This window comes from Nicotiana sylvestris, chromosome 1 (assembly GCF_000393655.2).
Source record: "Nicotiana sylvestris chromosome 1, ASM39365v2, whole genome shotgun sequence".
Classification (NCBI taxonomy): domain Eukaryota; kingdom Viridiplantae; phylum Streptophyta; class Magnoliopsida; order Solanales; family Solanaceae; genus Nicotiana; species Nicotiana sylvestris.
The window spans coordinates 117,159,525-117,231,613 of NC_091057.1; the positions used below are offsets into that span (position 1 = coordinate 117,159,525).

At 40.0% G+C, this 72,089-nt stretch overlaps 2 protein-coding genes across 2 annotated transcripts; both read right to left on the reverse strand.

The window, feature by feature from the left end:
• Positions 1-5,796: 5,796 nt before the first annotated feature.
• Positions 5,797-33,108, reverse strand: LOC138873753 (uncharacterized). The gene is made up of 4 exons (XM_070152233.1): positions 32,938-33,108; positions 32,304-32,666; positions 31,930-32,189; positions 5,797-5,815 (listed from the first exon to the last, which is right to left on the reverse strand). Exons 1-4 carry the CDS (start codon positions 33,106-33,108, stop codon positions 5,797-5,799), a joined length of 813 nt encoding a protein of 270 aa, XP_070008334.1.
• An 18,923-nt stretch (positions 33,109-52,031) lies between these two features.
• LOC138873761 (uncharacterized) lies at positions 52,032-52,604 on the reverse strand. Its single transcript, XM_070152241.1, has one exon. It carries the CDS (start codon positions 52,602-52,604, stop codon positions 52,032-52,034), a length of 573 nt encoding a protein of 190 aa, XP_070008342.1.
• Between the last annotated feature and the right edge of the window lie 19,485 nt (positions 52,605-72,089).

Here is a 72,089-nt window from a genome sequence, read left to right on the forward strand (position 1 = left end):
ATTTGACTTCGGTCAACCTTTTGGGTAAATGGACCCGGACACGTGATTTGACGGTCTCGGAGGGTCCGTAGGAAAATATGGGACTTGGGAATATGCCCAAAATCGAATTTCGAGGTCCTAAGCTCAAGAAATGAATTTTTATGTGAAATTGTTTTATGAATTGTTTAGGGAAATTCGAAATGAAAACTGATTAGAAGGTGATGGTATCGGGCCCGTATTTTGGTTTCGACACCTGGTACAGGTCTTATATATGATTTGAGTCATTCCTGTGATTCAAAAAAGTTTTTGGGCAGAAACTGTCAATACTGCATGCTGCTGGTGAAGAGGTGCATGATCAGGTCCCTTCTAAACAAAACTCAATATTAACTGCTGAATGGAAGAAAGCCCAAGCTGACTCATCTAAGGACCTTTGGCTACAAATGCTTCGTTCTCAACAATGGGAATGGAGCTCTTGGAAAATTCGATGCCAGAGCTATGAAGGAATATTTCTGGGCTATACATCACAAAACAAAGCCTAAAAGTATACAACAAGAGAACTCAATGCGTTGAGGAAAACGTACATGGCATATTTGATGAATCTAATCACTTATGTGGAAATGAGTCTCATGACAAAAGTGATCAAGCTAGAGAGTAATCAGTTGTCTCTGGTGAAGTTATTGACATGGAAAATGGGAAGGCTGAAATGATGAATCACGTCAAAGAATCAATTGAGAATGGTGCAACCATATCTCCAACTGATGGAGAGGAACCTGGTCCCTCGATCACAACAACTGAAGCTAAAAATATAGTTGTCGATGTTGTTCAAGAGGCACCACATGTTGATATGCGAAGCAATCAAGGTTCACAGTCAAAAATACATGGACCTTCTCACAACGAGGTTCAAGTGTCTAACTGGAAGCACAAAAGTTCACCCCCCTTGATAACAAGGTATGGCACCTTGTTCCTCGACCTTCAGATTGAACAGTTATAGGAACTACGTGGGTATTCAGGTACAAACTTGATGAGTTTGGAAACACACCAAGAAACAAGGCAAGGCTTGTAGTTCAAGGCTACAATCAGGAAGAAGGGATTGACTATGATGAAACTTTTGCTCCAGCCGCTCGAATGGAAGCTATCATAATTCTTATTACCTTTGCATCACATATGGAATTCACATTGTTTCAAATGGATGTCAAAAGTGCATTTCTGAATGGATTTCTAAAAGAATAAGTATTCGTCAAGAAACCTCCTGGATTTGAGAATCATGAGCATCCTGAGCACGTTTTTAAACTCGACAAGGCTTTGTATGGGCTAGAGTAGGCTCCTTGTGCTTAGTATGAAAGGTTGTCAAAATTCTTTCTAGAAAATAGCTTTACAAGAGGGAAAATTGAAAACACTCGTTTTTTGAAGAAACGAGGAAGGAACCTACTCATTGTGCAAGTCTATGTTGATGATATCAGTTTTGGAGAAATAATTGACTCCCTATGTGAAGAATTTGCAAAACTCATGGGAAGTGAGTTTGAAATGAGTATGATAGGAGAAATGAATTTCTTCTTGGGTCTACAAGTGAAGCAATCTCAAAAGGGGACAATGATAAGTCAGTAGAAGTACATCAAAGAGCTTCCGAAGAGATTTGACATAGAAACATAAAAAATCATTGACACTCCTATCGCCACAGCAACTCGTCTAGACATGGATGAACCTGGTTCCTCTGTAAATCAGACCATGTATAGAGGTATCATAGGGTCACTTTTGTACCTCACAGCAAGCAAACCAAATATTGTTTTCAATGTGGGTCCTTGTGATATGTTTCAATCCAATCCAAAGGAATCTCATCTAAAAGTTGCCAAGAGAATATTGGGATATCTCAAAGGAACACAAGACTTGGTTCTCTACTATCCCTCAGGAGAGAATTTTGATCTAGTTAGGTACGCAGATGCTGACTATGCCGGCTATCTTGTGGACAGGAAAAACACATCCGACATGGCACATTTTCTAGGTTCATGTCTGATTTCATGGGGTACGAGAAAACAAAACTCAGTGGCACTCTCTACCGCAGAAGTTGAATATGTTGTTGCAACATGTTGTTATGCATAACTCTTATGGATAACGCAACAACTAGAAGATTTTGGTGTGTTCTCTGAGTGCGTGCCCTTACTATATGACAATACCAATGCACTCAACATGGCAAAAAATCCAGTCCAACATAAGAGAACCAAGCACATTGATGTGCATCACCATTTCCTCACTGACAATGATGAGAAAGGACTCATCTGTATGAAATTTTGCAGCACGGAAGATCAGATCGCAAATATATTCACCAAATTCTTGAGTAGAGAACATTTTGAAAGAAATCGCCTGGCACTGGGGTTGATATAATCCAATTGAGAACATGGTCCCTCAATGATTGGCTATGAAAGAAATGTTCAGGTAAAATTAGCTAAAGAGTGTTTTCTGGTAAAGTCTAACTCATCTCTATACCATTACACATAGACATGCATGATGATTATAGAGCAAATAAGCAGCTAATGCAATACATGTTTGTCAAAAGGGTAAAGCTTATACTTGCAAAATTCGTCAGGGAACATGGTTTTCCTGACACAGGTTGGTAGTTTCTCTATTCTCTAATGTACAATTTTAACAGTTGAAAAAGTGCCACTTCATCATATTGTCATTTTCCTTTCTTTTCGTCCTTTGAACTCAAGAATCTCACCTATTAGAAAGCGACCCGACTCCTAAAACTGCCATCTTTTCTTAATCGGTCCTTTATCTCTCTTAAATACATCCCTTCACCATCACTATCACTACTATTCACATGAAAACTTCAAAATTCCCTTTTTCTCTATTCAAACCACTATTCTCTCCTTCTCCAACTCACCTCTTCCCACCATGTCTGAACAACAGGAAACCCCAAATATTCCAAGTATCACGCCCACTGAGTCTTCACATATCAAAGCACCGATCACAAAATCCCCCCACTCACCACCATAACTAGACCAAACCCTAAGGCAGAGTCATCACCTCGCTCTATTTTCTCTCTTACCCAATCGAGTACTGGTTCTCATCGGAGTTGCAAAACTTCAACCCCTATAATGTTTGTGACTACAAACTCTCCTTCTGCTTCATTGGGAAAAATGGGTGAAAAGGATATAATTGAAGAAAAGGGAAATCAAGAGATATCTAGTTGTCATGTGGAAGAAGTCTCCAATGCAGACCAAGCTGCTGGTCTTGTCAATGCTAACTAAACAATGTTAGTCCCTATTCTTTAGTTGACAGGTAACTCTCCTCCTTCTACTGCGTTTTCCATATGGTTACATAAAAATTCAATAGAAAACATGTTTTCTATAGCTTTTGAAGGGGTTTTTATTGAGGAAAGTGAGAATATGTCTGAGCCTCAAAAGCAAGAAACTAACACCTTGGTGGAAAATAGGGAGTTTGTGCCTGTTGAGCCATCGGCACTGGACAGTGCTACTAGGGAACCTACTAAAGGACCTGATCCCTCATTGGAGGATCCAACTAAGGGGACCTCTCAAGAACCCCAGGCCAGTACTGACCCTACTTTCTCTCCTCATTCTATGTTGAGCCTCTATATGTGGTTGTTCCTGAGATGAGATCTGCATTTGGAGAAGAAAATAGGGACAGTGAAGGGGATTTTGATGATATGATGATTGCTAGCTTGGCTAGGTGTAGACCAGTTGTTACTCAAGAATCAACTCCTAAAAGACCTACTACAAAGTTGTAAAAGAAGGAGGCTCTTGAGTCTGTCCTTAAGAAAAGCCAAGACAATCAAAGAGGAGGAAATTGGTGAAATATGGGAAGTCTATGAATGAGACGGTAGTGCATGTTGTCACTATGGATGATGAAATGGATGGGGAACCTAGTTCCTTGACTCACAAGCACTCACATAATAACACTTTCCCCAAGCCTTAAAAGGGATCTTCTATGAATGCTGAGAGTTTGAACAAGTTTGACGATGTTATCATAGGTGACAAGGTGGTGGAAGAATTAGGTGAAAATTTATTCGAGAAGACAGAGTCTGTGAATTCTGATAAGAAAGGAAAACGTTTTGTCAAATCTGTAAAAAGAAAAGTTTATACTGATGAGGAACCTGGTTCCTCCACGAAGGCAAATTTGGTGATCCCTAGAGTGTTGGGAAAGAGAAATTAAAGAATCAAAAGGTGCTATGGGGCCGCACATTTGGCCCTGACATTTTGGAGGAGGCTGGAATGCGACAATTGGGTGAAATTTGTGAGTTTCAATAGTGGACACACTTGTTCAGAGGAGATGCTCCCAATGTATATGAAGAGGAAGTGTGTAGCTTCTATGCTACTTCTTCAATGTTGAGGATGACCATATCTACATGATGGTTAATGCGGTGGACTTTGTGATGGATTCTACGGTGCTGGGGTCTATTCTGGGTGTACCTACTGAAGGTTTGTCTACTATTCAGGGAACCTGCACTTCGAACTTCAAAAATACTATCCTGAAGGATAAAGCAGTTCAACAAGGGGAATGGGTACAGAAGAAGGCCCTGCTTCCAGTGTACCGATTGTTGTTTGACATGGTGAAAAATGTCTTCCTCCCTCATGCTAAGAGAAGATCCATTACTTCTCGTGTAGACCTGGTCCTCACGGAAGAACTGGATAACTACACAACCATCAACTTGCCTGGCATCATGATAGAGCACATGCAGAAAGTGGCAGAGTTCAAGGATGGTAATCATTTGTAGCCTTACGTGTTCCTTCTTACTAAGGTGTTTGAGTACTTCAAAGTTCCCTTGGTACAAGCAAAAGTGGGCACTTGTAAGCAAACCTTCTCCAAGACCACTCTCAAAGAATGTGAGTGCATTGACAAGGTTGGAGGAGTTGGAAGCACTTACACCATCTCTCAGTTGATCAACGCTCAAAATAGTGCCATTGCTGAGATAAGGCAGTTGAAAGCAAGGAATGCTATTCTTGAGGGTCAGCTAAGTCAGCTTCAAGAGGAACCTTGTTCCAGTAGCTTGCAAAGCACAGAGGTTGCCCATTTGACCAAGGAGAATGCTGAGCTCAAGAAACAAGTTGAGGACCTCAAGGAGAAACTGCTCAATGAGCATATGTCGGTGAATGCTCTAATAGATTTAGTCCTCAAAACCCTTGCCTCTTCCTCTAAGACCTCTCCTTCCAATGCTCCCTGAAAAGTGTCCCCTCCAGTGTAAAGTTTTAAATGTCTGTTTCTTGTGTTAAGTTTTTGATGATGTGTTGGCTGGTACTTGTTTTTTTTTTCTATTTTGAATTGTAGATGGTTGTTGACAACACTGAAACTACTCCTTGTCTTAAAATCCAAATTGTTTATTCAAAGCTTTTCCCCTTCTACTATGCATGCCTTGCTTTTATATTCTGTTTTTATTCATATTGTGTGCACATAAGTGGCATGAGTTAACTTAAGCTAGACTTCTTTTTTGCTTAAGTCCTGCTACTAATCTTTTTATGATGCCAAAAGGGGGAAAATTAATTCATGGGGAACAGGATGAAGAACAGATTCAGGGGGGATATAGGAAATATGAATGTCATTCTGGTTCTTAAGGAGAACTTGAATTATAAGTTTTTCATCATCAAAAAGGGGTAAATTGATAGGTTATATATGCATCCTTGTTATGTTTTGATGATCTAACAAACATACTATCATGAACCAGATAAGGAACCTGTTACACATTCTCAAGATCATAAGATCAACAAGGTTCCAGTTGGGGACATGGTTCAATTTTTCAGAGACAAAGGAACAACGGAGGGAACAGATAGATACTAGTTCCTCTGGTGACTAGACAAGTCAACCGCTCTAGCTGTAAAGTTGCTGCCTGCACATGCAACAGTGCAAAAACATTGCAACAGTCAACTTTATAGGGAATGTCCTTTACCTACCTTGCTTACATTATTCAAGTGATATCACAAATGAATTAATAACATCAAGCAAAGGTAAAACAAAACACTTGCACATTGAAGAATTGGTCAAGCATTCTCTCAAGTCATCTATCAATCATGCAAGTGACTGTCTAGGGCATAAAGAACAAAGAACAACATAGCAACGAACCAGTTCCCTGTATTGAGTTATTATTTATCCTTAGTTGTATTGTACCTTTGTTGAAGTTCTTTACTTGTAGTTCCTATTTAGCTTAGCTAGGAGCCTTGCATAGGAAATCTTTGTAAATCATAAACCCTTTGTGTTTGTGTCTTGGCTAGAGTTAGTCAAGTTGTAAAGTCCTTGTAATAGAGCTTTTACGAAGTGGTTTGCAACAGAGTTGTTACAAGTTAGTGAGGGATTAAGAAGTTAATTCTTAGGTTAAAATAGGTTGTAATCTAAAGTTTTCTTAGTAGTGAAATTGAAATCCTACAAGGGTAGGTCGTGGTTTTTAATCCCGTGAACTGGAAGTTTTTCACATAAAACTTCTTTGTGTTATTTACTTACTACAGTGTGCGTGTGGTCTTTGGGAACTAATAGAGAACCTGGTTCTTAATATAGTTTGGTGGAACCTTAAATTCTATTGTTTACCCCTTTTTAACATTTAAGTAGTACATGTGATCACTGCTTCGGAGGAAATTGCCTTTGGCCTAGAAAGCATAACATAGAATCTAGCCGGAGCGCCACCTGACTGGCCTCCACCTCTAGGGTGACCCATACCCACCTTCCTTCCGCGTATGGCTAGCTGGACCAGAAGTGTGGTAGATGGTGCGACAATCATGGGTCAATGGTCCTACTGCTCAGCCTTGCCCCAAAGTCTGGGACAAAACCTCTTCACGTGGCCAAGATCCCCGCACTCGAAATAACCCCTCGGTGTACTGGGTTGCTTACTTGAAGTCTGATCCTGATGGCCTTAATACCCATTGGAAGAACCTTGAGTAGCTGGAAGACGATAGGTACTTTCTAGAATGGCACTGAAGTAGGGTCGTGCTGGAGCACTTCGAGCAGACGGTGGTTTTGACTACATGGGCCTTATGGGATGCCCCTCATGAACTGAACTCTGCCCCATAGTAAGCCACCATTGAATGCTCTAGCTTGCTAGGGGTGCTTGTCCCTCGCCGCAAGCTCTCCACTACGGCTACGAGTACGTTCGATCCTCCGAGCTATATCCACAACTTGATGAAATGGAGTACGCATATCTACCTCACGGGCCATAGAAACCTGAATCTCAAGGCGGAGACTTGCAATGAACCTCTGTACCCACTCTATATCTGTGGGGAGTATAATAGATGCATGGCGAGACAAGTAAGTGAATCTTATCTCATAGCCGGTCACCGACTTATGACCCTGACAGAGTCACCCAAAATGACCCTGAAGCTCATCTCTCTCCAAAAGTGGTATGTAATTTTCCAAGAGCAGATGTGTAAACTGATCACAAGTCAATGGAGTTGAAACCGTTGGCCTAATAAGAAGGTAAACCTGCCACTATCTGCGGGCCTTGCCCTCAAGTTGAAAGGTGGTGAAGTCCACCCCGTTGGACTCCAATATCCCCATGTTCCGTATCCTATCCTTGTACCGATCAATGAAATCCTGGGGGGTACTCTGACTACTCATCCCAAAAGTTAGGGGCGAAGTCTGGTCCATCTGCCAAGCTAATTTTGCTGACCAACGGTTGCGACTGGTACAGACTCTAGCAAAGCCACTGCAAGTGGCTAGTCCTGGCTAGAAGGTAGTGCACCTGGGTTTAATAAACGGTAGTAGTGTGCCTATATCCTGAACGGTAGGGGAGTGTGACCCCTCTCGCACCTGATATATGGTAGGGTCCACTGGAAATAAACCAGCCTATATCATAGAGTCCATGAACCGTAGCATACGCTCCATGAACTCCTGGAATCCTAGTGCAGTCATGAAATCTACTGGGGATGGCTCAGCTGTAGGCTCCCCAATAATAGGATCCTCCACTAGATCCACTGGTGGTATAATGAGAGAAACTCTAGGACATCCTCATCCTCTAACAGGAGCTGGAGCCCTCCCCGGCCTCTGCCTCGCCCTCTAGCATTAGGGGGAGTAGCTTTTCTACTACCAGGTACATCCACCATGTGCATTCCCACCTTCTGTGAGAGATCAATGGAAAGATACTTAGCACAATATCAATTGCACGATAGGAGATGAAGCAATAGAAGTTTCCTTGTAACGACTCGACCTGTTGTTTTGCTTTCTAGATATCCATTTCCTTAATTAAGACTCATCATATGTAACTTTACTGCATTATGACTTGTCAGGATTGTTAGTTCGGGTTTAGAAGGGTTCGGGTTGAAATCGGAACACTTAGTTCCTTAATAGTGGCTTAATAATGGTTAAGTTCGACTTGAGTCAACATTTTAAGTAAACGACATTGGAACCAGGATTTTACAGTCCTAATAGGTTCGTATGATGATTTTGGACTTGGGCATATGTTCGGATCAGTTTTCGGATGACTTGGGAGCATTTCGACGCTTAATAATGAATGTTGAAGAATTTAAGGTTTTCAAGTTCTTTAAGTTTGTTGGAGCAGGTTTTGGTGTTATCGAGGTTCCTTTGGGACTCCGAGCCTGATAATAGGTCAATATGGTGATTTAAGACTTGCACACAAAATTTGGCGTCTTTCCGAGTAGTCTAAGTATGTTTCGGCAGGTTCGGAGCTAGTTGAGAAATTTGAAGTTCATAACTTAATTCAAATTTTATTATGGGGTGCGATTCTTAGTTTAGATATTTTTTATGTGTTTCAAGAGTTTGAGGGGGTTTGTATTATGGTTATGGACTTTTTGGTGCACTTGAACAGGGCTCCGGGTGGCTCGGGTGAGTTTCAGATCACTCGGAGCTAAGTTCCAAAAATCTGGTGTGCTTGTTCTAGTTTCTTTATTCATGATCGTGAGGGCTGTGTAGTGTTCACGGAGAAGGAAAGGTGAGGGTATGATATTTTCTCAATGCATTCATGTTCCCTTTCTCGCGTTCACCAAGGTCTGGGATTTGTGGCCTCTGCGTTCGCGTGAGGAGGCCCGCGTTAGCATAGAGAGATAGGCCTGGGGGTGTGAGCTTTTCTTCTTCGCGTTTGTGAGTTGGAACTCGCGTTCGTGAAGCTCAAGCTTGTCAGACTTCGCGTTCACATATGGGTCCTCGCGTTCATGATGACTATTTTCCTGGGCAGTGTCTTTTAAAATGTCGGGACTTAGGCTTTTTGGTTTATTTCTTTCACTTGTTGGGATATTTTAGAGCTCTTTCAAGAGGAGTTTTCACCTAGAACTTTGAGGTAAGTAATTTCTAAACAATATGAGTTTAATACATGCATTTTGGGTAAATTCTTAACATAAAAATTGGAGAAATTATGGGTTTAGCCGAAAAACCTAAATTTTGAGAAAAATGGGATTTAACCACGAAAATGATTATGGAATTTGGTAGAAATTATATATATGAGTTCGTAAGGTTATGTGTAACATTTATCTTCGAAAATTTCCGGAATCCGGGCACGTGGGCTTGAGGGTAAATTTTAAGAATTTTTCAATTTGGGTTGGGTAACTACTCTTATAGCTAAATTATGAACTTGTGTGTGTATATTGATTAATTTATATAATATTTGGCTAGTTTCAGATTGTTCGGCACCAAGTTGAGGCCTTAGAGTGAATTTGTGGGCTAGAAAGTGAGCTTTGGGACAAGGTAAGTCTCTTGCCTAACCTTGCAAGAGGGAATTTACCTCATAGGTGTTTTAAATTACAATTTGCTTCTAATTATTGGGTCTTTGTACGCACGAGGTGATGAGAGTCGGTGCATAGCTACAAATCATGCTTAACTCTGGGTAGTTTTTAGGACCAGAAACATGAAATAGTTGTATTGTTTGCACTCTATTTGATAATTTAAGTGCCTAAATTATATTGAAACTTGATAAAGGATTCATAAAGACCGAATTTCACTTACTTTGAGTTTTGGTGGTTACTTGACCGTTAATAGAGATTGTGCCTCTATGTGTATTAGTCTTGTAATAGCTTTTAAATCGAATGTTCATAGAGTATTCTCTCTTCTTGTGGAGCGGGCCGAATGCCTCAGCCGTATAATAGATGCATCTATGGTTCATACCGTGTGACCCTAGGCAATGTACACATTATTCTGGGCCGGGCCTTATGACCTCAACATAAATCGTGCATGAATATGCTTGGAGCCCGATGACACTCGATATTATATTTATTACTTGAGAGGTTATAATTTATTTATTGGCCCAAAATTTTTAGGGTTAGTATATGTTAGTTGGAGATCTTTAAATTGACTATTAGTTAAAGAATCATTTATTCACTACTTGCTATTGTGTTATTATTATTATTATTATTCACATATTCCGTGCCTAATTAAAATTTCTGTGTTTATTTGTTGACCGATAGTAAGTGTTGATGTCGACCCCTCGTCGCTACTTCTTAGAGGCTAGACTAGATACTTACTAGGTACATGTTATTTATGTACTCACGCTACACTTCTGCACTAATCGTGCATAATCTGAGGCAGGTGCATCTGACAGTTATTCAGGCGTGCAGTCACATTACCCCGAGGCATAGTGGTAAGCTGCTTTCTGAGTTTGTTATATAGCACCTGTGGTCTCTCTTTTGTATTTACACTCTATCTATTTTATTTCAGATAGCAGAATAGGTTATTTGTATATTCTACTAGTTGCTCATACACTTATGACATCGGGTTTTGGGAACATGCTAGTAGACACTTTATGGTTTTGGGGATTTATCTCACCATATTTTGCTCTTTCATTAGTTTACGCTTTACTTTACTATAATTTTTCACTTCTCTTTTACTTAATAAATAAAAATCAACTACTTTAAAATTATTAAAAGAATAAATACATGGCTGGTTCACCGTTGCCTTGCCTAGCGACAACGTTGGGCGCCATCATGGCCTATAGGGGAAATTGGGTTGAGACAACATGGTATCAGAGCACTAGGTTCATGTAGGTCTCACAAGTCATGAGCAGTCCTAATAAAGTCTTGTGGATCGGTGCAGAGACGTTCGTACTTATCTTCGAGAGGCTATAGGGTGTTAGGAAACTTCTCCTTTCATCATCTCCTATCATTCAGTTGATGTTATGCTAAGTATCTTTCCTTTATTCTCTCACAGATGGTGAGAACACGTGCGGCAGATGTACCCGACTGTGGAGGAGCTCCTCCTGCTATGGCTAGAGGCCGAGGGAGGGATCTAGCTCGTGGTAAAGGATGAGGGCATCTTAGAGTTTCTCTAGTTGTGGATCCAGTGGAGGATCCTGTTATTAGGGAGTAGTGAAATATGCCTGCAGCGGAGCCAACCTAGTGGAATTCATGTCCGCACCAAGATTCCAGGAGTTCATGTGCCGTATGTTACAGTTCAAGAATTCTATGATGTAGGTTGGTTTATTTGCAGCAGACCCTGCCACATCTCAGGCGGGAGAGGGAGAACAGACCCCTACTGCACAGGCCCCAGGGCATGTAGCTGGCATATGTAAGACCATGAGTACACTACCCGTGGGAGGAGCTTAGCCAGTTGCAGCAGCTATACTTGAGCCCAAACCAGCTGTGGCCAGCGAGCCGCAGAAGTTATTAGATAGATGGACCAGGCTACATCCTTCTGTATTTGCAGGTGAGCGACATGGGGACCTTAGGACTTTATTGATCATTTTAGGGACAAACTACCCAATATGAGGATATTGGAGTCCCACGGGATGGACTTTAGCACCTTTCAATTGGAGGGCACGTTACGTAGATGATGGCAGTCCTATATTCTCTGCAGGCCAATAGGTTCTCCTCCCTTGACATGGGACCAGTTCACATGTGTCTTTCTATTTAGATATATTCCACCCTCTCAAAGAGAAGAGTTGCGATTTCAGTTCTAGCAGCTTCTACAGGATCGACTGTGAGGTGAGATTCTATGAGTTGTCTCACCATGCACTTATGATACTCCCCACCGATGTAGAGAGAGTACGGAGGTTTGTTGTTGTGACGCCCAAACCTGACAAGGCATGGCCGGCACCTGGTGCCATACTTGGCCTGAGCGTACCACTCTGTAACTGTGAACTCTGGAGGGGTAACCCTCAACTTAGGCCGATGAGGCTATATTCTGAATCATCTGAAAATAACATCTACAACAACTAATACCAAACTAAACATCTACATAGGGCTAGTAAAGCCACAATACTGATATAAAAAATGTACAGGACACGTCTACATGCCTCTAGGGATAACTGAACTGTATCATAGTCGGGACAAGGCCTCGACCTACCCATAACCTATATATATAAAATGGAATCCAAGGTATAGACCTAGTAACTCTAAGAAAGTGGAGCTTACCAACCAAGTTGATGTTTGACTTTGTCTGTTGGGAAGGTCTATCAAGCTGTCTATCAAGACCTGAGGCATGAAATACAGCGTGCCCAACAAAAAGGACGTCAGTACGAAATAATGTATCGAATATGTAAGGCAACAAAATAATTGAAAGCTGAAACTGAATTGATAATATAATAATTGAAAGTAACTGGGAGTCAAAGATAATTTGAAGAGATGCTTACCTGCTGATACTGACTCATCTCTCTCTATATAGTAAGTAAAATAGTTGTTCGGCCCTACAAGGCTCTGTGTGTGTAACTTCTCTACCATAGTAGACTCGCTTATAGGCGCTCGACCATACTAGGCTCTGTATCTCGACCATTTTGGCTCGCTCATAGGTGCTCAGCCATAGTAGACTCGGTATATAACTTACCCTCTGATCAGAGGTTACCCGATAGGGGCTTGCCCATCGATTATAGCTCAATGATGGTGAAAATATTGTATCTATATAGACCCTCTGCTCTCTCGACTAGAAGAAGAAAATACTCAATTAAATAAAAAAGTGCCGATAAGGGAGAATACTATAGCTTAGGAGGCTAGGATAATGTACATAAATTTAGGAATAAGAACTTCTCTTATGCCTCATTATCAAACGCATGTAGTTATGGGATTATGCCAAACTGAAGGAAAGGTTTATTCTTAACATACCTTATCACAATCTTTCAAGTCACCAAGTTGAACTCGCCTCTTCGCACTATAATCTACAACAACGATAATAATACTATCATTCGGCTACGAAAGGTACAACTATCGCATAATGAACGACAAGCTTATTTTGTATTAAAACGGACAACATCTCCCTTATAATCCTTACTTTCTCCAAATTCAAGATAACACCAATCAACACAAGAATACAACAATACCAACATATATACATTATTTTCCACCCTTATATACACCATAAAATACTACAAAACAGCCCAATACACCCCAATCTCTTCTTACCCAAAACGTCCACCGTAGTAGTGTCAAATAGACCGAATATGTTACGACGAATGACCAACCCTCCACCCTAAATTTATATGGCGTTCCTCCACACCCTTCTGTCGCGCCCCCTTTTTCCCCTTCCGCGAAAATCGGGTTCATGACATTTTGGTATGGGACAACTCATTCCTTTTGGGAAAGGGGGTTTGCATTTTTCAAGAGTCGGCATCTAATGATTTTAAGGTGCGTTAGGGCACCTATAAGGTTTATCTACAACTACCTTTTGGTAACCAGAGATAGGGTAAGGGCTTGAAATTATCCTAAGGGGAAGGTGTTAGGCACCCCTCAGGATCCACTAGTGTGGTTCCCAGCCAGACAATTTTTGTGAATTTGTGCAATTAGCAAATAAACAAGTATGACTCAAATAGTAGGGGATTTGATTTTAAATACACAAGAGTTTGAAAACAATTACCGAAAGGCAAAATTTTGAAAAGAATTACAATCTAAAACATGCTTATGAATGTAAAGGGGGTGTCCTAGGTTTGTTTGTAATATGGATCACATTAATGCAATACTCGGTATGACACTCGTCAAAGAGGGGCTACACGTGGTATTAGTGTACCGGTCATCATATCCATATCTACCCTTTCCCACCCCTCGAAGGTAATTAAAGCGAAGGTTGGTCTCGACCCTTATTGCATGCTGTTACCCTTCCGTTCCTATCAGTCCCGGAGGAACTTAGGACTCTTATACTAAGGAGGAAGGTTCTAGGCGGACCCTCATGTTTAAAGGTAAAATACTTGGAGACATACAAGAATACAAAGGACTGCATTTAAAAGGGAAAACACAGAAAACAGATAGAAGGCTCAAATATACCTCCACAAGTAATGCACATAGACATCATGACTCATACACAATTAAAGTCTAAATTCAAATCCTATGCATGGTATCTAAGTGATAACAGCAGATACCAGATTTATTATATGACTCAGAAAAGAAGTCCGAATCAGGCTTGCCTATTGATTTTAACAGGTTGACAGTTAAACAAAGGCAATTCGGGTTTTATTTTTAAGAAATTCTCTAAGGCTTGCCTAGGCATAAAACAATATGCAACAATTATTCAGAACTATTAAAAAAATAGTTTGGAGATGGTTTTTACCTAAGAGCATGCTGTTCCACTTGATACGAATGCAGAGATTATTGCCAGTTATTTTAAACCGGATAATCAAGTGTGAAACTATTTTTACCGCTTTTATGATCAGCAGTTTACACTAAGTGTGAATGCAAGTATGAATAAGATCCTAAAACATGGTATCTAAGATGTATGTATAAAACTCATGATGCAGAATTCCTAGAGCAGGATTTCTAAATGCACATGGCAAGATTGTAGAAATTCCTAGAGCAGAATTTATAAATGCACATGACAAGATTGCAGAATTTCATAAGAACAGGATTTCTAAATGCACGTGGTAGCGTAGGACATAATAGTAAAGTGATAATTATTAGTAGATTTTAACACATGATTTTGTGAGGGTGCACATGCTGAAACAATAAACATGAGACCTAAATGCATGATTTCTGATGCATTCATGAGCCCTTAGCAGGGTTTCTATTGTGCAATTTGGAACATAAACCTAATAGCATGTTTTCTACCCTTAACAACTATAGTATACCTATTTACCCATCCATTTTCAGTAGTCAACCCCAATACTTGCTTACAACAAGTTATTATAGACCAACATTGAAATGAATTACATAACGAAAAATAAGAAGTTACACTATAGGAAACCTGATTAGGACTTCCTCTATGAGTTATGTAATCAATCATCTCAAGTCCCCAAGATTGTTCATAGCTTTCCCTCATATCTAGGTGTGTCAGAGTTCCCTAAGGACCTCAAGAGATCCCAAGTAGTGCTCACACCAGATTCCATAGCCAAAACAGAGTAAGTGCAGTGTGGAAATGCCAGCTTTCATGTGTCCAAGTTCAGAGGGAGCTGAAAGGTCCCAATGTCACGACCCTAACCCGGACCCGGTCGTGATGGCACCTCTTGTGAAGACAAGGCCAGTCGATACTTCCCATATCCAATTATTAATAGTTAAACCATAAGAAATAAATCTAAAACATGATAAGATAATCCAAAGTTAATAGGTAATAGCAACATTCGCGGAAAATAACCCAACACAGCCCGATACCGGGGTGTCACTAGTCATGAGCATCTAACAAAACGGAATACTCCAATATATATAACTACAGAGTTTAATACAGAACTAAGAACATAAATAAGTAAGATAGGGAAGAGCTCCGGACTGCGAACGCCAATAGCTACCTAGAGACTCCTCGGATCCGCCTTAGTCGGAATGATTAGCACTCGAGAGCGGGACCAGATACGCCTGAATCTGCACATATGGTGCAGTGAGTAAAGTGACTACTTCAACTCAGTGAGTAATAAGCATAAATAAAGACTGAAAGCAGGAAATCACGTAAGGCACAAAACATGCTATAATGAAGTTGTAAAAACCCTTTTAAAATAGTAAACTAGTGAAAGATTTGTAAAAAATACTTTAACTCAAATTTTACTTCCTGAAAAGCCTTTTTCAACAATTGAGCAGGTAATTGATAGTCAATTATGAAAAATAAACATATAAAGGTTCTCCCCTCGGGTACAGTATCAACAAATTTTCCCCTCGGGCAACATCTCAGAAAAATACCAGCCCCTCAGGCTCAATCTCATATCACAATGGGTATCCGCGCTCACTGGGGTGTACAAACTCCTAGAGGGGCCCCTTACGGCCCAAGCGTAATATCAACCCACCTCGTGGCATCATCACTAGGCCCTCAGCCACATATCAATCAAGCCACCTCGTGGCGTACATATCTCAGGCCCTCGAACTCATAATCATTATCAAATATTTCCTCACAACATAGGCCCTCGGCCTTACTCAGTCAAAAATCCTCACAAGCTCCTCGGGCAATAGTAAAACAGTGTTTCTCAGCCCAAACATCATTTAAAATATCATTTAAGTCTTAAAACTGAGTAAACATGGCTGAGTAAGAAAATAGTGGAAAATAACATTACTGAGTTCAAGTATAAAGTCAAAATAGCGAGGAAATATCAATAAAAAGCCCCGAAAGGTTCTAGGTAGAATTCACATAATAATCGAGTTTTAAGTCCAAAAATCTTAGCTCCAAGTGATTCCCCTTGAATCCCTCTTCAATCTCCTTCAAAAACTCCAAGAACGACCAAATATGGAAGAAAATAACCCCACATTCGCGGACAAGATGACCTTTTAATCCTTCTTCCCAGGCCTATTTTCCTTCATTGCAATTGTGGGAAATCCTTCACGATCGCGAAGCACAAATTCTCAGCTCCAAAAGATTACTCTATGCGAATGCATAAAGCACCCTGCGAACACGATGCCCAGGAAACTAACTCTACGCGATCACGGACCGCCTACCGCGTTCGCAATGAACAAATCCAAGCTAAGACCCCAGGTCCACTTAACTCTATGCGAACACGACCTTTACTACGCGTTCGCGATCAACAACTTCACCACTCTATGCGATCGCAACCCAACCTTCGCGAATGCGAAGAGTAAATGGACTGCCCCGTCAAAAGCTTCTATTCAATTGCAGGAACCCCTACGCGATCGCAGATAAGGAATCTTTGCAACAGCAGAACCTGCAATTCTGCAACTTCTCCAAGGCATGAAATGGTCCGATTGACCATCCAAAACTCACCCGAGGCCACCGGGACCTCAACCAAAGGCACCAACATATCCTAAAACCTCATTCAAACTTGTTCCAACCTTTGGAACACTTAAAAAACATCAAAACACTGAATCACATCGGATTCAGCCTAAGAATTCCAAAATCTTCAAAATTACGTTGTTGATAAAAAACCCAACCAAACCACGTCCGAATGACCTGAAATTTTTCACGCACATCCCAAATAACACGACGAAGCTATTGCAACTTTCGGAATTCCATTTTGACCCCCATATCAAAGTCTCGCCTGCTGACCAGAAATCGCTAAAATATCAACTTTGCCAAGTCAAGCCTAAATCTACTCCGAACCTCCAAAACTCATTTCGATTGTACTCCTAAGTCCCAAATCACCTCCCGAAGATGATCGAACCATCGAAACTCACATCCGATCCCTCTAACACATAAGTCAACATCTAGTTGACTTTTCCAACTTAAACTTCCTTAAAAGAGACTAAGTGTCTCAAACCTTGCCAAAATCATTCCGGATTTGATCCGACCAACCCGATACCACATAACACGGATAAAAAAGCATAAAGAAGCATAAATGGTAAAAACGGGGCGGTTGCTCATGAGACGACTAGCCGGGTCATCACATCCTCCCCAACTTAAACAAACATTCGTCCTCAAATGAGTTAAGAAACATACCTAAAGCCTCAAATGGTGAGGATATCTGCGCCGCATCTCCCGCAGTCTCCCAATTAGCCACCTCCATGGGCCAACCTCTCCACTGCACTTTTACTGAAGCTATATCCTTTGAACTCAACTTTCGAACCTAATGACCCAAAATAGCTACTGGCTCCACATCATAAGTCAAATCATCATCCAACTGAACCGTGCTGAAATCCAAAACATGAGATGGATCCCCAATATACGTTCGGAGCATAGAAACATGAAATACCAGATGCACACTCGACAATCTTGGTGGCAAAGCAAGCTCATAAGCCACCTCCCCAACCCTCCATGCACCTTAAAAGGTCCAATGAACCGCAGACTCAATTTCCCTTTCTTCCCAAATCTCATAACACCCTTCATGGGAGAAACCTTCAACAGAACCTTCTCACCAACCATGTAGGACACATCTCGAACCTTCCTGTCAGCATAACTCTTTTGTCTCGATTGCGCTGTATGGAGTCTCTCCTGAATCACCTTAACCTTCTCCAAAGCATCTTGCAACAAGTCTGTCCCCAATAGCCTAGCCTCACCGGGCTCAAACCAACCAACTGGAGATCTACACCGCCTCCCATACAAAGCCTCATATGGAGCCATCTGAATACTCGACTAGTAGTTGTTGTTATAAGCAAACTCTGCGATTGGTAGAAACTGATCCTATGACCCTCCGAAATCAATGACGCAAGCACGTAACATGTCCTCCAATAGCTGAATAGTGCGCTAGGACTGTCTGTCTATCTGAGGGTGTAAAGCTATGCTCAAGTCAACTTGAGTACCCAACTCTCGCTGCACAAACCTCCAAAACTGCGAAGTAAACCGAGTGCCCCTATTTGAAATGATGGAAACTGGGACACCATGCAAATGAACAATCTCCCAGATATGGATATCTACCAACCACTCTGAAGAATAGGTAGTACACACATGAATGAAGTGCGCAGACTTGGTCAGCTGATCCACAATCACCCAAATAGCATCGAACTTTCTCAAAGTCCGTGGAAGTCCAACAACAAAGTCCATAGTGATCCTCTCCCACTTCCACTCGGGAATATCCATCTGTTGAAGCAAGCAACCCGGTCTTTGATGCTCATATTTCACCTGCTGACAATTAAGACACTAAGCCACAAAACCCACAATATCTTTCTTCATTCTCCACCACCAATAATGCTGCCTCAAATCCTAATACATCTTCACGGCACCCAGATGAATGGAATACCTCGAGCTATGGGCCTCCTCAAGGATCAACTCTCAAAGCCCATCCACATTGGGCACGCAAATCCGACCCTGCATCCTCAACACCCCATCATCACCGATGGTCACATCTCTGGCATCATCATGCTGAACTCTGTCATTAAGGACTAGCAAATGCGGATCATCATACTGGCGCTCTATGATGCAATCATATAAGGAAAACCGAGAAACTACACAAGCCAATACTCGACTAGGCTCCGAAATATGTAATCTTACGAACCGATTGGCCAAAGCCTGGACATCAACTGCAAGAGATCTCTCCCCAACTGGAATATATACCAAACTCCCTATACTCACCGCCTTTCAGCTCAAGGCATCGGCCACCACATTGGCTTTTCCCGTATGGTATAATATAGTAATATCATAATCCTTAAGCAACTCCAACCACCTACGCTACCTCAAATTGAGATCCTTCTATTTGAACAAGTGTTGGAGGCTACGATAATCAGTAAACACCTCACAAGGCACACCATACAAGTAATGCCTCTAAATTTTCAATGCGTGAACTATGGCAGCCAAATCCTAATCATGAACGGGGTAGTTCTTCTCATGGGGCTTCAACTGACAAGAAGCATAAGCAATAACTCTAACCTCATGCATCAATACACAACCAATGCCAACTCTTGAAGCATCACAATACATGATATATGAACCTAAAGCTGGTTGCAAAATTAATACTAGAGCTGTGGTCAAGGCTGTCTTGAGCTTTTGAAAGCTCTCCTCACACTCGTCCGACCATACAAATGAAGCACCCTTCTGAGTCAAATTGATCAAGGCCGATGCGATAGATGAGAATTCTTGAACAAAATGACAATAATAACCCACCAAACCAAGAAAGCTGCGAATCTCTATGGCTGGGAATAGTCTGGGCCAACTCTGAGCTGCCTCTATCTTCTTCGGGTCAACCTAAATACCCTCGCTGGACACCACGTGCCCTAAGAAAGCCACTGAACTGAGCCAAACTCACTCTTGGAGAATTTTGTATAAAACTTCTCCTCTCTCATCTGCAACACATCTCTCAAATGCTCCGCGTGCTCCTCCTGACTACGCGAATATACACGGATGTCATCAATGAAGACTATGACAAACGAGTAAAGATAAGTCCAGAACACGTTGTTCATCAAATACATGAACGCTACTGGGGCACTAGTCAGCCCAAAAGACATTACCAAGAACTCATAAAGACCATATCTGGTCCTGAAAGCCATCTTGAGACATTCGAGTCCCCGATCTTCAACTGGTGATAACCTGAATGGAGATCAATCTTGGAGAATACCCTCGCTCCCTGAAACTGGTCGAATAAATCATCAATGCGAGGAAAAGAATACTTGTTCTTAATTGTTACCTTGTTCAATTGCTTATAATCAATGCACATTCTCATAGTGCCATCCTTCTTCTTCACAAATAGAACCGGTGCACCCCAAGGTAACATACTAGGCCGAATGAACCCTTCATTAAGGAGTTCCTAAAGATGCTCCTTTAATTCATTCAACTCCGCTGGTGCCATACGATACGGCAGAATAGAAATGGGCTGAGTGCCCGACACGAGGTCAATACCAAAATCAATATCCTTGTCCGGTGGTATGCCTGATAGGTCTGTAGGAAACATATCAGGAAAATCTCTCACAACTAGAACATAATCAATATTGGGAGTCTCAGCACCGACATCCCTCACAAAGGCTAGATACGAAAGACAACCCTTCCCAACCATACGCTGGGCTTTCAAGAATGAGATCACTCTACTGGGAACATAATCTGTCACACCTCGCCACTCGATCCGTGGCACACCCGGTATAGCCAACGTGACTTTCCTAGCATGACAGTATAGAATAGCACGACACGAGGATAACCAATCCATGCCCAAAATTACATCGAAATCCACCATACATAGTAATAACATATCCATACTGGTCTCCAAACCCCTAATAGTCACCACACACGACCGGTACACATGGTCTACAACAACTGTATCGCCCACCAGGGTAGATACATGAACAAGTGAAGCAAGAAACTCACGGGGCATACCCAAATAACGAGCAAAGTATGATGACACATAAGAAAAGGTGGAACCAAGATCAAATAATATAGAGGCATCTCTGTGGCAGACAGAAACAATACCTGTAATAACAACATTTGAAGTAATATCATCGGGTCTGCTTGGAAGTGCATAGAAACGGGCCTGACCGCCACCTGATAGACCTCCCCCTCGGGGGTGACCCCTAGATGACTGACCTCCACCCCTAGTTGGTTGGGCAGGTGGTGGTGAAGTAACTGGTATTGAAGATGATGACTGACCCATCTGCTAAGATGAACTCGCAAGATGACGAGGGCATTACATCCACATATGACCCATCTTACCATACTCATAACAACTCCTAGGTGTTACATAAGGAGACTAAAGGGAACCACTTGCACCGGAGTGACTAGCAGATGCACTCGGCATGGAAAAGCCATGGGCTGACGGAGCACAGATCGAACTCTGAGCTGGAAGGGCACTAAGTGACGACTGGCCCTAATGAAAACTGTGATAACCTTGACCCGACGATGCCCCACGATAAACTAGGCGAGCTGGCTGAGCATGCCTGAATGGACGGCCTCTGACGTGCTGAAACTGACCTCTCAAAGGAGTACTATTGTAACTACCAGATCCCCGGGGCCTCTTGGCCTCCCTCTCCTCACGCTCCTAGTGACGAACAAACTCAATCTACCGAGCAATGTCTATAACCTCCTCCAAGGTAGCACCAATCACCCTCTCCCTGGTCATGAGAATACGAAGCTGATAAGTGAGGCCATCAACAAATCTCCTAATCTTCTCTCTATCTGTCGGAACTATCCAAACAACATGACGAGATAACTCGGAGAACCTCATATCGTACTACGTCATAGTCATCTATCTCTGACACAACCACTCAAACTCCCTACACAGCTCCTCTCTACGGGACTGCGACACATACTTCTCTAGAAAGAGAACAGAGAACTGCTGCTAGGTAAGGGGTGCTGCACCAACAAGCCTACGCCTCTCAAAAGCCTCCCACCAAGTAAAGGCAGCTCCAGAAAACTGATAAGTAGTGAAAGCGACTCCGCTGGTGTCCAAAATACCCGCTGTACAAAGCATCCTCTGATACTTATCTAAGAAACCCTGGGCATCCTCGCCCTCTGCACCATTGAAGGTCGGAGGCTGCAGCCTACCAAACCTCTCCAATCTATGCTGCACATCCTCCGGCATAGAGGGAACTACATAGAGCCCGTTTAGATTGGCTTGTTTTAAGTGCTTTTAAGCCAAAATAGCTTTTAAGCCATTTTGTACTATTTGGATAAAGTAAAAAAGTGCTTTTAAGCACTTATTTTTAAGCTAAAATGACAAAAACAAGCCAAAAGCAAAAAGTTAGAATTCCTAACTTATGGCTTAAAAGCTATTTTGGCTTAAAAGTAACTTAAAACAAGCCCATCCAAATGGGCTCATAGTCCTGAACAGCTGCAACCGGTGAGGCTGGATGTGCCCCCGGTGTCTGAAGTCCATGCACGACCTGCTTAGGTGTGCGAGCGGCGAGAGTCTAATTGCCTCCCCTGGCCTGAGAAGTAGTTGCGACTGTAGTGGCTGAAACCGCCTGAGCTAGGCCAGTGCAAACTAATAAGATCTGAGCCAAGGCCTCCTAAAGACCCGAAATCACAACGGGCACAGCTGGTGCCTGAGCTGGTGCTGTAGGAGCATCCATAACTGGGACCTGATCCTGAACTGGGGCAGCTGGTGGATCTGCATGTGCTGCCCTAGCTGCTCTGCCCCTACCACGACCACGGTCACGTCCTCGACCTCTAGTGGCCACAGCCGGTGGTACTGGTGGTCGTCCATCCTGACGGCTAGCGCGTGTCCTCACCATCTGTGAGAGAGTAGAATAACAAAAGTTTAGTACTCGAATCAACAAATTTGCACGACAAGAATTTCAAGAATATGAAGTTTTTCCTAAAGGTTCTGCAGCCTCTTGAGGATAAATACAGACATCTTCGTACCGATCTGCGAGACTCTACTAAACCTGCTCATGACTCGTGTGACCTATGTAACCTAGGCTTTGATACCAACTTATCATGACCCTAACCCGTACCCGGTCATGATGGCGCCTCTCGTGGAGACAAGGCTAGCCGATACTTCCCATATCCAATTATTAACAGTTAAACCATAAGAAATAAATCTAAAGCATGATAAGATAATCCAAAGTTAATAGGTAATAGCATAATTCGCGGAAAATAACCCAACACAGCCCGATATCAGGTGTCACTAGTCATGAGTATCTAACAAAACGGAATACTCCAATATATATATTTACCGAGTTTAATACAAAACTAAGAACATAAATAAGTATGATAGAGAAGAGCTCCGGGCTGCGAACTCCAACAGCTACCTAGAGACTCCTCGGATCTGCCTGAGCCGAAATGATCAGCACTTGGGAGCAGCACCAGATATGCCTAAATCTGCACACATGGTTTAGGGAGTAAAGTGAGTACTCCAACTTAGTGAGTAATAATCATAAATAAAGAGTGAAAGCAGGAAATCACGTAAGGCACAAAACATTCTATAATGAAGCAGTAAAAACCCTTTTAAAACAGTAAACCAATGAAAGATAGGTAAAAACAATCCTTTAACTCAAATTTTACTTCTTGAAAAGCCTTTTTCAACAATTGATCAGGTAATTGACAATCAATTATGAAAAATAAACACATAAAGGTTTGCCCCTCGAGCACAGTATCAATAAATCCGCCCCTCAGGCAACATCTCAGAACAATACTAGCCCCTTGGGCTCAATCTCATATCATAATAGGTACCCGCGCTCACTGAGGGTGTACAGACTCCTGGAGGGGCCCCTTACGGTCCAAGCGTAATATCAAGCCACCTTGTGGCATCATCATTAGGCACTCGGCCTCATATCAATCAAGCCACCTTGTGGCGTACATATCTCAGGCCCTCGGCCTCATAATCAGTATCAAATATTTCCTCACAACATAGGCTCTCGGCCTTACTCAGTCAAAAATCCTCACAAGCCCTTCGGGCAATAGTAAAACAATGTTTCTCATCCCAAACATCATTTAAAATATCATTTAAATCTTAAAACTGAGTAAACATGGCCGAGTATGAAAACATTGGAAAATAACATGACTGAGTTCAAGTATAAAGTCAAAATAGTGAGGAAATATCAATAAAAAGCCCCGAAGGGTTCAAATAATTAGCACTAGGCCCAAATATGGCATTCAACCCAAATAATAATGATAGCAAATAGTTTTCAATCAAATACGCGGTAAATCATCAATCGGGATGAACCAAGTCACGATCCCCAATACTGCACGACCCCACGCTTGTCATCAAACGTGTGCCTCACCTCAATATAGTACTACGATGTGCAATCTGGGGTTTCAAACCCTCAGAACATCATTTACAATCATTACTCACCTCGAACTAGTCAAATCTCTAGCTCGCGACGCCTTTGCCCCTCGAATCAGCCTCCACTCGCATCGAATCTATCTAAAATTAGAATCACGACATCAAAATAAGCTATTGGAACGAAGCCCAAGCAAAAGCAATCAATAAATGGCACAAATCCCGAAATTACCAAAACTCGACCCCCAAGCCCACGTCTCGGAATTCTATAATTTTTGTATCAATAGATTCCTTATCTCCTCACGAGTTTATACATATCAAAAGTTCTCAAATCCGACCCCAAATGGTCCTTCAAATCCTCAATTAAAGGTCTAAATTTCCAAGCCCTAGTTCTTCAGTATTTTGCTTAATTTGCATGATTTCTTTTTTGAATTCACATAATAATCGAGTTTTAAGTCCAAGAATCTTACCTTCAAGTGATTCCCCTTGAATCTCTCTTCAATATCCTTCAAAAAGCTCCAAGAACGACCAACTATGGAAGAAAATAACCCCATATTCGCGGACAAGATGACCTTTTAAACCTTCTGCCCAGGCCTATTTTCCTTCATTGCGATCGTGGGAAATCCTTCGCAATCGCGAAGCACAAATTCTCAGCTCCCAAAAATTACTCTATACGAACGCATAAAGCACCCTGCGAATGTGATTCCCAAGCAACTAACTATACGCGATTGCGGACCGCCTACCGCGTTCGCAATGAACGAATTCAAGCCAAGACCCCAGGTCCACTTAACTCTATGCGAACACGACCTTCACTACGCGTTCACGATCAACAACTTCACCACTCTATATTATCGCAACCCAGCCTTCGCAAACGCGAAGAGTAAATGGACTGCCCCCTCAAAAGCTTCTATGCAATCGTAGGAACCCCTATGTGATCGCAGAGAAGGAATCTCTGCAATAGCTAAACCTGCAATTCTGCAACTTCTCCAAGGCATGAAATGGTCCGATTAGTCATCTGACACTCACTCGAGGCCCGCGAGACCTCAACCAAAGGAACCAACATATCCTATAACCTCATCAAACTTGTTCCAACCTTCAGAATGCTCAAAACAACATCAAAACACCGAATCGCATCGGATTCAAGCCTAAGAATTCCAAAATCTTCAAAATTACGCTTTTGATAAAAAAACATAACCAAACCACTTCCGAATGACCTGAAATTTTGCACGCACATCCTAAATGACACGACGGAGCTATTGCAACTCTCGAATTTCCATTCCAACTCCTATATCAAAATCTCGCTTACCGACCGGAAATCGCCAAAATATCAACTTCGCCAAATCAAGCCTAAATCTACTCTGAACCTCCAAAACTCATTCCAATCGCACTCCTAAGTCCCAATCACCTCTTGAAGCTAACCGAACCATCAGAACTCACATTCGAGCCCTTTAACACATAAGTCAACATCCGATTAACTTTTCCAACTTAAACTTCCTTAAAAGAGAGTAAATGTCTCAAACCTTGCCAAAATTATTCCGGATTCGATCTGACCGACACGATACCACATAACATGGATAACAAAGTATAAAGAAGCAGAAATGGGAAAACGAGGAGGTAACTCATGAGATGACTGACGGGTCGCCACACCCAAGGTAAGGCTCACACAAAAGGGGCAGAACCTAGTATTCTAAGAGTATAGTGAAAGTGTAGAACACATGATTGAGAGGAGTTTGTTTAAAAAACTGGACTGACAAGTCCATTTTAAAAGTAATCAGTAACAGAGATAATTGAAAGCAGTTGTAGTAGTAAATAAAACTCAAACACCTTAAGATGGGATCACACACAGAATCAGTAGTCACAGAGGGGGTCAAGGGATTTGGGGATACACAGACATTTGACTGTAAACACATAACCCTAGCAAGGGTCTTAGGACTAGTCTAGATGTTCTCAGTAATAGTTGATACTGGCATAATCACAAACCAATTATAAAGAACATAAACACATGGTAGGGATAGGGATTTGGGATTCATAAGATGGTAAGTACACAGTAAGTGATTGACAAGGCATGCTTTGAAACACACATAAGGGAATGCATTAATCTACAGGGAAGGGGAGATATAATAGCATGCTAGTAATGTAACTCAATTACAGGTTTCACAATAGAACCACAAGTAGAAGTAGACCAGAAATGAGAGAAACTGAAACAATAAGAGAAGCATGTTGTTGTTGAGGCTTTAAATTGAACTAGCATATACTAGTGGAGATAGTGGTAAACAAATGACAGAACCAAGGCTTGCTGATGATTAGCCTTAGCTTGCAGCCGGCCAATAGTAGTAGAATGGCATAAAGTTTTAAAGTACGAGAGTGGTTTTTGAAAGCCAGGTCTGTGTCTTGTTAATGAAAAACTTATGGTATTTATATCTTTGAAAATAAGTAGAAAATAAGGTAACAAGTAAAGGTTTAGCATATTATGGAAGTGACCACAATTAGAATCCAATTAATACAAGTACTTCCTTTTAATCAAGGAATTACAACTCAAACAGATACTAACAGGGATAATTAAGGAAAGAAAATCAGTTTGAGAAAGATTGATTTTTACCATATAAGGGGTAGTAAAAGTATATAGCATGTGATTGAGTGTAAGTACATAATACACTGATTTGGGAAAAGGATTCAGCAAGAATGAAACATCACAACTAATAAGGGAATGGAGTCAATCAACACGAGTAAAATTTTAGAGGTTTATAAGAAAACCTTGCAATCAAACCGTAACTTAAGGAAATCAGGATCAATAAAGAGAGAGTCATGATTCTGCACTTTGACATATAAATAAAGAAGAATGAACAGGCATATCATACACGCAAGGTCAACCATATTGACAAAAAGAAGCAAACTAGATGAACACAAACATACAAAAGTGACATGAGTAAGCTAAGGACTACTCGAAGCATGGTAATCAACAAAGTCAAGTAGTCATGGATAACACTAGAACTAGAGTGAAAATCCAACCTAACAGGTAAAGAAGATCACGCCAACACATAAAAACAAGTATATATAGTCTTTGAAACTCACAGTAACAAGTGAAGAAATCTTTAAGAAATTAGGGTTTTAACAGAGTTGAGTTAAAAAGTGGTAAGAACTCAGAATCAGTTAAGATAAATAAAGGAATGGATCTAACCATAATGAATTCAATCGACACAAGTATACATACAAATCAAATAAACCAAGACAGTTCCAGAAACCCGGTTAGAACCAAAAAAATAGGATTTTCAATACGATGAATCAGGTGGAAGAAAACATAAATAAACCTTTTAAACATAGTAAAATTATATGATAATACTGAAAATCAGAGGAGAAGTCTTTAAAAGAGGTTAAGAAACCCTAATCTTGAAGACGGAGAGTCACTTTGAAAAAAAATCGAGAAAATCTTTGAGAAAAACACCAAGAGGTTCATAATATATACAGATCTAAGACAGATCTGAAAGAAAATTGGAAAATCTTTAAAGTTAGGGTTTCGGAGAACCTAGAAAATGTGAGAGAACTTTGAAAAGTTACCAGTTTAACCAAAAAAGTCACTGATCTTACTCGAACGGTCATAGATGGCCAAAAAATGGCATGGGAAACCATGGGAGGCGAGTGAACCGCCTCTGGTTCACTTGAAGGCCTCAAAATGATGAACATGCTCAAGAGGGAGCCATAAGGCTAGTAGGTGGTGAGAACACCATGAATTCAGGGAAGGAGATGGCCGGAGAAGGTGGATGAGGTTCATCGAAGAGGAGGGGAGTGGAAAAGGTTCTAGAGAGAACCATAGATAGAGAGAGAGAGAGAGATGAGTGTCGGTTGAGTGAAGAATGAGAGGGTTTGGGGGGAGGGGGTTCGTTTTGGTTTAACTTAGAAAGGGGGGATGGGGACCGCTGATCTGAATGATTTGGGGGGCTTGGGTATGGCTTGGGTTTGGGCTTGGGTCCGGTGGGTTTTTAATTGGTTTGGGGGTCTGTTTGATTTAGGCTAGATTTGAAAGCCAATTTTGGCTATAAGTTAAATAGCCATTTTCCCATTTAATTTATAGAAAATAGTAGATAATTTATAAAAATAATTTAAAAATTCTAAAATAATTTACAATACATAATAAGTAATTTAACAATATAGGATCTGATTTTATGCATATAAAACCTAATTAAACCTTAAAAGGGATAATATTGCAAATATGCGCAATTTAGCTTTAAAAATACTAAATGTAATTATAAAAATATGTAAATTTACCTTAGCCATATTTTGGCATAAATATATAGAAATTCGATAGATGAACTATCAAAACAATAATTTTTGAAAATAATTATTGGGGATTTTATGGATAAAAAGGGAAAAAATAAATCAATTTAAAACCTTTAAAATTATGAAAAAATGATCTAACCCTTGGACATGCTTATATATATGCATATATATGCTATTTTAAAGCTATTTTGCATATTTAAAATATATAGGAAAAAATTGGGTATCAACAATTGGTCCTCTTTACCTGGGAAGGATGAAAGAGTTGTCGGGTAAAGATATGATGGCCAATTTTGACCGAGCGAAACAATTTGGGAGGATTTAGGCCGCACCCTGGTTCTGAGTTGCATACATATCCATGGTTTTACAATAATCAGGCAGTATGTAGTTCAGGATCCATCAGCGGAGTATACCGATGAAGAAATTTGAAGAACTGATGCAATATCTAGGGCCGAGTGAGTGGACGGTTTACGGGAATGATTAGGTTTGATATGACTTGCGGGAACTGGATTAGGATCGCTACTATCGGGATGACCGTTGCTCGCCGTCTTACCTGCAAATAGAAGCAATACAAGCATATATTGTGCATAAATTTAAGCATGATGCAAATTCCCGTTAGACCATGAATGTTGTATTTGGACGGTTTGGAATGGCGTCCTCAAACAATGACATCCTGGGCTGTAAAAAATATGATAAAGGATTTGCAGGCCATGAAATGATGTTTTCGGGCTATGAGGATGGTGCCTCCGAACCATAACACCTTTGAGTAATGATGTTCAAAAGATTGAAAGAGATCCTCGGGCCATGATATGGTGCTCTCGGGCTATGAAGATGGTACCTCCGAACATTGATGCCTTTGAATAAGTTGGCGACATTTCAGCCCATGAAAGATGCAGTAGTATGATGCAGATAAGATAGAGCTTAGTCTTGCGAATTGAAGGGTAGAGCTTAGCCCGTAAGAGAAGCGAAATAAATAATGCTTGGGATAGTGCTGAGTTTCGAAGAAAATGGGAGGCAGAACTTAGCCTCGGAAGCCAGAATGATAGCCTTATGCAAAAAATGCAAATGCAGATGGAGGTAGAACTTAACTTTGGAAGGCAGAATGGTAGCCTTATGCAATGCAGATGCAGATGGAGGTAGAGCTTAACCTCGGAAGGCAGAATGGTAGCCTTATGCAAGTTGGAAGGCAGACTAGTAGCCTTATGCAATGACGAAGTAGATGGAGACATCATTTAGTATCGAAAGGCAGAATGATAGCCTTATGCAAATTGGAAGGCAGAGTGGTAGCCTTATGCAAGTTGGAAGGTAGAATGGTAGCCTTATCCAATGCAGGTGTAGATGGAGACAACATTTAGTCTCAGAAGGCAGAATGGTAGCCTTATGCAATGTAGAATGCAGGTGGAGACAAAGTTTAGTCTCGGAAGGCAGAATGGTAGCCTTATGTAATGTAGAATGTATATGGAGACAACGTTTAGTCTCGAAAGGCAGAATGGTAGCCTTATGCAGATTGGAAGGCAGAATAGTAGCCTTATGCATGAAATAAAATAACAAATGACAGTAGAGTTTTCTTAGCTGGTAGCAGATTATGATGTCATGATTATTGGGAGCATTGTGACATACGGGACATTACTGGTGTGTGCTGATAGCAAATGTTGGCAAGTGCAACGGTTCTGAGAATCTTATTATTGAACAATGTTTGTCCCATGGGCGTACAATATGTTTAACTATTTCGCAAACCTAGTACCTGCATCCAAAGAAAAATTGTGAGTTTTGTAAGGGGGGAGGTTAGTTCGTATCCCCGCTGGCTTTTGCTTGACTTGTTCGGCTTTGATTTGGTGATATCGTTTGTATCATTGGGGTAGCATTGCTAAAAAAAGCAGTTTTAATGATAAACATGCATGATTTTGTAAAATTATAAGTGTATAATTAAAAATAGCTTTCAGATAAACCAACGACTATGACGTAGTTCAAGACACTGCAACCTCTCTAGCTACAGAATTTTGAGGGCCCCCCTCAAAATTCTGCCCCAGTTTGATGGGTTGTGGTTTCTGACTGCTACTCATGCGGCGATCGGCTGATATTACTTCGGAATTTTGAGGGTCCTCCTCAAAATTCTGCCCCAGTTTCAAATTGCAGGGGAATGAAATTTTATTGAATTGTGACCGAATCCATAGGGCTGCCTACGTATACCCTCTTAAACGGGAATCAGGTTAGGCGTAGTTCAATTTGCATCATATAAGGAAAGCATAGAGATTACACATAGTAGTGCTTGACTGCATCTGAATTGATCAGCTTTGGCCAAACTTCTCCGTCCATTTCTGCAAGTATGAGGGCTCCTCCTGTCAAGACCCGATGAACCATGTATGGACCCTGCCAGTTGGGAGAGAAATTCCCTTTGGCTTCATCTTGATGCGGAAAAATTTTCTTTAACACCAGCTGCCCCGGTGTGAACTGTCTTGGCTTGACTCTTTTGTTGAAGGCTATGGACATTCTGTTCTGGTAGAGTTGACCATGGCAGACTTCATTCATTCTCTTTCCATCTATAAGGGCTAGTTTCTCATAACGGCTTTTTACCCACTCTGCGTCGTCAAACTCAGCTTCTTGTATAATTCTTAGGGAAGGAATTTCTACCTCAGCGGGGATGATGACCTCTGTACCATAAACCAACATATAGGGGTTGCCCTAGTTGATGTGCGGGCTATGGTGCGATACCCCAGTAGAGAAAATGATAATTCTCGTGCCACTGCTTATGCTTCTCTATTATTTTCCTCAATATCTTCTTGATATTCTTGTTGGCAGCTTCCACAACTCCGTTTATCTGAGGCCTGTCGGCTGTGGAATTCTTGTGTCTGATCTTCAAAGTTCCACACATAGATTTCATCAAGTCGCTATTGAGGTTTGGGCCATTATCAGTAATGATTGACTCTAGGATTCCGAATCGACAAACAATGCGGTCGCGGACAAAGTCTACCATGACTTTCTTAGTCACTACTCTGTAAGATGCTCCTTCTACCCATTTGGTGAAATAGTCGATGGCTACTAGGATAAACCTATGTCTGTTGGAAGCAACAGGCTTGATTGGTCCAATAACGTCCATTCCCTAGGAGGCGAATGGCCACAGTGAGCTTGTTGCGTTAAGCTCGCTTGGAGGTACCTTTATCATGTCTGCATGTATCCGACAGTGGTGGTATTTCCGAGCATACTGGATATAGTCTGTTTCCATAGTCATCCAGAAGTAACCATCCCGGAGTATCTTCTTTGCTAAGACAAAACCGTTCATATGTGGACCGCAGGTCCCAGCATGAATTTCCTCTAGTAACCTGGATGCTTCCTTTGCATCGACACATCTCAATAATCCCAAATCGAGAGTCCTCCTATACAGGATTCCTCCGCTATGAAAGAAGTTGTTGGATAATCTTCGAAATTTGCGTTTCTGAGTAGGATTTGCAAGCTTTGGGTACTCTCCTTTTGCTAAATATTCCTTGATATCATGAAACCAAGGCTTTCCATTTGCTTCTTCTTCAAAATGGGCACAGTAAGCTGACCGATTATGGACTTTCACTGAAATGAGATCAATGAAATTCTTGTCGGGATATTGTATCATAGATGATACGGTAGCCAATGCATCTGCAAACTCATTCTGGATTCTGGGAACATGCTGGAATTCCGTCTTTGTGAACCTCTTTCTCAATTCCTGTACGTGATGCAGATACGGGAGTATATTGGAGTTCTTGGTTGTCCATTCTTCCCGTACCTGATGTATAAGTAAGTCTGAATCTCTAATTACTAGCAACACTTGAATGTTCCTATCAATGGCCATTTTGAGCCCCAAGATGCAGGCTTCATACTCGGCCATATTGTTGGTGTAGGGGAACCTGAGTTTGGCAGACACCGGATAATGTTGACCGGTTTTTGATATTATGACTGCTTCTATGCCAAATCCTTTGAAGTTTGCTGCTCCATCGAAAAATATTCTCCAACCGTCATATGATTCTGCAATGTCTTCTCCTATGAAAGATACCTCCTCATCAGGAAAATACATTTTCAGGGGTTCATATCCTCCATCCACGGGGTTTTCAGTAAGGTGGTCTGCTTGTGCTTGTCCTTTTACCACTTTCTAAGTTACGTAAACAATGTCGAACTCACTCAACAGGATTTGCCACTTGGCTATCTTGCCAGTAGGCATGGGCTTCTGTTATATGTACTTTAAGGGATCTATTCTCGATATAAGATATGTAGTATAAGCGCAGAAGTAATGTCTCAGCTTCTGAGCTACCCAAGTCAAAGCACAACAAGTGCATTCTAATAGAGAATATCGGGCCTCGTACGGGGTGAACTTCTTACTGATATAATAAATGTCTTGCTCCTTCCTCCTTATTTTGTCATACTGCTCCAGAACGCAGCCAAAAGTCTCCATCCAACACTTCAAGGTAGAGCAATAAGGGTCTACCTGGCTCGGGAGGGACTAAGACTAGTAATGTTGACAGATACTCCTTGATTTGGTCGAAGGGCTTTTGGCAATCATTAGTACATTTGGTAGCAGCGTCCTTCTTTAACATCTTAAAGATTGGCTCACAGATAACTGTAGACTGTGCTATAAATCGGCTGATGTAGTTAAGCCTTCCCAAGAAACTCATCACATCCTTCTTGTTCTTTGGCGGTGGTAGTTCTTGAATGGCTTTGACTTCGATGGATCCAGTTCTATTCCTCGGCAGCTATCAAATAACCCAAGCAGTTTCCCAGTATGAACCCCAAAAGCGCACTTTGCGGGGTTTAGTTTCAAGTTGTATCTCCGCAGTCTATTGAAGAATTTCCTCAGATCTTCCATATGGTCAGTGGCCTTCTTGGATTTGATAATAACATCGTCCACATATACCTCTATCTCCTTGTATATTATATCATGGAAAATGGTAGTCATGGCCCTCATATAGGTGGCCCCTACATTCTTCGGGCCAAATGACATCATCTTGTAACAGTACACTCCCCACGGTGTAATGAAAGCCATTTTCTCAGCATCTTTCTCATCCATCCAGATCTGATGATAACTAGTGAAGCAATCTACAAATGACTGTAGCTCATGATTGGTGCAATTGTCAATCAGGATGTATATATTTGGCAAAGGGAAATCGTCTTTTGGACTGGACCGATTCAGATCCCGGTAGTTGACGCAGACTTTGACCTTCCCATCCTTCTTTGGCACTGGCACAATGTTGACTAACCATGTCGGGTATTCTACTACCCTAAGAACCTTAGCTTTGATCTACTTATTGACTTCTTCCTTGATTTTCAAAATAATGTCAGGCTTAAACTTTCTGAGCTTTTGTTTTACTGGTGGACACATTGGATTAGTTGGCAGTTTATGAGCCATAATGGACGTACTTAGACTAGTCATGTCATCATATGACCAGGCGAATATGTCCTCATATTCCTTTAGAAATTTCGTGTATTCTTTCTTCTTTGATGGTGATAGGTGAATGCTGATTCATGTTTCCTTGATGTTTTCTACATCTCCCAAGTTGACAATTTCGGTCTCGTCCAGGTTGGACTTTGGTCTATTTTCAAAGTTCTCAACTTCTTTGACAATCTCGTCAGGTATGTCATCTTCCTATGAATAAAGGTCCATTTGTTGTGTTGTCTCATTGCATGTCACAGTCATTGGTTCATCAAGATCAGTAATAGTAATGTTGTATGGATAAAGTAAGGAGAGATAGCAATAAATATTAAATCATAAGAAAAATTAAACATGCTTTTGATAAATTGAATAACTATTTTGAACATCGAAAATCTTATTCCGGGAATTGAAAATACGAAAAGAAAATCATTTAGTAAAAACAATGAATAATGCCTGTTTTAGCCTTGCTACCCCGAGGCACGTCGGGCTTTGGTTGTCCTGATGGTCCAATTCTTGAGATGTGCCCCTCTGCTCACAGCCTGTGTGGAAGGGCCTTCCTCCCCCACCTCCTCGAGAATAACACAATAGTCCATATCATTGTCTTTTAGGAATAGGTTTTTCACTGCTGCAAGTGCTTCTTCTTCATCTGACCCATAAATAATGTCGGCATGTCGGAAAGTCTACTCCAAATGCGGTATTGGCTACTCTAGTGGGTAGTAAGGACCGCGCCATGGTGGCGACCAATTATTGAACTCTTCCCAGGTTTATTCGTATCCCAAACCGAAGGTAGTGCCATGTTTCTTGAGTTTTATGGGTTTAGAGATTGCTTGGAGGTTCTTGCTGAGCCTTTTGCCAGGTTCGTACTCACTCCAACTCAGTATACTCTCGATTTTTCTATCCCACCATTTGTCTTTGTCGATAGCATTGACCCACTTAGCATGGTGGTAAGTTTCTCCACCCATCTTCCTTCTTCCCTTGATCGCCGGAATGGTCTAGCGACTGTATATAGGGTTGCTACCGTCGCCGTGAATGATCACTTCCTTGTGATTCCATTTGAACTTTACTGCCTGATGCAGCGTTGATGCTACGGTCCCAGCAGCATGAATCCATGGTCCTCCCAGCAACAAGTTGTAAGATGCTGGTACATCTATCACATGGAAATCGACCTCAAACCAGGTTGGTCCCATCTGTAAGCATAGAATAATCTCACCAATAGTGGACCTCTAAGAACCATCGAAGGCTTTCACATTGATCGCTCCATCCTTTATCTCATGCTGCCCTTTACCCAATTTCTTGAGTGTTAATAGTGGACAAATGTTAAGACTGGAATCTCCAACGATCAGGATTCTGGTGATGAAATAATCTTCGCATTGCACGGTGATATACAGTGCTTTGTTGTGCCCAACCCTTCAGGTGGCAGCTCGTCCTCATGAAAGGTGATTTTATGGCTTTCCAGAACTTGCCCTACCATATTAGCTACTTCCCTGCTAGTGATGTTACTTGATACGTACTCTTCATTCAACACCTTTAGTAGATCATTCTTGTGTGTCTCAGAATTTTGCAGCAAAGAGAGAATGGATATTTGTGTTGGCGTCTTATTTAACTGGTCGATGACTGAATATTCCTTGGCCTTTAGTTTCCTCCAAAGGTCATCCGGACTTGTCTCAATGAAGGGTGGCCGATTGGAGGCCTGCTTGCTTGACTTAGCTAGATGTTTAGGGGTATAGACTCTACTAATTCTTGTCATACCCTCTGCTGCGATAGTTTCTTCAATCCTGACCGTGCCCTTCCTTCTTGCCTCGGCTGTATAGTCCCATAGTATGACATTTGTATAGAATGGTGTCATGGTTGAAATCGCTACTGGGATTGGCACGGCTATCCTCACTCCGAGCAGAACATGTGCCTTGGGTGGAAAGACTGCAACCTCAAATGGTGCGGGTGCATTTTACGGAGACACGAATTCAACCTTAATTGGTGCTGGTGTCTTTGCGGATGGTGCTGCATCAAACTCAAGTGGTATAGAAATATTCACCTCAGCGTCCTTAGACAGTTGGATCTGGACTATGATCAGATTGAGAGTAATTGTTCGTTTCTTTGGGTCATCACCTTCTGCGATCAACCGGATTGATCCCTCGGGATCCTAGTCATCTTCTACTTCAATCATGTGGATACCTTCACCCTTATGGTCTGGTAGAGGGTTGTTGTGGACGTTTGGAGCGGGCTCCTTTGCCACAATGATCTTGTTATCAATCAAGGACTGTATCTTGTCTTAGAAGGAGCGACATTCATCGATGGTGTGCCCTTTTATGCTAGAGTGGTATGCACAAGACTTGTTTGGGTTAACTCACTAAGAAGGATTCTCAAGGGTTGCAGCAAGGATGGGGGTGACATAACCAACAGCTTTGAGCCTCTCATACAGCTGGTCGATGGGTTTAGTGATGGCTGTATATTATTTTGGAGGTCTGCGATCGAAATTAGATCGAGGTCTAGGGAAGTTTTAGCGTGCAGGGTGTGATTGATAGTGGGAGGGTTGAGCATTATAAGTTTGGTAGGTATGAGTGGATTGGGAGTATGGGTGAAGTAGGTTAATATGTAGGAGGTGGAGATGACTGATAAGTTGGTGGCGGAGCTTTGTACGAGGTTGAAAGTGCCTGGTAATTTGGGGTTGGATGATATGTGATTGGAGGTGTTGGGTAAGTTTTGTATTTAAGGGGACACTTGGTCCTTTGTGCAACCATCACAGCCCCTACGTCCCTTTTCTTGGACAAACCACTGGACTATAAAGCCTTATTTGTAGCTTGCAAGGCCTCGATGTTTGTAACCATACCTCTTTTAATACCTTCTTCAATTCTTTCACCTAATTTGATAATGTCGGAAAACTTGTGGTTCTCAATCATCATCAGCCGCTCATAGTACTGCGGGTCCTGAGCCCAGACAAAGAACTTGTTTATTTGCTCCTCTTCTAAGGCTGGTCTAACCTTAGCAGCTTCGGACCTCCAGCGAGTAGCATACTCGCGGAATGTCTCCGTGGGTTTCTTCTTCAAATTCTGAATATAGAACACGTCTGGTGCGTTCTCTGTATTAAACCTGAATCGGTCCATAAAGTCAGACGCCATGCCTACCTAACTTGACCACTTCTTGGGATCCTGGCTGATGTACCAAGATAATGCATCTCCTTTCAAACGTCTCATGAACAGCTTCATGCGGATCTTTTCATCCTTCCCTACTCCAACCAGTTTGTCGCAATATGGTCACAGATGGACCCTTGGATCACCCGTACCATCAAACATTTCGAACTTAGGAGGTTTGTACCCCTTAGGCAGTTTGCCATCAAGCTGTATGCAAAGATCCTCATAGTTCAGCCCCTCGATTCTTTTGCTTCTTTCAACACCTTGAATCCGGCTGGTCAGTTTCTTATGTTTTTTGGCCAAGTTCCTGATAAGTAGATTCTTTTCATCAGACTTAGGTGTGCTTGAGATAGGCTGGGTAGGGTGTGGCATGGTTTTCACGTAGATAGAAGTGTTATAGTGGCCTGGTTTATGGGTGTGGAAATGGTCATTTGCGTGGTTCTGAGGTTCCGAGATGAGTAGTGGAGTGTTTTTTGGGGTTTGGCAGGTGTTACATTGGTTCTTCGGTGGAACAACGTGCTAATGAAGAGCAGGATGATTTTGTTGTTTTGGGATATTTTGAGGAGGTGTAGGATTTTGAGTGTTAGGAAAGTTGATATCTGGGGTGTTGAGGGAAAATGACAGATTTGCCAGATTTCGAACCTGATCGAGCTCTTCTTGGAATTTCAACAATTTCTATTCAAGTTGTGAAACCTTCTCGTTTGGAACCCAAATACCCTGGCTATCAGTGGCCTCAACCCGTTCAGCTATGTTCTCCTTCCTGATGTTGTTTAATCTTCAATTTTGCCTTTGTTCTTGCCTTTAATGGGACTACAAGGAGGAGTGGGTGAAGGGCCCTTGGATCTTGTGAAATAAGACGATGATGCCAGAGTGCACGAACTAACCTTTGGGAAGGGGAATAACAAAAACAAAAGGTAATCAACTTAGTGAGGATTGTAAAAAGTATTGCAATATTTAAACACATAGTGCGAGAATGTAAAACATGTTCTAATTTGGGAAACTCTTTGTGCCTGAGGCAAGCCTAGTGGCAAATTTATTTGGAGAACTTAGAATGCTAAATGCCTCATTTTATTGATAAAAATAGCGAATCCCAAAATGATACTAAATAAGCAAGAAATAAAAGTCACTAATGGTCATTGGCCTTATTACATTCATAAAGCGAAAAAGTAAATTCCTATCTATTTGGTCCCAGAAGGACCTTCCTCAGGTTGAATGCTCTCGTTGATCAAATCCTCCAGTTCGCATAGGTTCACCAGTAAAAATGCCTTTGCAAGGTATTCTCCTTCGATTCCTTCAGCGTTCTGGCAGTCGGTGACTCTCTTCCTCACTTTTCCTTCAAATTCCAGCAGACTGTATTCCAGATATTCCAACTTTTCGCTGTATTTGGCGGCTCGCTCTTTCAATTCGTTAATTTGGTCATTTGACAGAAGATTACTCCACCAGTCAAGCAAATGTGAGGGTATGCTAACCATACCGAAGCTAGGGACCTCGTTCTTCATTTTTTGCCAAACAAAAGGGTTAAGACAATACCCCCACCGGACTCGACTATTTAACATCAACAATTAGCATGAAGTATTTAGTTCTCCAAATAAATGCACAGAACATGATGATGTCCATTTGGGTTTAGGGAAACTCAGTGGACTTTTGGACAAGGCTATCTTAAAGGATTATTATGTGAACGACATAACTGTTCCGGCTAGGTTTGACCATGATGAATGCACAATTTAACAGAGTAAGGTTTCTATGGGGTTTTAGACTGGTACCCTTGAGCAAACAACTCAAGGGGAAAGGCACGGAACCGTCGACTGCACCGCTGATCGACTAGTTTTTCTGCAAATATGCCTTTTAGAATTTAAGGGGTAGTGATATCGGAAGAGCGCAACCACTCATCAAGTGTTTCTATAGTATTTGTTTGGCACGAGTGGAGTATGATGTTGAGCATGATTATGCAATAATTAAAAGCATGTTGACATGTATTTGCACGTTAAGAAAGCGATAAATACAACAGTTTCATAGTTTAAAGAAGTTATAAAGGAAGGAAACAAAAAGATATGTCAGTTTTGCTTTTGAAGAAGAAATTAAATGCTTAAAGAAATTAAACAAGTAATTGCATATAAAGGGGGTACAAATTCACAAAAATGGTATGAAATGGTAAAAGCCTAAAAATCCCCAGCGGAGTCGCCATGCCGTCGCGCCCCCTATTTCCCCTTCGGTGGAAATCGGGTTCATGACATTTTGGTATGGGACGACTCATTACTTTTGGGAAAGGGGGTTTGCATTTTTGAAGAGTCGCCACCAAACAATTTTAAGGTGTGTTAGGGCACCTATATGGTTTATCTACAACTACCTTTTGGTAACCAGAGATAGGGTAAGGGCTTGAAATTATCCTAAGGGGAATGTGTTAGGCACCCCTCAGGATCCACTAGTGTGGTTCCCGACCAGACAGTTTTTGTGAATTTGTGAAATTAGCAAATAAACAAGTATTGCTCAAATAGTAGGGGATTTGAGTTTAAATACACAAGTGTTTGAAAACAATTAGCGAAAGGCAAAATTTTGATAAGAACTACAATCTAAAGCATGCTTATGAATGTAAAGGGGGTGTCCTAGGTTTGTTTGTAATATGGATCAAATCAATGCAACACCCGGTATGTCACTCATCAAAGAGGTCCTACACATGGTATTAGCACACTGGTCATCATATCCATATCTACCCTTTCCCGCCCCGTGAAGGTAATTAAAGCGAAGGTTGGTCTCAACCCTTATTGCATGCTGTTACCCGTCCCTTCCTATAAGTCCCGGAGGAACTTAGGACTCCTATTCTAAGGAGGAAGGTTCTAGGCGGACCCTCAGGTTTAAAGGTGAAATACTAGGAGACATACAAGAACACATATGACTGCATTTAAAAGGGAAAACATAGAAAACAGACAGAAGGCTCAAATATACCTCCACAAATAATGCATATAGACAACATGACTCATACACAATTAAAGTCTGAATTCAAATCCTATGCATGGTATCTAAGTGATAACAACAGAACAAGATTTATTATATGACTCAGAAAAGAAGTCCGAATCAGGCTTGCCTACTGATTTTAATAGGTTGACAATTAAACACAGGCAATTCTGGTAATATTTTTAAGCAATTGCCTAAGGCTTGCCTAGACGTAAAGCAATATGCAGCAGTTATTCAGAATTATTAAAAAATAGTTTGGATATGGTTTTTACCTAAGAGCATGTTGTTCTAGTTGATACGAATGCAGGATTATTGCCAGTTATTTTAAATGGGATAATCAAGTGTGAAGCTGTTTTTACCTCTTTTATGATCAGCAGTTTACACTAAGTGTGAATGCAAGTACGAATAAGATCCTAAAATATGGTATTTAATATGCATGTATGAAACTCATGATGTAGAATTCCTAGAGCAGTAATTCTAAATGCACATGGCAAGATTGTCGAAATTCCTAGAGTAGGATTTCTAAATGCATATGCCAAGATTGCAGAATTTCCTAAGAACGGATTTCTAAATGCACGTGGCAGCGTAGGACATAATAGTAAACTGCTAATTATTAGCAGATTTTAAAACATGATTTTGTGAGAGTACACATGCTGAAACAATATATATGAGACATAAAGGCATGATTTCTGATGGATGCAGGAGCCTTAAACAGGGTTTCTATTATGCAATTAGGAACATAAACCTAATAACATGTTTTCTACCCTTAACAACTATAACATACATATTTACCCCATCCTTTTCACTAGCCATCCCCAATACTTATTTACAACAAGTTATTACAGACCAACATTGAAATGAATTACATAATGAAAAATAAGAAGATACAATATAGGAAGCCTGATTAGGACTTCCTCTGAGTTATGTAATCAATCATCTCAAGTGCTCAAGATTGTTCATAGCTTTCCCTCATATCTAGGTGTGTCAGAGTTCCCTAAGGACCTCAAGGGATCCCGGGCAGTGCTCACACCCAGATTTCATAGCCAAGACAGAGTAAGTGCAATGTGGAAAGGCCAGCTTTCATGTGTCCAAGTTTAGAGGGAGCTCAAGAGTCCCAAGGCAAGGCTCACACAAAAGGGGTAGAACCTAGTATTATAAGAGTATAGTGAAAGTGCAGAACACATGTTTGAAAGGAGTTTGTTTAAAAAATTGAACTGACAAGTCCATTTTGAAAGCAATCAGTAACAGAGATGATTGAAAGCAGTTGTAGTAGTAAGAAAAACTCAAACACCTTAAGATGAGAACACACACAAAATTAGTAGTCACACAGGGGGTCAAGGGATTTAGGGATACACAGACATTTGACTGTAAACACATAACCCCTGCAAGGGTCTTAGGACTTGTTTGGATGTGCTCAGCAATAGTTGATACTGGAATAATCACAAACCAATCAGAAAGAACATAAACACATGGTAGGGATAGGGATTTGGCATTCATAAGATGGTACGTACACAATAAGTGATTGACAAGGCATGCTTCGAAACACACATAAGGGAATGCATTAATCTAAAGGGAAGGAGAGACATAATTGCGTGCTAGTAATGTAACTCAACTACACGTTTCACAACAGAGCCACAAGTAGAAGTAGATCAGAAATGAGAGAAACTAAAATAATAAGAGAAACATGTTGTTGTTAAGGCTTTAAATTGAACTAGGACATACTAATGGAGACAAAGGTAAACAAATGAAAAAACCAAGGCTTACAGATGATTAGCTTTGGCTTGCAGCCGACCAATAGTAGTAGAATGGCACAAAATTTTAAAGTAATAGAGGGGTTTTTGAAAGCCAAGTTCGTGTCTTGTTAATAAAAGACTTATGGTATTTATAGCTTTGAAAAAAAGTAGAATATAAGGTAACAAGTAAAGGTTTAGCACAATTATGGAAGTAATCACAATTAGAAACCAATTAATAGAAGTACTTCCCATTAATCAAGGAATTACAACTCAAATGGATACTAACAGGGATAATTAAGGAGAGAAAATCAGTTAGTGAAAGATTGATTTTTACTATATAAGGGGTAGTAAAAGAATAGAGCATGTGATTGAGTCTAAGTACATAATACACTGATTTGGGAAAAAGATTCAGCAAGAATGAAGCATCATATCAAATAAGGGAATGGAATCAATCAACACGAGTAAAATTTTAGGGGTTTATAAGAAAACCTTGCAATAAAATCATAACATAATGAAATCAGGATCAATCAAGAAGGTGTCATGATTCTGCACTTTGACATATAAATAGAGAAGAATGAACAAGCGTATCAGACATGCAAGGTCAACCATATTGACAAAAAGAAGCAAACTAGATGAACACAAATATAAAGAAGTGACATGAGCAAGCTAAGGACTACTCAAAGCATGGTAATCTACAAAGTCAAGTAGTCATGACTAACACATAGAACCAGAGTGAAAAACCAACCTAACAGGTAAAGAAGATTAGACCAACACACAGAAACAAGTAAAGAGAGTCTTTGAAACTCACAGTAACAAGTGAAGAAATCTTTAAGAAATTAGGGTTTTAACAGAGTTGAGTTAAAAAGTGGTAAGAACTCAGAATCAGTTAAGATAAACAAAGGAAAGGATCTAACCATAAAAAAACTCAATTGACATAGGTATATATACAAATCAAATAAACCAAGACAATTTCAGAACCCCAAATAGAACCAAAACAAATAGGGATTTCAATACGATGAATCAAGTAGAAGAAAGAGGTTAAAACAAATGTGACAATACTGAAAATCAGAGGATAAGTCTTTAAAAGAGGTTAAGAAACTCTAATCTTGAAGACGGAGAGTCACTTTGAAAAACTAATCGTGAAAACCTTTGAGAAAAACACCAAGAGGTTCAAAATATATACAGATCTAAGATAGGTCTGAAATAAATCGGAAAATTTTTAAAGTTAGGGTTTCGGAGAACCTAGAAAACGTGAGACAACTTCAAAAAGTTACCGGTTTAACCAACAAAGTTACAAATCTTACTCGAACGACCGTGGATGGACATAAAATGGCATGGGAAACCATGGGAGGCGAGTGAACCGCCTCTGGTTCATTTGAAGGCCTCCAAGTGATGACACATGTTCAAGAAGGAGCCATAAGGCTGGTAGGTGGTGAGACCACCATGGATTCAGGTAAGGGGATGGCCGGAGAAGGTGGATGAGGTTCATCGGAAAGGAGGGGAGTGGAGAAGGTTCTAGAGAGAACCAAAGATAGAGAGAGAGAGAGAGAGAGAGAGAGAGAGATAAGAGTCGTTTGAGTGAAGAATGATAGGGTTTGGGGGGGGGGTCATTTGGGTTTAATTTAGGAAAGGGGGATGGGGACCGTTGATCTATAGATCAACGGTCAAGATTAAATGGGGTAGGTGGGTCGGGTATGGCTTGGGTTTGGGCTTGGGTCCGGTGGGTTTTTAATTGGGTTGGGGGTCTGTTTGATTTAGGCTAGATTTGAAATCCAATTTTGGATATAAGTTAAATAGCCATTTTCCCCATTTAATTTATAGATGTCACACCTCTTTTTTACCACCCGAGGGTATATAAGGGAGTTTTCCAATTTATGTGATATTATTCGAAATGGGATTATTTATTTAATTCTTAGAGTTGCCACTTGGAATATTTTAATTAGTGTCCCAAGTCTCCTGTTTATTTAAAATCCCAAATCGAGTAAATTTCAACTTTCCTTTTGAAGTATGCGAACCAGAAATTCTAGATAAGGAATTCTGTTAACCCGGGAGAAGGCGTTAGGCATTCCCGGGTTCCGTGATTCTAGCATGGTCTCTTAGCAATTTATACTTGGCTTAGTTGTTTAACTACTCATTTTTTTTAAAAAACCTATGTTTAATTATCTTTTTACCGCTTTTAAAATCACTTGATTATTCATAATTAAAGAATTGAGTTACGCGTACGTATACTCTTTTCTTTTGGTGCATCAAAATCGTGTCACGCGAACGTGTCTACAATTAATAATGCTTTGTTTATTTATTTAAGAAGAGTTTGGTTGAAGTTGCGTGAATATATACCTCAAGTCTTTTAAGAATTTAATTTGCAATTATATTATGCGAATGTATATATAATCGCAATACTAATCAAAATTGGTCCTAAAGCAAGCTATGATAATTTGTTATTTATTAGTTCCAAATTATGAAATTAATACGAGGGCCATGGGTTATCTAATTTTGCACTATGGCACACCTCGATTCTAATTTTAAAAGATGTTCGAACTAAACTTTGAGGGCCATAAATTATATTCTACTTAATATGGCACACCTCTAATCTAACTGTTCAAATGATTTTCTTACTTTGAAATCATGAGGGCCATAGACTATTGATGTTATTTTATATGGCACACCTCACTTTAAGCAAACAAACTATTTTTTAAACACCATAACTAAAAGCCATTGATTGCATGATTATTATTTACAAAGGAACGTTGGGCTTCTGGACTGGAATAGGCCCAATAGAATGAATGGGTGAAGGGCAGTCCAGGCAATTAAGCCTTTCCATTGACTGGGCCAACGTTGAGCCCAATTCAAATAACAATAAGTCGTACAAAAAATTATTTAAACACAAATCAACTAAGGCTCATGACATCTGAAGTTGAATTAACATTTTTCAAGAGGGACTTTTATCAAAATTCTGTTCTTATTGAACTAATCAAACTCTCTTAAGAGCATGGACACATACTGAAAGCCATGGAGTCTCATATCGAGCCCACAAGAGAGCTAAACCTTGTGGTTATAGGTTGGTTTTCTCTGGGCTTCATGTTAAGCCCACCAACCTTGAAGCTTTGCATTTTAGCACACATTTTGGAAAATATAGTAACTTTTGTGATATCAACACTTAACCATTTTAAACTACACAACCAACTTTTACGATGAGAAGAAAAACAAGAGCATGTTTTTTTCATTCTTTCGAGACAGAATAAAAACCTTAATTTTCAAAGAACATGCAAACCATACAGATTTGAAAATCAACATTACTACTAATCATCATTGAACTAGCACTCTTAGTGGCACTCTTATTTGAGGTTGAATGACTACCTGGTTACAGCAACAAACAACAAGGAAAATGAGCTAGGAATTTAAGATGAAGTAGCAACAATAGTCAGCAATGGAAACAACCAAACAAACAAGAACTATTCAGCCTTTTGAACCAGATTTGAACCCAGAATCTATACAACTTTTGAGAGCTTTTGAAAATTAGACTAACAGGGAACTCAAGATGCAGAAACAAGCAAACTCTAAGCAAATTTCAGCATTTTTAGAGTCTATAGGAAGCCCAGTCATTCCTAAAGTTTTTAGTGTTGTTAATTTTCCAAAAATCTCCCTTGAGAGTGAAGAAACAATGCCTTTATAGAGAAGTTTTTAGGGCAACAAGATGAGTTCAGACTTTTGCCCTTTACTCCTTTTGGAATTTTTGTTTTTGCTACTATGCCCTTAATTTAAAATGAGCTTTTCAAAATCAACCCCAAACCCACCTTCTAGGCAGCTTCCTAAATCAGTTTTAAAGATTCCCTTACCTGATTTCCCCAAACAAACTCTTAAACCCCTGTCAATTACCCTTGGAACCAAACGGGTCAAATTGACCCAAGACCTAAACCCAAACAAATGGGGTACTCTTGAAAATGGGTGAAAATTGACCCCAAGGCCCAAACCAAAAATCAGAAATCCATTTAGCCATTTCAACGAGAAACAGAAGAAATAATCACTTTGAATGATTTCAAAACTAAAAATATAGACTGAGTGATTGATTTACTTTTAAACTAAATAAAGAGCTATAGTTAATCAAATGACCAAATTAACACAAAATCTAATTAAGATGAGTATAATACTAAAACCAAATCAGAAGCTAAAAAGGAAAAATGCACAAACCAAACAAAATTAACGAATAATTTTAAAAGAAAACAAACAAAGAAAACCTACATTCAGAAGTTAAAAATTTCACCAAATTCATCAGAAGAAAACAAAACTTAAAGAAACGTAGAAGAAAGAGAGAGGGACAGATGGTGAAACAAACGAAAAATGGACAAACAAATGAAGAAAACTCATCGATTAAACTCAAAATTGATACTAACGCTCCGATTTAACCCAAAATAATGTTAATCACTTGAACATCATTGTTTTGTGATAAATCAGCCATGAAAACTTAGGAAACTCGGGGAATAGACCTTGCATGTCACAGATTCAAAAGTGAGGCGTTTGGGATTTTAGGGTTTCAAACTTGATTAAAGATTCGAAGGGTTCTAGAAAAATTCGAGGGAAATTGGTTAGGGATTGGGAAAGGGGATGCTGTGAGGGTCTTGTGGTGTAGATTTGAGGCGGATTGGAGGTGGCGCTGCCGGTTGGAGATGGTAGAGAATTGGGGCGACGGACTAGGGTTGGGTTGTTCCCTGAAGAAGGTGAAATGAAGTGTGGGAGATGAACGGGGGGGGGGGGCAAGGGTCGATCGGATAGTTATATATTTTAAACAGGCCAGTTCCGAGCCATTCGATCAAGTGAGACCGACGGTCCTGATTGGGGGTAATCAAAACGAGTCGTTTGGATCTGGCTGGGGTTTGGACCGGGTATAACGTGGGTCTAGGCCAGTTTTGAATGGGTAATGGTGTTTAATCAATTGGGCTTGGGGCATTGAATTAAATTGGCCCAAAAAATCAGACTTCTTTATTTAGTTTCCTTTTCTTTTCATTTTCTAATTTTCTTTTTTTTTTTTTAAATTAAAAGAAAATTAACTCTTATAAATTAAATTAACCTACCAAAATAATATTAAATACTTGACATAATATTTACAATAATTAAATAAATCCTAAATTTAAAGAAAAACTATAAAATTCAAAATTAAAGAGATAAAAAGCAAAATGAACTATTTTTGTGATTTTTCATATTTCATAAAACAACCAATTTACTAATTAATCTAAAAATATAAAATTAAATACTAAATGCAAATGAAATATATTTTTGTATTTTTCATGAATCAAAAATAAAATTAAACATGCACACAAAAATGCAAATAATTAGATAAAATTCTACAATAGTTCCTAAAATAACAAACATTTAAAAGAAAAAATCTAATTCTTTGAAATTCTGTAGGAGTAATTCATGTGGGGCAAACATCACATGCTCACAACGGCCCCTCTTTGCTCGGAGACACGAAGGGTTTTTAGGCAAAGATAAAATGAGCAATTATGATAGATTTTTGTCCGTTTGAAACTCCATGAGAAGCTTTTTTGAAAAGAGCCTGACTGAACTTTGTTTCAGAGGTTGCCTACATATCTTTAGCTATAAAGGAATCAGGTCAGTGTAGTTCTGGAAGTTTTGGTAGCTGGGACTACCGAGAAGCTGTGATTTCATTGCTGTTGCTGTTGTTGTTTCTACTGCTTGTTGAACACCAAAATGGAAAGTAAAAAGCTAAAGCCTATCAACTACGAGTTACAAAATTCCTATCTATAAATCTTCTTAAGCTTGATCTTGAGTCTTGGCTGGTTCTTGCTGCCAACTCCGATCTGAATCTGATGCTCGTCAGCTGTAATCGCTGGTTCACCCTTCAGCTTTGGATTAAGGCGAGACATGCAAAGCCTGTGATTTCAATCATATCTTGAGCAGTCCGTATCCTTTTCCACTTCAGCACTTTGAGTTCATTTCTTTTTTGCTCTTTTCTTCTTTTCATTATTTTGGATCGAGACTCACTCTTTCGGTTGTCTCGAACCATGTGCCCCGAGGTTAACCTGCTCAAACACCAAAACAAACAAACAAATGAAATTTTTCTGCACCAGTTTTCACTAGAAAAATTTCGTGAGTTATTGTAACAAATCCTACACTATTTCTCTATTGAAAATAATAACATAAGGATCATGTGTCTTTAGGAGAAAGAGATTAGGGAGTGGGCCCCTATATCTACAATAACTTCAACTAGGGAGTGGATATCCTATGTTGGCAAAAAGGCGACTTGGGAATGGAGGCCCTATGTCTAAAAATCTCAACTAGGGATTGGAGCCCTATGTTGGAAAAAGGCGACTAGGGAATGGAGGCCCTATGTCTAAAAATCTCAACTAGGGATTGGAGCCCTATGTTGGCAAAAGGAGACTAGGGAATAGAGACCCTATGTCTAAAAATCTCAACTAGGGATTGGAGCCCTATGTTGGAAAAAGGCGACTAGGGGATGGAGACCCTATGTCTAAAAATCTCAACTAGGGATTGGAGCCCTATGTTGGCAAAAGGCGACTAGGGGATGGAGACCCTATGTCTAAAAATTTTGACTAGGGATTGGAGCTCTATGTTGTCCAAAGGCGACTAGGGCATGGAGACCCTATGTCCAAAAAATCTCAACTATGGATTGGAGTCCTATATTGGCAAACGGCTACTAGGGGATAGAGACCCTATGCCTAAAAATCTCATCTAGGGATTGGAGCCCTATGTTAGCCAAAGGCGACTAGGGAATGGAGGCCCTATGTCTAAAAAATCTCAACTAGGGATTGGAGCCCTACGTTGGAAAAAGGCGATTAGCGAATGGAGCCCTATGTCTAAAATTTCAACTAGGGATTGGAGCCCTATGTTGGCAAAAAGCGACTAGGGAATGGAGACCCTATGTCTAAAAAATATTAACTAGGGATCGGAGCCCTATGTTCCTAAAAAGTAACTAGGGAATGGAGGCCCTATGTCTAAAAAATCTCAACTAGGGATTGGAGCCCTATGTTGGCAAAAAGCAACTAGGGAATGGAGGCCCTATGTCTAAAAAATCTCATCTAGGGATTGGAGCCCTATGTTGGCAAAAGGCGACTAGAGGATGGAGATCCTATGTCTAAAATCTCAACTAGGGATTGAAGCCCTAAGTTGCTAAAAGGCGACTAGGCGATGGAGACCCTACATCAAAAAATCTCAACTAGGTATTGGAGCCCTATGTTGGCCAAAGGCGACTAAGGAATGGAGGCCCTATGTCTAAAATATTTCAACTAGGGATTCGAGCCCTACATTGGTAAAAGGCTATAGGGAATGGAGGCCCTATGTCTAAAATCTTAAATAGGGATTGGAGCCCTATGTTGGCAAAAAACGACTAGGGAATGGAGGCCCTATGTCTAAAAAGCTCAATTAGGGATTGGAGCCCTATGTTGGAAAAGCGTAAAAGATTGAGATTGGGGATTCTGAACTACCATTTTTTTTGGATTTTCTTCTTGTCTCTTTTTTTCATTTCATTTTCCTTTCTTTTTTTTATTCCATTTCATGGAATGAGTAAATGCGGGAAAAAATTCGGAGGGGACATCCCTTTTTATGGATTGTTGCTGCAAAGCTGTTTCTAGAACTTGCGCATTTCTTTTTCCCCTTTGGTTGCACCTGCTTCTAGCATGGTTTCTTTGGATTGTACCTGTTTCAAAATTTTCAAACAAAGAACAATTGTTAGTTTGAAACGGTGTTTGGTTTTGTGGCCTTGATCATTTTTAATCACTTGATCTCGGCCCAACTCTTTTGGTGAGAACCTTTGTTGCTAGGTGGCTTTTCTGAAAACTGCTCTTTCTTCTAAAGCCGAGGAACTCAACTTTTCCAAAATATTGCATGACGGTTCACCCGTATGGGGCTTTGCCCCTTTCACCTTATTCTGCCTCTAGGGGATTTTGACTAGATTTCGTTTGATTTTCAATAACTTTGATTTCATAGCATCCGCCATCATGGCCAATCGGGATCGACTTGATGCACTCGCTGAGGCTGGGTACTTTCTTTGGACTTGACTTTTATTAAGTAGAACCCTGTAAAACCAATCTTGCCACATTTTCTTTGTGTTTGCTTCGAAAAAGAGCTAGGCCAAAATGGATTCAAATAAAAGTAAACAAAAGACAAGAAAGTGAATTTAAGGAGAAGTGTCCCTTTTGGGGAGGAAAAAAGGACTTATCCGGAGTGCATGCATACTTCAATAGACATGACATGCTTTTTTGACTGGATACCTAATCTACACAACTATCCAACCTCTCATAAACCAATTGCGACCAGTGTTTAAAAATCGAGAAACCTTGACAGGACTCTTTCAGTACCAATGGTGGTGAGGGGTTTCTTCTTTTCGATCAACGGTGCCCTTTGTGGGTTTTCGCCAATTGACCACTCTCATTTCTCTCATCACCATTGATAGTGTTCTTTACGAGTTTTCACTAACAAGACTCTCTCATTTTTTCAGTTTCTCTGCTCACTATCGCCTCACGGTGCCCGTAGGTTTTTACCAATAAGACTCTCTCATTTTATTTATCTCATCTTGATTGCATCAGATTCAAACAACTGCATTCTCTGATTTTGAAAACCTTTCATCGATTGATCAGAAGGACTTGAACAAGGTTTGGGTAAAAAGAACTTGGATCAAATTACAATTTTGGAACCATTCAGGCGAGATCATCGCCGAACCATTATAATATCAGCCCCAGTTTTGCTTTTTTGGGGGAAACTGGATTTTTGTTTTGGTGTGACTGAACCCCAGAGAGAGGCTGCCTATGTATCCTTTCGGAATCAAGTCAAACATAGTTTAGGAAAACATTTGATTTTTGTTGTTTTGGTTGTTTTTTTACAAACGTCTTCAAGTTCCAAAGAGGGTAATGAAAGAAAGGTAACCGACTCAAAGGGTTAGCAAAGGGTTGGAGTGTTTGGGGTAGCGAGAATGAAAGCCTTCATCATCCCAATCGGATAATGTTATTATTGCAGAAGGATTAGACATAGTACCTTTTGACTATGTCTGCATTTACAACTATTTCAGGGTCATTTCCTTCAATATTTCCCAGATATAATGCCCCTTTTGGCAACAATTTTCTGATAATGTATGGGCCTTTCAAATTAGGAGTAAACTTTGCTTTTGCTTCCTAATGATGGGGGAGAATACGCCTTAAAACGAGTTGCCCTACTTCAAAGTTTCTAGGTCGCACTTTTTTGTTGTATGCACAGGCCATTCTTTGTTGGTACAACTGCCCGTGGCAGACTGCGGCCATTAACTTTTCATCGATCAAGGTTAACTTTTCCAGACGGGTTTTGACCCACTCACTGTCTTCAATTTCCGCTTCAACAATGATCCGAAGAGAAGGGATTTCAACTTCTGCGGGTATTACAACTTTAGTGCCATAAACAAAAAGATACAGGGCTGCTCCGACTGATGTGCGCACAGTAGTGAGATATCCCAACAATGCAAATGGTAACTTTTCATGCCACTGCCTGGAACTTTGAATCATCTTTCTCAAAATCTTTTTGATGTTCTTATTTGCTGCTTCGACGACACCATTAGCTTTGGGACGATAAGGAGTAGTGTTCCGATGCGTTATCTTGAATTGTTCGCATATCTCCCTCATCAAATGACTATTCAAATTTTTAGCATTATCTATAATGATAGTTGCAGGAATACCAAAATGGCAGATGAGGTTGGAGTGCACAAAGTCTACTGCAGCTTTCTTGGTGATGGATTTGAGAGTAATTGCTTCCACCCACTTTGTAAAGTAGTTGATAGCGACCAATATGATTCTATGCCCATTTGAAGCTTTTGGCTCGATTGGCCCAATGACGTCCATGCCCCAGGCAACAAACGGCCAAGGTGCTGACATGGGATGCAACTCTATAAGTGGTGCATGAATCAAATCACCGTGTACCTGACACTGATGACATTTCTGGACAAAACTGAAGCAGTCTTTTTCCATAGTCATGCAGTAATAACCTGCTCGGAGGATTTTCTTTGCCAAAATATACCCGTTCATGTGGGGTCTACACACTCCTACGTGCACTTCATACATGATTCTTCCGGCCTCTTCGGCGTCAACACATATTAACAAGTTGAGATCTGGAGTCCTTAGGTATAAGACTTCACCGCTCAAGAAGAAACCACTTGCGAGCCGTCTAATGGTCCTCTTTTGGTCTCCACTGGCCTGGTCGGGATATTCTTTAGTTTTCAAAAACCTCTTGATATCATGATACCTTGGCTGAATATTTGGTTCTTCCTCAACTATATTGCATTAACCGTGCCTTTCCCGGATTTGGATTTCCAACGGGTCAATGTGGGCATTGCTTGGGTATGGCAGCATCGAGGCCAAAGTAGCGAGTGCATCAGCTAACTCATTGTGAAAACGAGGAATGTACCTGAACTCAACTGACTTGAATCGCCTGCTAAGATCTTCCACATGCTGCCTATAGGGAATAAGTTTGACATCTCGAGTTTCCCATTCTCCTTGGGCTTGTCGAATAATCAAATCTGAATCTCCCATGATTATCAATTCTTCGACATCTTGGTCGATTGCCATGTTCATACCCATAATATAGGATTCATATTCGACAGTGTTGTTTGTGCAAAAAAACCGAAGCCGGGCTGTGGCTGGGTAATGTTGATCAGTGGGTGAGATCAAGATTGCCCCAATTCCAACACCTTTTGTGTTTACAGCTCCATCAAAGAACATTTTCCAAGCATGGGTGTCTTCTGATTTTATCTCAACTGAATTTACCTCTTCATTCAGAAAGTATGTGCTTAAAGGCTGGTATTCATCATCAACAGGGTTTTTAGCCAAATGATCTGCTAAAGCCTGGACTTTCATTGCCGTGCGAGTGACATAGACTATGTCAAATTCAGTGAGTAGTATCTGTCATTTTGCCAACCTCCCTATAGGCATCAGCTTCTTGAATATGTATTTCAAAGGATCCAACCTGGTAATGAGGTAAGTGGTGTAGGCAAACAAGTAATGCCTAAGCTTCTGAGCGACCCAAGTTAGGGTGCAACAAGTTCTTTCCAACAGGGTATATTAGGCTTCATAACTTGTGAACTTTATGCTCAAATAGTAGATTACTTGCTCTTTCCTTCCGGTCACGTCGTGTTGTCCTAGGATACATCTAAAATAATTCTCCAAGACTGTCAAATACCGAAACAAAGGCCTTCCAGGTTCGGGTGGGACCAAGACTAGTAGGTTCGACAGATATTCTTTGATTTTGTCAAAGGCTTCTTGGCACTCATCTATCCATTTAATTGCTGCATCTTTCTTTAACAGCTTGAAGATGGGTTTACATGTAGAAGTCAATTGGGCAATGAATCGGCTGATGTAGTTCAATCTTCCCAGTAGGCTTATAACATCTTTCTTGGATATTGGAGGAGGCAAATCTCAAATGGACTTTATCTTTGTTGGGTCTAACTCGATACCCCTTCGACTGACTATGAATCCCAAGAGTTTTCCAGATGGAACTCCAAATGCACATTTGGCTGGGTTTAGCTTCAGATCATATTTACGTAACTGCTCAAAGAATTTCCTCAGGTCTCGAACATGGTCGTCCTGAGTCCTGGATTTGATGATCACGTCGTCCACATACAATTCTATCTCTTAGTGCATCATGTCATGAAAAATGGCAGTCATGGCCGTCATGTAGGTTGCCCCGGCGTTTTTTAGACCAAAAGGCATGACCCTATAAAGTAGGTGCCCTAGGGTGTGGTGAAAGCTGTCTTTTCTGCATTCTTTTCATCCATCAACACCTAGTGATATCCTGCATAACAATCCACGAAGGACTATATCTCATGTTTGGCGTAGTTATTAACAAGGATGTGGATGTTTGGCAAAGGGAAATTATCCTTGGGACTTCCTTTGTTTAATCTCTGTAGTCCACACACACTCGAGTTTTCCCATCTTTCTTTGGCACTGGAACAACATTGGCTAACCATGTGGTGTATCGAACCACTCGGATCACCCTCGCTTTCAACTGTTTTGTGACCTCTTCTTTAATCTTGTCACTGATATCAATTTTCAACTTTCTTTGCTTTTGCTGGACAGGGGGATAATCGGGGTAGGTTAGCAACTTGTGAACCACAAAATCGATACTTAGTCCTAGAATGTCATCGTATGACCAAGCAAACACATCTTTGAATTCAAACAAATGTTGAATCAACGCGTCCTGGGTCTTTTCATTTGTGTGAATGCTTATCTTGGTTTCTTTGACTTCTTAAGAACTACCCAAATTAATCGGCTTAGTATAATTTAAGTTCGGCTTAGGTTTATTCTCAAATTGTTCCAATTCGTGATTTATTTCCCTAAAAGCCTCTTCTTCATCATATTCCGGTTCTTGGTTCATTTTGAATATGGGCATGAAGTCCGCAAGCATGTCATGTTATTTAAAGCCGCATTATTAGAACTAAAATAAGAGAAAAAAATAATTAGAAAGAGTAGAGAGAATGAACGATGAAATATTGATTTCATTTCATTGACTTTGAAGATGACAGGGTTTACATTGGAAATTAAATATAGGAAACTAAAGAAAACATCTGAGTTACACCCTGAAATAACTCGTGATGCAGAAAATGTGGCAGGACTGGACTACCGGGATTTCTGCCTGATTGGGAATGGAGTAGCCTTCCAATTTTGGAGCTTGGCAATGGGTCCCATGTATAGCACCTCAGCGTTGCTTGAGCATTCCCCTGGTTGGACCATGTGGGTTTCATATAGCTTCTGCCTTATAGCCCCACAGATTTCTTCAATTTCCTCAGCCGTGATGGCCTCATCTTCCTCTTCCTTATTGTATTTAGATCTGACAAATGTTCTATAAAGATGCGAAATTGGCTAAGGTAAGACCCAACCATTGTTCTTTTGTTCATCTGCCCATTTTCCATCAGCTAGCGTGGGTTGGAAACCTACCCCAAAGAACTTCACACTAGCAACCAGGGTGATAGGTTCAGTAATTCCTTGCAATGAAGTCCCGAGCCCCTTCCCGGGTTTGTAACCATGTCTGATCATTTCTTTGGCAACCATAATTGATGCATTTGAGAGAAAAGGTTGAGGGCACGGGTTTCCTTCTTCACATTGGTCCACGACCACAACCTCAAAAGCCTGATAGACTATATGTTCACTTCCTTCTCTGGCTTCGAGACACGGGACTGATGGATCCCGGTAGATCGACTGCTCATCTTCTCCATGAACTACAATCTCCTGGTCTTTATGTTCGAATTTCACCATATGGTGGAGAGTAGAAGGTACAGCCCTTGCTCCGCTAATCCAAGTTATTCCCAAGAGGAAATTATAGAAAGTATCCATGTCCAAAACCTGAAAGGTCACCTCGAAATCCACCGGGCCGATAGCCAGAATCAAATCAATCTCACCAATGGTATCTCTCTTAATGCCATCGAAGGCACGCACGCATATGTTGTTAGGTCTTCTTCTCTCAGTATCGATCTCCATTCTTTGCAGGGTTGAGAGAGGGCAAATATCTACCCTAGACCCACCATCTAGCATGACCCTTTTCACATAATACCCCTCGCATTCAAAAACCTTTACGCTATCCTCTCTAGCTATTCCACAGTGGTTTCAATGGGTACGTATGCTTCATTGAGAGTTTTGATCAACATTTTTTGATGTTCAGTTGAATCCATTAGCAAAGACAACAAAGAGACTTGAGCACGACACTTCCGGAGTTGGTCAATTATCTCGTAGTCTACCATTTTCATTTTTTGAAAGAACTCTTCAACTTCTTCAGCACTCACTGGCTTCTTAGGTGGGAAATGCTTCTTTGTGCCATTATTCACTTCCTCCAGATTGAGGTATTTCTCAGCCGGGTTATTTTCCTGAACTTCTCCCGAGATCTCTTTACCTCTGTAAGTTACTACCGCTTTGTTGTAGTTCCATGGAACGACAGTGGGATCTGTCATGGGCCGTTGCGGTGCACGACCAATAACCACGGGCTCATTCAGCCTTGGTGGAATTATTGGCCCCCGCACCACGTAGGTCCCTTTGGGCATATACATTTTAGCTCCCTTATTTAGCTCAAACCTTCTAGGAGGGCTCCAAGACATCTATTCTTTCTTGTAGCCCCGGGGGACATAGAGAACGACATCTTTTAAGGGTGCTGCCCCGGTTCTGGTTTCCACTTTCTTTTCTATATTCCAAGGGGTGGGTGTACTCTTCTTCTCCCCCTTGTCTTGTTTTGCGACAGCCCTTAGCTTCTTTTCCACATCGGCTATGGCAATGATGGCTTTTAGAGCTCGGTCAAACTCCCTGTCTTCACAAATTATTCCAATAACCGGCCCGTTGTTGTGAGCCGGTAATGGTTTGTTGATTACATTAGGAATATCTTCATACTTTAGCACTATTCTCCTTTGTTCTATCAGATTTTCCATAGCCCTCTTCAGGGTTTCATCTATATCATGCCCTTACGCCCCTGAGTGGTAAGCACATCGAGTACCTGCTCTGTAAGCAGGCGACGCTGGGTTCTTCCTGCTTTGGGGTACAGGCTGCCATAAACCCATCTGGACAAGTTTGGGGAAAAGGCAGGAATATGACTCACCAATGGGTGTGAAGTTTGGCATCTTGGGTGGTTCCTGGGCACAGAAGATGTTTTGTGGAGGTCGGGGATTATACTGAACTTGGTGAGAAGGTTCATTCCTGGGAAATGGAGATCAGTTTTGATTAAATTGTTGTTGTCGCCTAACGTATTGTTGGGTATTCATCACTGCATATGGCTGAGGAACCATAGCATAAGCCATATCCTAGCGGGGATAGTAATGTTATGGAGTCATTTCAGAGAAATAAGGTCTAGGTGGCTGGATTTTCTTACACTTGAAGTTGCCATTGCTGCTTCTTCCTTCTTATTTCGGTTTGCTACACCTCTAGACCCGCCTTGGATTGCTTGGTAGGTAGCCCTTATAGTAGACTGACTCAAGATTCCCCTTGATTTTAACCCATTTTCAACCATTTCACCGATTTTGATGGCTTCGGCAAACGGCTTCCCCATCACAGACATCATGTTTTGATAATAATCAGTATCTTGGGCTTGAAGAAAGACACTACCCATCTCTGTTTCGTCCATTGGAGGCTTGAAGCTGGCCATTTGTTCGCGTCATTTGACATCATACTCTTGGAATCTCTCCGAGGACTTCTTATTTAGATTTGACAATGAATTCCTGTCAGGGGCAATGTTGATGTTATATTGAAACTGCCTGACAAACTCTCGAGCCAGGTCATCCCAGATATGCCACCGAGATCTATCCTGATCCATGTACCATTCAGAAGCAATGCCAACCAGGCTCTCTAAAAAATAAGCCATGAGAAGCTCCTTTTTTCTGCCTGCTCCCCGCAATTGGTTGCAGTACCTTTTGAGGTGGGCTATGGGATCCCCATGCCCGTCATACTTTTCAAATTTTGGGGTTTTGAAACCCAAGGGTAAGTGCACATGTGGGAACATACACAGGTTAGCGTAGGATACGCTCTTTTGCCCGCTCAAACCCTGGATATTTTTGAGACTCTTCTCCATGCTCCTCATCTTTCTGGTAATCTCCTCTTGTTCAGGGTTTTTTGTGGTTTTTTCCTTCCCCGCGGTAAACTCGTACCGGGGTGACTGAGGGTAAAATAAGTAGTGAACTGGGCTGGTTCCATTGGGAAAGATGGTGCTTGAAAGGTGAAAGATGATGGATCAAAGCTAGTCCTGGGTAGAGTGGGTTGTGCCGTAGCCGAACAAGGTGGTGCAGTGGATATGTTCGAGGCTGCACATGAAGTTAACACCTGGGGGCGAGCCTCAGAAGGTGTTCCAGCAAATTGGGCTGAGATGGTAGGATATCCCAGTGGGGTATTTGGATAACATATGGGGACATTGGAAGTCCCACTTGCCCTGGGAAATAGCTCAGGTAATCCAGGTATTGCACTTGGTGGTTCTCTTTCGTTGGCCCAGGCCTCCCACATTTCCATCACGCGGAGACGCAAAATCCTATTTTCCTCAGCAGTTGCTGACTCAGAAGTTGGGATGGCCGAGATCGGGCTATCCTTCGGGATAGGGATTGTTGGCAGATGACTTTTTGAAGACATTTCAATACTTCCTTTTGACCTTGTGAAGTACGAATGTGAAGCATGATTACCACAAAACCAACCACCTTAATATAAAACCTGTACTTAACAGTAAACAACAAACCAGTCAGTTTGAAGCAATATTCACATAGGTAATCGCACGTTGGGGGTGTGATGCACCTATACAGTTAAATGTATTTCTACATATTTTGCAACGGTTACATGTTTCATCCCGACTTTTCTTACTTTCCAATTTTATTTTCTTTCCACTTTGGCTCTTTCATTCTTCTCCTCTTATTCCTATTTTTCTCTCTTTTCCTTCCTCTCTTTTCTTGCTCTTCTCGTTCTTTTTTTTCTTTGGCTCTCTTTTCTCTCTCTTTTTTTCTTTGGTTTTTCTTCCATTGGAGTTATTTACAAAATCGTGACCGGATCTGATGAGGATTTCCTACGTATCACGATGCCGCATGAATCAGATCATTTCGTAGTTCAAAAAAATAAATGCGAAAAATAAAGAAACAATTTTTTGGGAAATTTCCAATTTTCATTAATAAAACCTCTACTTTACTGAATTACAACAGACTCGAAACATACTTTTTCTAGGACCTTAAAACTTCAAACAGACTCAAGGCATACTTTTTCTAGGAATTTAAAATTTCACACAGACTCAAAACATACTTTTGAAAATGAAAATATAGACTCGCAAAAGAAAATACAATCAAGAGTACATCAGTGCCTCCAACCCTGTCATAGGAACACCAACTGGTCTGGTAGCGGGCCAACGCACTATGTCATTTTGGAGCCGATAGAGATCCTCCATTATCCCGCGGACAAAGATCATTACAGTGGCGAAGAATATGGATCTAGTCATGTCCTCAAACTCACTGCATTTCATCGTGATGTAGTCGGCGATCCTTTTGACCCTTTCCCTTATGATACCCTTTTCTTGCAACAAATGCCCAATCTGCTGGGATCTAGCCTGTAAGACCTGGGTGGCAGTGTGATTCTGCTCTTGCAAGTGCTGTAGGTTTCTCTCTAATTGTGCCACCAAAGCATAGAAATGTTCTCTCTTGGCTTTAAAACTCTTGGCTTGTTTAGCCATTTTACTTTCTAGGTTGCTAATCTCCTTTTCCCAACCTATGACCCCTCTTTCATATCTTTCTTTCATCTGTTGAACGAAAGATGCAAGCCCCTCGGCATTTTTAGCCAACTTTGTTCGCACTTTTTCTAGCTCAGACTCAGCTTTCTGTATATCATCTTCACAGTCACGCACCTTTTGTGTAAGGTTGTAAATGACCTTTCATCTTTCCTGCTTCTACCCCGATTCTCGGTTGCTATTCTCAGCTGTCGAACCTGGGCTCTGAGAGCTTCATTTTATTGAACTAGCCTTTTTCTCTCACCCTCAACCTCTCGTTCCTGTAGATCATTGTTGAAGGTGACATTTCTCAACTCTTCTCGCAAAGCCTGAATGCTGGCTTGATATTTCTTTTCCTTTTCCCCCAGGCTAACCTTTCCTGAAATTTGTCATCAAAGGCTTGAACATTGGGCCTTCTGGCAGGCCTCTCAGGCTCGAGTTTGGGCTCGGGCTCCGGCTCATTGTTCACATAAAAACTTCTTTCAAACCAAGTAGCATAATGGGGATCAACTTCGCCCTTAGCCGGGTCTGGTACCTGCGTGTCACCTTTTAGATATCGACAACCATTCCAACACCTTTGAACTAAAGCCTCTGGTAGCGTTGTTTCTAGGTGCAATTCAATGACTTGGGTGCTTAGATCTGTATCTTCGGGTATCACCTGATATCTTCCCAGTTGTCTTAACACTCTTTGTGGTGCATATGGTTGTATACTTCTCACTCCCATCATCATGAAGTAGACTTTTGAAGCTATCATGTATATGGCTTCTGTTACCAGGAGTCATCCTATGGTCCATTCAGTTTGATTTGCTATCAGTTTTCTCAAATAGGAAACCGAAGCTTCAACCCCTTCTGGTGGTTTGTAGTTTTCCACCCTTTCCTCATACTTTTTGATGAAATTGTTCCCGTCTGAAGCATATCTCATGAACTTAGGATGACGGGGAAGGTGTTCGATCATCCATATTTGAAGAAGAACATTGCAACCCTCGAAGAATTGAGTCCTAGATTTGCACAAGGTTATTACCCGGTAAATGTCCTCCAGCACTAATGGGACAAGTGCGTGATCTTCTTTGGTGACAAGGATCTGTGCGATTCTGGCCATACGAGTGTCCACTGTGCCCTCCACATTCGCAAAGACCATGACCCCTAGAAATGTCATGATGAAGGCAAACCGACGATGAATTTGCCATATGCTCTTGTCTTGTCTGTTATTCAACTATCCCTTTTCATATGTTTCAAACTCGGTTGAGTGCCCGAACCTGAAGTACAAGAAGTAGAAAGAACAACACCCTTTGCTCACGTGGGCCTTATTCATTTGCTTGTTAATATTCAGAAGATCGAAGAACTTGTGTACAAAGGGAGCCCTTGGGAATATGAGTTGTTGCTTTCTTAATTCTTGGCCAAAATCATACCCAGCCATTTCTTCCAAAGTGGGGGTGAGCTCAAAATATGAGAAATGGAACACATTGTGGACGGGATCCCAAAAGGTTACCAAGGCTTTGATTAAATCCTCCCGGGGCTTGATGTGCATGATGTCTATCAGGGAACCCAACTGTTCTTTCACCCAATCTCAGCCATCTTCATCTAAATCATCCCACCAATTGCAAAGTTGCAACCGATCCCATTCTATGATAGATTGCGATGAGTCCTAAACAGTATTCATTTGTACCTGCGGAGGGTTAATGTTAGGTTTGACTCTTGTGGACTCTTTTTTGCAAAATAATTTTTTTAAATAAAATCAACGGAAGAAGACCCCTTTTATTGCTACTTTAGCAAAAATGGTCGTTTTTGCAAACGTGTCCCCTTCACAATTTCAACCAAATTTTGAGGCCGGGGGTACGCATTTATTTGGAAAAGGCACCTTTTAAACAGACTTGCCTTTTCCTCCCGAAAATAGCTTTTTGACAATTGAAATGTAATCTAAGTCTATTCCGGTAAGAAACGACTTAAAATACAACTGAAGCTGGGTCGACTTGTTGTTTTACCAAAGCCTTGAACCACCCTTTATTTTATTATTTGTAAAAAATGAGACCGAACCTTATGTGGGTTGCCTACGTATCCCACATCCGGTGAGAATCAGACCTGCGTCGTTCGATCAATTTTGACATAAAAATATGATATTTGACTCACTCTTTTGAAATACATTTTCCTTTTTCTCCATTTTTTCAAAGATTCGGCAGAGTTTCAGGATATTTTCAAATACCGGGATTTTTTGAAATCGGGTAAATTTTCTCTCCTACCTCACTCTTGGTTTTTCTCTTTATTTCCTTTTCCTAACCGGTCAATATGCAAGCCAAAACAAATAAATATTTACATAGCACGTAGGATGCATCAGGATGGTCTTTATTTTGGGTACACCTATCCTAGACGGACCCAACCCCTGTGTTGAGTCCCCAAGGTCAAATGCACGTGATGCAAATAATCGTTCCTACTAGGGATCCGACATGAGGTTGCGTTATTCTAGGTTTAAAACCTGGGATTTGTGGTCTAAATCTGGGTTACCCGAGCGGACAACTAGGGCCGAAGAGGGGGAAACATATCGGGAGCACTAAAGTCTACCCGGCCTTGTTGCTGGCCCAGCCTCGATCTATTTGGTATAATTTCTACAGAAAAATGGGCCACGCGGATGTTTACACCATTTTCAGAAGACTCATAGGGGTGTCGTAAGAAGACATTTCAATATAGTTCAAGTAATATCAAAGTGGAAAATGACAATTAGCACTTTAAGTCCACAAAATACAGTAATATCAACAATAAAGCCAAATAAAAATCGCATTAACAACCTCTAATTCTTGAATCTTGAACCGGAAGTTCTGGGTTATTATCCCCAGCAGAGTCGCCAGAGATGTCACACCTCCTTTTTACCACCCGAGGGTATATAAGGGAGTTTTTTCAATTTAAGTGACATTATTCGAAATGAGATTATTTATTTAATTCTTAGAGTCGCCACTTGGAATATTTTAATTGGTGTCCCAAGTCACCAGTTTATTTTGAATCCTAAATCGAGGAAATTTCGACTTTCCTTTTGAAGTTTGCAAACAAGAAATTCTAGATAAGGAATTCTGTTAACCCGGGAGAAGTTGTTAGGCATTCCCAGGTTCCGTGGTTCTAGAACGGTCGCTTAACAATTTATACTTGGCTTAGTTGTTTAACTACTCATTTTTTTAAAAAAAAAACTATGTAAAATTATCTTTTTTACCGCTTTTAAAATCACTTGATTATTCGTAATTAAAGAATTGAGTTACGTGTACGTATACTCTTTTCTTTTGGTCCGTCAAAAATTGTGTCACGCGAACGTGTCCACAATTAATAACGCTTTGTTTATTTATTTTAGAAGAGTTTGGTTGAAGTTGCGCGAATGCATACCTCGAGTCTTTTAAGAATTTAATTTGAAATTATATTACGCGAACGTATATATAATCGCAATACTAATCTAAATCGGGCCTAAATCAAACTACGATCATTTGTTATTTATTAGATCCAAATTATGAAATTAATACAAGGGCCATGGGTTATCTAAATTTGCACTATGGCACACCTCGATTCTAATTTTAAAGATGTTCGAACTAAAATTTGACGTCCATATATAATATTCTACTTAATATGGCACATTTCTAATCTAATTGTTCAAATAATTTTCTTACTTTAAAATCATGAGGGCCATAGACTATTGATGTAATTTTATATGGCACACCTCACATTAAGCAAACAAACTATTTTTTAAACACCGTAACTAAAAGCCATTGATTGCATGATTATTATTTACAAAGGAACGTTGGGCTTCTGGACTGGAATAGGCCCAAGAGAATGAATGGGTGAAGGGTAGTCCAGGCAATTAAGCCTTTCCATTAACTGGGCCAACGTTGAGCCCAATTCACAGAAAAATAAGTCGTACAAAAAATTATTTAAACACAAATCACCTAAGGCTCATGACATCTGAAGTTGAATTAACATTTTTCAAGAGGGACTTTATATCAAAATCCTGTTCTTATTGAACTAATCAAACTCTCTTAAGAGTATGGACACATACTGAAAGCCATGGAGTCTCACATCGAGCCCACAAGAGAGCCAAACCTTGTGGCTATAGGCTGGTTTTCTTTGGGCTTCATGTTAAGCCCACGAGCCTCGAAGCTTTGCATTTTAGCACACATTTGGGAAAAAACAATAACTTTTGTGAAATTAACACTTAAACATTTTAAACTACACAACCTACTTTTATGATGAGAAGAAAAACAAGAGCATGCTTTTTTCATTTTTTAGAGACAGAATAAAAACCTTCATTTTCAAAGAACATGCAAACCATACAGATTTGAACATCAGCATCACTACTAATCATCATCGAACTAGTACTCTTAGTGGCTTCAATAGAGTATTACGGCCATTCGAATCAGCTATCAAAATATAATAACATGCATTGAATTTGTTCAAATGGCTAAGCCAACATCTAAAAGAGGTAAATAACCACAAGTTAATTAACTAGGCTCACATTTCCAACTTCTGAACACAATACTCACATTGAAACCAATAGTACCAAAGCATGATTAAATATATATAATTGCTTATCCACATTACAAATGCTTTAATAATAACAACTTAATTAACACATAACCACGTAACAAGACTAAATGAATACAGAACCAAATAATCTAAAATAGACTGCCATGAAACATGGTATCATCAACATTCTCATTCCCATTTCAACATGTCATTTGAGGTTGAATGAGTACCTAGTTACAGCAACAAACAACAAGGAAAATGAGCTGGGAGTTTAAGATGAAGCTGTAGCAATAGTCAATAATGGAAACAGCCAAACAAACAACAAATATTCAGCTTTTTGAACCAGATTTGAACCTAGAGTCAATACAACTTTTGAGAGCTTTTGAAAATCTGACTAACATGGAACTTAAGGAACATAAACAAGCAAACTCTAAGCAAATTTTATTATTTTTAGAGTCTAGAGGAAGATCTTCCTAAAGTTTTTACTGTTGTTAATTCTCCAAAAATCTCCCTTGAGAGCGAAGAAACAATGCCTTTATAGAGAAGTTTTTAGGGCAGCAGGATGAGTTCAGACTTTTGCCCTTTACTCCTTTTGGAATTTTCATTTATGCTACTATGCCCTTAATTTAAAATCAGCTTTTCAAAATCAACCCCAAACCCACCTTCTAGGTAGCTTCCTAAATCAGTTACTAAAGATTCCCTTACCTGAATTTTCCAAACTAACCCTTAAACCCCTGTCAATTACCCCTGGAACCAAACGGGTCAAATTGACCCAAGACCTAAACCCAAACAAATGGGTTGCCCTTGAAAATGGGTCAGAATTGACCCCAAGGCCCAAACCAAAATTCAGAAATCCATTTTAGCCATTTCAATAAGAAACAAAAGAAATAATCACTTTGAATGATTTCTAAACTAAAATATAGACTGAGTGATTGATTTCCTTTTAAACTAAATAACGAGCTATAGTTAACCAAGTGACCAAATTAGCACAAAATCTAATTAAGCTGGGTATAATACTAAAACAAAATCAAAAGCTAAATAGGCAAAATGCACAAACCAAACAAAATTAACGAAAAACTTTAAAAGAAAACAAACAAAGAAAACCTAGATTCAGAAGTTAAAAATTTCACCAAATTCATCAGAAGAAAAATAAACTTAGAGAAAGGTAGAAGAAAGAGAGAGGGACAAATGGTGAAACAAACGAAAAATGGAATGAAAAATGAGGAAAACTCACCGATTAAACTGGAAATCGATACTCACACTCCGATTTAACCCAAAATAATGTTAATCGCTTGTTCTTTGTCAAGAATAAGAGAACATCATTGTTTTGTGATAAATCAGTCTTGAAAACTTAGGAAACTCGGGGAATAGACCTTGTAAATTCAAAAGTGAGGTGATTTGGGATTTTAGGGTTTCAAACTTGATTCAAGATTCGAAGGGTTCTGGAAAGATTTAAGGAAAATTGGTTAGGGATTGGGAAAGGTGGCGCCGCTAGCTAGAGATGGTGGAGAATTGGCGAGGCGGACTAGGGTTAGGTTGTTCCCTCAAGAAGGTGAAATGAAGCGAGGAGATGAAACTGGGGGGGGGGGAAGGGTCGATCGGACAGTTATATCTTTTTAAACAGCTAGTTCTGGACCGTTCGATCAAGTGAGATTGACGATCCTGATTGGGGGTAATCAAAACGGAGTCGTTTGGATTTGGCTGGGGTTTGGACCAGGTAAAACGTGGGTATGAGCTGGTTTTGAATGGGTAATGGTGTTTAATCAATTGGGCTTGAGGGGATTGAATTAAATTGGCCAAAAAAATCAGACTTCTTTATTTCTTTTCCTTTTATTTTCATTTTCCAATTTTCTTTTCTTTTTTTTTAAATTAAAAGAAAATTAACTCTTAAAAATTAAATTAACCTACCAAAATAATATTAATTACTCGACATAGTATTTACATACTTAATAAAATCCTAAATATAAAGAAAAACTATAAAATTCAAAATTGAAGAGTTAAAAATCAAAGTGAACTATTTTTGTGTTTTCGTATTTCATAAAACAACTAATTTACTAATTAATCTAAAAAAATATAAAATTAAATCCTAAATACAAATTCAGTTTTTTTTATATTTTTCATGAATCAAAAATAAAATTAAACATGTATACAAAAATGCAAATAATTAGAAACAATTCTACAATAATTCCTAAAATAACAAACAATTAAAAGAAAAAATCTAATTCTCTGGAATTCTGTAGGAGTAATTCATGTGGGTCAAAAATCACGTGCTCACAATAGAAAATAGTAGATAATTTTTAAAAATAATTTTAAAATTCTAAAATGGTTTACAATACATAATTAGCAAATTAAAAATATAGTATTCATTTTTATGCATATAAAACCTAATTAAACCTTAAAATGACTAATATTGCAATTATGTGCAATTTAACTTTAAAAATACTAAATATAATTATAAAAATATATAAAAATTATATTAGCCATATTTTGGCATAAATATAGAAATTCGATAGATGAACTATCAAAATAATAATTTTTGAAAATAATTATTGGAGATTTTATGGATAAAAAAGGATAAAATAAATCAATTTAAAACCTTTAAAATTATGAAAAAATAATAGAACCCTTAGACATGCTTATATATGCATATATGTTATTTTGAAGGTATTTTACATATTTAAAATATATAGGAAAAAATTGGGTATCAACTCCTTCCTCCTCCAAAATTCCAGAAAACAGTAGCAAAACATGCAATCCAACAATAACACAAAACAGTCCACAAAATAGTCTGCTACAAGTGAATAACTCGAACTCATGGCATCCGATCACCGTAGCGTGGGTTTTTAGAATTATAGAACGACTTTCCATACATCTCCGGCAGAAAAAATTGATGAAAGAGAGAAGTTAATATACCTTATTTGTTGAATAACTCATCTTTTATCTTGGTTCTTTAAACTATAGGTTTTACCTCCAACTAGAACTTGAAAAGGAGAGAAAATCAATTAGGGTTTATGGGCAATTTTTGAGAGGATGTTTGCAGGGGTTTAGGTATGGTTATTGTGTTATATAATTGTGTGTTATATTGCAGGAGATAATCTCTTAAATGGGCTCTTTGGCCGACCCGAAATAGCCTCTTTTGGACTCTCATTTAAGCAAGTAGGTGACACACCTACTTATCATCTAGCAGTCTGTGCGGTCTCCCGGAAATGCACTTATCTCTCTACTCCAATGTCGTATGGACAAACGGTTTAATGTGTTAGAAAATAGAGTCATAGATATTAAATTTGGTAGGTAGAGCATCCCTTAATTCCTAGTATATTGGGACAAAATTGCATCTACATTTGACCTAATTTTCAGCACATTTATGAATGTAATTTGTGATGACCTTTGCCAACTTTTATTCCACAACTTGCTTGACTTAAAAACATAATACACGCCTATCATATGAATAAAATAACTCCTAAAATAACCTACTTATCTTTTTAAATGCCCTAGTTTCAACACAAAAGTACACTTTATAACATTCCCAACTTGTCGACATTCGACGAAACTTATTTTCTTCAATTCGTTTAGCTTCTATGCCTTCAAACCCTCTTGGTACTTGGTATTCATGATCATAAATATTTGTAACCTCCACGTTAACATGATTAACTTACTTTATAAACTTTTCAAAGATGATTTCATGTCTGAGCTTACGTCAATTGACTTACGACGTACTCTTACACGAAAAATATGGTGTAACATCATTTCCCCCTGGAACAGTCGTCCTCGAATGTTGACTGATGCGCTTATCATATCATAACCTATAGCTCTTATAAATACTTTACTGATGTTCTTTCCATCTAGGCAATTGTTCTGTAAATAAATCCAAAGGCTAGGGCATTCCCCTCTTTAGGCCTCTTTATCACACTATGACTGGTGGTCGAAATTCTTCCAATCTCGTAATTGTTGCTACCTTATATCATGCAGCTTCTACGACTCTGTCCTTATATGTGCACATATGTGACTCTTCTCTCATTTTTCCTACAGATTTTAGCCAATCGTTAGGCCTCACCTTGTGAACATATACAGAACTATAACAAGTTGTCCCTCTATGTATCTATAGGTGTACTGAAGCTTTTTGCCTGATACTTTGTCGAACTTTCGACTATTGCTATATCTTGTTTCATAGACTCCGTTAGCTATTCTTATGGCTTTACTCTATCTAGGTAGCTTATACTATACCACAACACTTACTTTGATGTATTATGGCCAAAGTCTGCTACCCAACTCCAGGTTACTCTATCACTACTTATCCTATATGTATAAATTTAAGTCCCTTAATGCTTCCTCATTACTATTCATCTTAAGAATGACAGCCTAATCCCATCTCACACTTTGGAACATTCATCCATCTATTGTTGATTCACCTTAATGTTGATTTATAATCTACCACTGATCACTTGAAACCTCTTATGTGATATATTATCACTAGGGCTCACGTCTCATCGGGCAACATCTGGAGTTATTTCCCTGATCCACTAAGGGTCAATACTATACTTCAATACCTGTATTTCATAGCATCCCAATGTGATTCACCTTATGGGTATATTTTAATCCTGTACGATTCATGAAATTCCTTTTCTATGAATCATTTCCCAATCAAAGGCCTAAACATCATCCTCTTATCTATAAGAGTTATACCGTTATTCTACCACTAAGGAAGCATTCCGTCTATTCTAAATTCTCCTATTCTTAAACTCCTCTGAGTTCACTCATGTTATACTGAGCTTTTTATAACTTATGGAAACCATGAGCTCTCTTGTTGTGATGGGTTTAATCCCGAGGACTTACCTATTCTCGTCACCTTCCCACTCACTTTTTCTTATCCTTACTCTAGTCTATCTAAAACCTTGTCGCTCTACCATACTTTAGCTTGCTACCTACATATATCTATTTATGCTACTCGCAACCTTCCTTTAACTTGCTATCACTATAGATTTCTTTATGTTATTTTGGAACCTCAAGCGAGACATCATATTGTCTTTAACTCTTCTTTACCCACTTAACTAGAACTCTCTATACCTGGAAACCATTGGCTGAAAGATATTCTACTGACGACACCACTATCATTTCTTGATACAGAATTATAGCGCTTCCATCCCTCTATCTCATATCTGGTTTATTCTTAAACTTCTATACTTGGACATCTCATACCTTCTTCACCTGTACCTTACTTACCTTTTAAAACTTGCATCATAGCTTCTATCTCTTTCATAACCTCCCTTACACATACATGGAATTGACATCCACACCTTAGAGCTCAACTATAATACTTATACCTCATGTGCATACACAATCCGGCAGAAGCTTTATACTGACTTCATGTTGGTACTCTTCTAACTAGGTTTATTGTAAAGCCATTATAGAATATGGTTGTTGTACTATCTCTATCGTACCTATGATATTAAGCATGATTCAGCAATATTTTGAATCATGATTTCTATAATTATCTAGATCTAATAATCAAACTCTTGATTTACTTAGCTGATGTAACTCTTTAGTTTCCTCTTATCTCTCAGCCTTTAAGTAGGCTTAAGCTATCTTTGGATATGCGGCTCATGGCATTTGTTATTACTTTAGCCCCTCGTGGATGCTATGGAACATCTATTATATAACCTTCTAGCAATTCAAGCTTTTGTCAGTGATGTGGAATTAATTCATTCTTTTAACTTATATTAGAGTCTCCTATAGCTGTGTCATTGTCAACATATATGGCGCATGGATAGCACTCTAAAATCTTAAGTGTGTTCACAACGTAACTAACTATGGGTCATAAATCGAATAATTCCTTTCGTGCCTTCTCAACATTCGTTAAAAGTAAGCAATTACCTTTCTTGGTCGTTCTACCACCTTTTGCATTAATACTTGGCTTATCTCAGTGTCCACATATATTGGAATTTTGTGCAACCTATATGATCTCGAATATTACTTTGGATTTTACTTCACGTTCCTTAGTCAAGATAGGTGCCCTTTTCTTATGGAGTGCATACTATATTAAAGTGAGACTGTTGTTACAAGATCATTTCTTCTTTAGGTCACTATGCTTATGTTGAAGCTTTCTTAATTATTTCCTCAACTAGTCTTTTGTTGTAGCACTTAGGGGAGACCCTCCGATTCCTGTAAATCTGCGAGCTTATTGTCCCATATACCCGGAGGAATTTTTGATGTTCTTACTCGCCTATAATTATCCTTAGTTACTTAGCTCCGCACCCTTGTGCTCGTATGGTTACTTCAGAACTAAAATTTCAATTGTCTCCCTAGTGGCACTTTTATTTCCGTAACACTTATACTATACCTTCTACTACCCCAACTCTTATCTGAATATTTCTCAAGGATTATGATGTCGTATATTCGAGACTGAATTTTGTATGCTGGATTTCACTACGTTTATCTTGCATGATCTACTAATTTTTCTGAGACCTCTTGTCTAGCCATATCTAAGCTCTTCCTAAATCAACTACTAACTACTCGTTAGTCCATAATCATATTTATATTTCACATAATCTCTCTTAGCTTAAGTCATTTATCTTAACTTACCTCTTGCACTGGCTCCTTATGTATCAAGTGTCCATTCATACTTATTTATCAATAACATCCTGGCCGGGAACCCTTTACTGCTTCTCTCCAGCATCGTGCTTGCACAATGTTCTGGAGCCGTAACATATCTATATGATCTCATTCCTTTTGCCCTTTTTACTGCAATCTTCCTTTGCTATTCCATAATTAGCTGAAACACTAACTCCGACTTAATAACATATCACACCATCTTCCCCCCTTTAGGGGTGTACTAACATTTAATGCTATGAATATTTACCTATAAATAGTTTACCACTTTATCTTTGGAGTCTTTTCACATCTTCACTGACTCTTACTCGCCTTGCAGTAACCCTTCTATACTAGGGATACCCGAATTTCTTACACGCAAGAGTGACACCTAGTGTAACTGGCACACTTAGTCCCTTAAGCTTAATTTTGCTCAATGTTTTTGCTTTGGCGGAGCGTCTTCCTGAATTTTCTTTAAAGGTTATTCTTCTATTGTCCATTTTATTATTGTTGGAATACAATCTTTGAATTTCTCTTGATGTCGACTATTATCATATTATTCGATCTCTAATTGATGTTCAGTTTATCTTGTTCACTAGCCCATGCTGATTTTTCTTACTCCGGGGGTCTAAAATTTTGTTCTGGGAATCACGTTAGGCTCGGCAACTCATTTCTCGAAATGAGGATATGACTTTTGGCATATACTCTTTTATTGTCTCAAGGCCTGTCACCTCTTGTCTTTTCTTTCACTTGACTATAAACTCTGTCATCATATCATATTATGATTTACCATTACCACCCTTTTATCACATCTTAGTCATAATGCTTCATTTACTCTCTTCTTATTCTCCTGCTAATATCTCTGTTTATTATCTTATTCTGAAAATTTCAATAAAACATTCCTTCAATTTTATCTACCCTTGCTCCATCTCACTGGCTCTAGGGTCACCCAGTATTTTCTTGTTACTAGGGGCGGGAGTCATAATAAAGTCAATATTTATCCCTTCTATGATGCCACTACACGTCTTCTGATATTTTTGAATGTCCAAGTATTCATATATGACCATCCTATTCTAGAGTGCACCATCTGGTATGCACGATCTAATAGGGCCTCAAACAAGGCCACACCATCAAGAATTCTCTCTCTACTAATGCCCTTACCTGCTGCTGCATTAGCCCTCTAGCTAGCTGTAATTTTTCTAATTGCAAGCACCTCTATAATTAGAAAACATAAGTCTTGGCTCGAACATTTATAACTCAGATCTATAGCACGATGTGGATATGAAAGAAGGGTAACAGACTCCTAAATGCCTTGTAGCTTCCTATTTATATAATGTGGTTCACAACACATCTATAAACAAGGCTCTACTAGAAACGACTTGTAGACTCCCTAAGATAGAACTGCTCTGACACCAAGTTTGTCATGCCCCAAACCTGACGAATCGTGGTCGGAACCCGGTACCATACTTGGCCCAAGCGTACCACTCTGTAATTGTGAACTCTGGAGGGGTAACCCTCAGCTTATACCGATGAGTCTATATTTTGAATCATCTGAAAATAACGTCTACAACCATCAATACTAAACTAAAAATCTACATAGGTCTGGTAAAGCCATATTACTAATATAAAAATGTACAGGACTCGTCTACAATCCTCTAGGGTTAACTGAACTGTATCATGGTCGGGACAGGGCCTCGACCTACCCATCAAACCTGTATGAAGAATGTACCGACCTACCCACCTCGCCTATCTACACCTGCATGGTATGAAACACAGCGCCCCAGGAAAAAGGACATCCGCACGAAGAATGTACCGAGTATGTAACGAAGAAATGAAATGTAATAATAATAAGATACTATCTCGGGGAGAGATAAGAGCCAACTTTTAACTTCTGACTTGCCGTTGAGGGATGTAACATATAGAATAAAACCCATCTCGTATATTTAAAAAAACTACAATATAGTAGTTCTGATTACATCATTCTCATGGTGTTAACTACCCAACTAATCAGTGGTAATTGTATGACTAGCCGTAGCGCGGTGGTAAATACATATTGCTTGACC

Excerpts from the sequence above, each read along its gene's own strand:
- LOC138873753 (XM_070152233.1), bottom strand. The coding sequence starts at position 33,108 with ATGTTAAAGAAGGACGCTGCTACCAAATGTACTAATGATTGCCAAAAG. Across the intron at positions 32,667-32,937 it reads TTTGGCTGCGTTCTGGAGCA|AAAGTGGTAAAAGGACAAGC; the intron begins GTATGACAAAAT and ends TACGTAACTTAG. Across the intron at positions 32,190-32,303 it reads CAGACTTACTTATACATCAG|AATGAGTTTGCAGATGCATT; the intron begins GTACGGGAAGAA and ends CCCAGAATCCAG.
- LOC138873761 (XM_070152241.1), bottom strand. The coding sequence starts at position 52,604 with ATGAAAGTCCAGGCTTTAGCAGATCATTTGGCTAAAAACCCTGTTGAT.